Below are 54,178 nucleotides of genomic sequence, written 5' to 3' on the forward strand. Positions count from 1 at the left end.
CTTAAGAGTTACAGATATCATTTCTTTATATGACAATAAACAGTTGGACTTTATGATTAGTCTTTGTTTACCTTCTTATAGTTCTCCTGATTCTTTAATTTAAAGTCAAATTTTCTTTTCAGTTTTGGTCTTTTTTTTTTCAAGAATGTCTGAAAGTCTTTTAATTCATCAATTATCCTCCCCCCCCCCCCACAGGATTACTCTCAGCTTTGCTGGGTAGATTATTCTTGGTTGCAAACCCCTGTCCTTTGCTCTTTGGAATATCATATTCCACAGCATTTGATCTTTTTAATTTGAAAGCTACTAAAACTTGTGTTAAATGTATGTGTGACTGTAGTTCCACACTATTTGAATTGAAGTATTTTCTCTTTAAACTGATAGTTTTGAAACTTAGCTAAAATGTTCCTGTGCATTTTTATTGGGGGTCTCTTTCAGAAACTATTTGGTGATTTTTTTTTCGATTTCTGTTTTACTTTGTGGTTCTAAAGTGTCAGGGAAATTTTCCTTGAAGTATAGCATTTAGATTTTTTTTTTACTTATGACTCCAGATAGTCTAACAATTCTTATAGTTTCTCATTAATGTAATCACTAATTATCTCACTATATGTATGCTGTGACAGTTTTGAATCACTGTAGAAACAAACCTGTTATGCTAATTAGATTTGTAACACCTTTCTGCTTAAGATGTCTTTAAGTAAATATGAGCTTGAATCCCTTGAATCACTACAAACCCAAAAGGAGTTCATAAACCACAAAAGGAAAATGCTGCTAGGAGACTAATAATGAATCATACTATTCATTTATTGACACAATATTAATGAAATCAAGGAACAGTTTGAAGCATATATTTCTGGTCATGAGAAATGCATGAATTTGCATTTCTGTGTTTATTATAAAGATTAGATTTTTCTTTAGGACTGATCCAATCAAAGTAAAAAAAATGAATAGATAAAGGCATCCAGATTAAATGTTGGCCCAATATTGCTTTACACTGGAGGATTCATGTCACATTTACTTTTTTTGTTGGGTCAGTGTTCTTTCCATTTACATTGTTACATTTGCCATACTTTTTCTTGGTTTTGATTACTTCACTCTGCATCAGTTCATATAGATCATTCAGTGCTTTTCTGTATTCACTATACACATCGTTCTTCCAAATGATAGGCATCTACTTTGATTCCTTTCTTAGCTATCATAAAATGTGTTGTTACAAATACTTTGGAGTTTATGGAGTCTTTAAAAAATTTTTTGGACTTCCTTGAGGTGTAGTATTTGCTATTTCATCACATAGTGAATAGTATAATAAAGCCTAGTAATAGAGTCTTTGGTTCAAAAGGTGTGAACATTTGAATCACTTTATTTCCATAATTCTAAATTGCTTTAGAAAATAGTTGTACCATTTTTCAGCTTTACCAGCAATGTATTAGTGTGCCTATTTTCCTACAACCCCTACACATTGACCAATGAAGAAGAAATAAAAGCAATTATTTGGCCCAACTATATGCCAATAAAACTGACAGTCTTAATAAAATAGATGAATTTTACAAAATTATAAATCACCATAATGAACAAAACTTTGAATAGATTGTTTAAGCAAACCTATCTTTTAAAAAGAAAGTGGGGAAGCTAGGTGAGCAGTGGATAGAGCACCAGCTCTGTAGTCAGGAGTACCTGAGTTCAAATCTGGATTCAGACACTTAATAATTACCTAGCTGTGTGGCCTTGGGCAAGATACTTAACCCCATTGCCTTGAAAAAAAAAACCCAAAAAAGTAAAAAGAAATAAAAAAGAAAGGAAGGAAGGGGAAAAAAAGGAAAGAAATTGAACAAGTCATAAATTTCTAAGGAAAAATCCCCAGGATCAGATGAATTTATAAAAGTGAATTCTGCCAAACAGTTAAAAGATCAATTAATCCCAATGCTTCACAAACCATTTGAAAATTGCAAAAGAAACCTACCAAATTCATTCTGTGACACAAATATAGTCATTTCTGAAGCATACAGAGACAAAACAGAGAAAGAAAACTACAGAACCATTTTCTTAAAAGAAATGTTAACAAGGTGCTTACAGCAATATATAAAAATGATCATATATTATGTCCAGACTGGATTTATACAAGAAATGTAAAACTGGTTTTATGTTAGGAAAACTATAAGTATAAATGATCACATTAATTTAAAAAATAAAATTACATTATCTTAATAGATACAGGAAAAGCTTTTGGCAAAATACTATCCCCATTACCGTTTAGGGAGAAAAAATACCAGAAAGAATAGGAATAAATGGAGTTTTCCTTAAAATGATATCTATCTAAAACCAGCATCCAGCATAATATTTTATTCTTTGGAGGCAATTGGGGTTGAGTGACTTGACTAGGGTCACAAACTAGTAAATGTCTTTAGCTGGATTTGAAGTCAGGGCTTTCTCACTTTAGGGCCAACTCTATCCACTGTGCCACCTAGCTGCTTCTCTGGCATTATCTTTAATGGGTATAAGTTAGAAGCCATTCCAGTAAGATTAGGTATGAATGAAGGATGTTGCTTATCACTATTATTATTCAATATTTTACTAGAAATTTTAGCTATAGCATTAACAAGAAAAAGAATTTGAAAGAATAAACAGGCATTGAGGAAGCAAAACTAGCACTTTTTGAAGATGATATGATGAGCCCTGGGAGTCAACTAAAAACTAGTTCAGTTAATAAATTATTAAGACAACTTTCAGGGACCACTTCACACCTATCAGACTGGCTAAGGTGACAAAGGGAAAATACATCCGGAGGGGATGTGGGAAAATAGATACGTTAATGCACTGTTGGGGTTTAAACTAATCCAAGCATTCTGTTTTTGCCTTTTTTTTTTTTGGTAAGGCAATGGGGTTAAGTGACTTGCCCAAGGTGACATGGGTAATTATTAAATGTCTGAAGGCAGATTTGAACTCAGGTCCTCTTGACTCCAGGGTCATTGCTCTATCCATTGCGCCACCTACTGCCCCCTTATTCCTAAGCATTCTGGAAAGAAATTTGGAACTATATCCCAGATGTTAACAAACTTTTCCTTCCCTTTAATCTCACAAGCTTGTTTATATCCAAAGGATTTTTAGAAAAAGAAAAAAAGGAAAGGATACAAATATACAAAAAAAAAAAAGAACACTTTCTTTTTCTTTAGAACAGCTCTTTTCCTTTCAATTCAGAACGTGAGGGGATGTCCATTAATTAAGGATTGGCTGAACTTCTTGAAATATTGTTGTGCTGTAAGAAATTATTATGGAGATAGTTTTAAAAAATACCTTGAAAGCCCAATATGATGAAGGAAAGTAAATTTAGAACAATCAGGAGAACATTATCCACAGTAAAAACAATATTATAATCATAATCAATTTTTTAAAACTTAGGACTGATTTAGCAAAATTATTCTGCAATTCCAGAGCACTTGAGATGAAATTTGATATTCATCTCTATCATTGGTATATTTTTCCTTGTTATTTGCAGGGAGGGCCTAGAAGGAAAATGGCTAATGTAAAAATTTGATTTGCATGACTATACATAATTTATAATGGGTTTTGTTTTTCTTACCTTAATGAGGGAACTAAAATTCAGTACAAAAAAAATATTAGAAAGTATTTGAGCTTAAAAACAAAAAGAAACAAATATCCATCAATCCTACCTATTCGTGAAAGGAATCCCCACTATTATCTATATAAAAGACAAATGGCCATCCATCCAATTCTTAAAAATCTCCATCCAGGGTAAAGCAACTACCTCTGCAGAAAGCCCAATCTATTTTTGGACAACTCTAATAATTATTGCAAGATGGAGAGGAATGTGATGCTGGATACACCAAGCCCCCCAAGTTAGTTGATAGAGAACACCAAAGCCCTAGATTATAATCACAAGATTATGATAAAGAGTAAAACAATTCCTTAATTAAGTTTAGTGAATTACAGGACTTTGACCCCTGGGTGAGAAGAAATAATGGAAGAGGAGAGAGAAAAGTACAAATGGGAGGAAGATAGGATGGAAATACAGAGTTAGTAATCATAGCTACAAATAAAATTGGGATGAACTCTTCCATAAAATGGAAGTGGATAGCAGAGTGGATTAAAAACAGAATCCTACAATATGTTGTTTACAAGAAACACATTTGAAACAGAAAAATATACACAGTAAAGGTAAAAGACTGGAGGAGAATATATTATGCTTCAGCTGAAGTAAAAATAAAAACGGGTAGAAATCCTTCTCTCAGACAAAGCAAAAATAGATCAAATTAAAAGGCATGAGAAAGGAAACTACATCTTCCTAAAGTACCATGTATGATGAAATAGCATTATTAAATACATGCACCAAATGGTATGGCTTCTAGATTCTTAGAGAAGAAACTAAAGAAGTTACAGGAAGATACAGACCATAAAACTCTATTAGTGGGAGACCTCAATCTCCCTCTTTCAGAATTAGATAACTCTAATCATAAAATAAACAAGAAGGAAATTAAGGAGAATAGAATTTTAGAAAAGATAAATGTAATAGACCTCTGAAGAAAATTGAATGGAGGCAGGAAGGAATATATCTTCCTCTCTATGGTACATAGCATTTACACAAAAATTGAGCAAATAAAAACCTCACAATCAAACCCAGAATGGCAGAAATGCATCCTCCTCAGATCATGGTACAATAAAAATTACATGTAATAAAGGGCCATGGAAAAATAAACTAAAATTAATTGGAAACTAAATAACCTAATATGAAAGAATGATGGATCTATATATTTGAGAAATGAGGTCAATATCAGAAAACTTGCTTCAAAAAATGTTTCACAATTATGATTGCTGGCTGTTATCTCTCTGTCCTATCCCCCCCTACTATTTGTTCTATTCTGTCCTTTCACCCTGTGTCTTCTTAAGAGTGTTTTGCTTCTGAATACAGCTTCCCCAGATCTGCTCTCCCCTTTTATCAGCATCCCCCCCCCCATTTCTTATCCCCTTCCTCATCTACTTTCTTGTAGGATAAGATAGGTTTCCATACCCAATCAAATGTGTGTATAATTCTCCTTTGTGCCAGTTCTGATGAGAATAAGGTTCAAGCATTCCCTGCCAATTCCCCCATCTTCCTCTCCATTCTAAAAGCTTTCTTGCCTCTTTTATATGAGATAAGTTACCCCATTCTACCTTTCACTTTCCCTTTTTCGAAATGCATTCCTTGTTTTTTAGGTAATCATCTCATCATGTTCAATCCACACCTATGATCTGTCTATATATACTTTTCCTAACTGCTGTAATAATATAAAAGGTCTTAAGAGTTACAAATATCTTACCCTGCAGAAATGTAAACAGTTTGACTTTAAGTCCTTTACATTTTCTCTTTCCTCTTTACCTTTTTGTGCATTTCTTGAGTTTAGTATTTGAAAAGTCAAATTTTCCATTCAGCTCTGGTCTTTTCATCAGTAATGCTTGAAAGACTCATATTTTAATTAAATCTTTACTTTTTCCCTGAAGGGTTATACTCAGTTTTGCTAGATAGGTTGCGGGGGTCCAGCCTCCGTGGAACCTGACAGGAGGGATAGAGTCAGTGAAAGGAATAGAGTCAATGCAAGGGTTTGAAGGCAGAAGCAGGATGATTGACTGCTGCTCAGATTTATTCTTATAGTCTCAGAATCACATAAGCATCAAGCAAGCTAGCTAAGATCATTTCCTTGGTTACAAAAGTTTACAATTTTCATTATCAATTGTATATTTCATGTGGTTTGATTATCAGTCATGTAGTTAATTTTATCCCTGCTCAAACCATGATGACCTCAACCTATCTGCTACCTAGTTTGTTGCTTCGTTGTAAAATTATTAAGTCATTTAAAGTTATTAAGCAATTCATTTAATGGAATGTTTTTTATGTTTCTGTATATATAATGTTTTTCAATATGCTCCCTTGACAACCTGTAGTAAGGGTAGTTGTGTTTGTCCACCCATCCATTGACTCCTTCAATAACCAATTTCCTTTGAGCCCTTGTTGGTAGACACCACAGTTTCTGTGATTTTTTTTATTCTTTCCCAAAAAACTAAGGCTGTTAAAGTTCACGTATCGGTTACCTATACTAACGATTCTTACACCATCTTTACCCTATATTCCTGTGTATGATAAGGGGGCGGGGCAAAACTATTAATTTCCCTGGAATTCTATCTGACCCATCTTTTTTATCTGTTTTTCCCTGTATATATTCTGACATCTCCTTGGAATTCCCAGTGTTAGGTTTTCCAGAGATTTCTTAATGTTGTATGCCTTTTGTATGCCTCAGGGAGAGGCAGTCCTGTTAAATTTGGACAGAGTTTACAATCTGTTTTATTCAAGGAATTTCTCTGAAATCCTTCCTTTATAGTCATTAGAATGAGTAAGTATTGCAGTTGATAATAGACCTATAAATATTGATATGCATAGAATCCCTATATATCGAAGAAGGAAATGTTCCATGTCATCCTAATGCCTTTGTTCTATAGAATATCAGATTCCAAGCCCTTTGGTCCTTAAATGTGGAAGCTGCTAATCTTGTGTTATCCCGAGGTCTCCAAGATATATTTGAATTATTTCTTTTTGACTGCTTGCAATATTTTCTCCTTAACCTGGAAGCTCTGGAATTTGACTCTAAAATTCTTACTTTTTATTTTGGTATTTCAGATTATTAGTAGATTCTTTCCATTTCTATTTTACCCTCTGATTCCAAACTATGAGAGCAGTTTTTCCTTGTTAATTTTTCATTTGAAAGATATCTAAGGACTTTCAGATAATTCCATAATTTTTACATTCTCTCTTGTCAGTCTATTTTCTAGGTCAGTTGTTTTTTCAGTGTGATAGCTCATATTTTCTCTTATTTTTCATTCGTTTGGGTTTTTTTTTTATTTCTTTATGTCTCCTAAAGTCATTAGTTTTTACCAGCCCAATCCTAATTTTTAAGGAATTATTTTCTTCAATGAACTTCTGTATCTCCTTTTCCGTTTGGCCAATTCTAATTTTTAAGGAGTTACTTTTTTCAGTGAACTTTGGTATATGCTTTTCAAGAATTATTCTCATTAGATTTTTGTCCTTTTACCATTTTTCCTATTTTGTTATTAAGGTGTTATTTTCTTCAGTATTTTTTGTATGTGTGCTTCTTTTGCCAAGCTTTTTATTCTGTTTTCATAATTTTCCTGTATCTTTCATTTTTTCCCCATTTTTTCCTTCTACCAGTCTTACTTGATTTTAAAAGTCCTTTTTGAGTTCTTCCAGGGCCTAAGAACAAGTTATATTTTTCTTGAAGTCTCTGGATGTAAGGGTATTTTGTTGACTTCTACTGAGTTTGTATTTTGACCTTCCTTGTCACCATAGTAACTTTCTATGGTCTGAATTATTTCCTGTTGTTTGTCCATTTTTCCAGCCTATTTCTTGAAGTTTATTTCTATTCTAAAGTGGGTCTCTGCTTCCAGAATGGAAGATGATCTGTTTGCTATTCTCCTGGCCTGTGCTAGAGTGACTATAAAGCACTGTTTTTATTCTGGAACGTTTTTATACGTGCTCCTCTGCAGCCACAAGCTCTGGTGTGCGACTGCTCTTCACCCTGGGATTGCTGCCCAGGACTGCCACCCAAATCTAAATACAGGCAGAGCAGGAGTCCTGCCCCTGGTGCCAGAAAAGAGACTCCTGCTGACCCATTGACTTCCCTCTTATCATCTGTGGGCAGAGAGCTCTGGAAGCAGCTGTTGCCAGGGCTAATTCAGTAGCTTCCAAGGCCTGATCCTGTTTGCTGGGGCCAGGTCTTTGCTGGCACAGCCTTCGCTGGAGTTAGCTCCATTTTTACCATGGTGAGATAGGTCTTTCTTTCTTGCTGATCTAAGTTGCCTTGGGCTAGAAACAGTGATGGGAGTCAGTTGGTTCACACAGGTTCAACAGAACCAATATCTAATTTTATGCTGAGTTCAGCTGATGGATTGTTAAAAATAGCACTTATAATCAGGGTTCTCTCTAAGGTGGGTGCCTGGGCATCTGCCTAATGCAGAAATCTCAAATTTACATTCCTTACTTTTTTAACATTCATCTGCACAAGCACCCATAGTAATGTTCATCTTGTCCTTAGGCGAAAAAAAATTGATGGAAATATGCTTGTAATATTTAGTTATTCATTTCTTAAAACTCATTAACCTTTGATGAAATACATTTTAATTCCCTCATTTTTGATACTTCAGTAAATAAACATATGTGAAGTGAAAAGTGGCAAACAACCAGAAGGTGACAAGCTGTCATTTGTTTCTGCTTTGTGTTATACCACAGATTTCCCCAAGATATTATGAGTGTGCTGGTGTTCCCTTGAATGGCGAAGAGTTGGGACACAATGAACCAATAGAAATGTAGATTTCAAGTATTATCTTATTGCCCATTTTGGAAGCCATGTTAGTAGGGGGAAAAAAAGAATTAGAATGGGTAGAATGAGTTTTGGTTCTACATGCGTTCCAACATTGGCTGATGTGGTCCTGTGGCTGCTTTTGCTCCATAAGGATACATTTGCTTACTGTGAAAAATGTAATATAGTCTAGTTTTGTGTATCTCTTTTATTGTTCCTATTTGACTATTAAATGCATGAAATATAAAACTACCTTTTGCTATATCTTTTTGTATACTTAAAATGGTCATTAGAGCTGGGGACCAGTTTTTTTTTTGAATCTCATCACTGGCTGGAAAGTTGTGTGAGTTCTGCCCTTTCAGAGTTTATTTTGAGGAATTATTTAGTTATTCAGAGGAGCTTGGGAGGAAGTTCAGGCCAGTCCCTGCCTTTTCTCCACCACTGTGACTCTGCCTGGTGGGAAACATCCTGTGAATACTGATCCTTGTGTTTTTATTTTTTGCAAGGCAAATGGGGTTAAGTAGCTTGCCCAAGGCCACACAGCTAGGTAATTATTAAATGGGGTTAAGTGGCTTGCCCAAGGCCACACAGCTAGGTAATTATTAAGTGTCTGAGACCAGATTTGAACCCAGGTACTCCTGACTCCAGGGCAGGTGCTTTATCCACCTAGCTGCCCCAACCTATACAGTTTTAAAACAAGTCATCTTCCAGCTTATGGTTCTAGTAGTAGTAGTTTTGTAAACAATCTACAATGTGCCTAAGCCCCCCAGAAAAGCAATCTTCTCCTCTTTGTACCATTGGCCTTGAAAGCAAGTTACTGAACCAGCAAGGGACACAGCAATCACTGAGAGACAGAGGGACACCAGAGATGTCTCCAAAAGGAGGGAGCAGTCTCAAGAAGGAGATGCCTGAAATCCAGAATCAAGATGTGAAGGGAATAAATTCTGGGATCCCCAAATAATCACCTTTCTCTATGAAAAAGAATGGACCTCTATCTAGATCCACCAGTGCCAGAAGCTGTAAACTGACATCGTTATAAAGATGCATTTTGTCCACCAGGAACTGTTCACAGAGCTTGACAAACCTTGTCATTTGATCCTTACGACAACCTTGGCACATCGATGCTGTTGGTTGTTTGTTCTTTTGAAGAAGACCATGATGTCGGGGAGATGATGCCATGACAAGCATGGGGGAGTGCTGAAGTCCCCGGCCTCACTTTTCTACAGAGCCACCTGGGTCCAGTGGCCAGACATGGATCAGGATAACTGGAGATGACTCTGGATGCCAGGAGGTCGTGGTTAAGTGACTTGCCCAGGGTCCCCAGCTCCTGAGTGTCACTTAGGACAGCTTTCACCAGTTGAGGAGACTAAGGCATGGAGGTTGGTGCCTCAGACACTGGCAGCTGGTGACTGTGGGACCTCCAATCGGCCTGGGCACCCCGGTGGGTCAGGGGAGCCCTCCTGGGCACAGCTGCTAATGAACAGGCTGATCGCTATGGTCACTTGCCGGGCCTGGGGGTGTTTTGGCTGCTGTGTCATCCTGAGGTTACCTGTGCTATAAGTTCAAAAATCAAGCGCCCCCCCCCCGTTCCCCCCGACTCTGGGGTCTCGGGGCACTCGCTTGTCGGGAGGCCCTGGACACCGGCCCCCCAGCTTGTCCCTTGAGTCCAGAGACCCCCTCCCCACCCCGCAGCGCGGTGCGAGGGCAGGGGACCCCCCCACAAGGCCTGCGGCCACGGGGGGCGACGCCCCGGGATGCCAGTTTACAGGCTCGGCCGCCTCCGACCCCCAAGGGCTCCCCAAGTACCCAGCTTCTCTAGGAATAGAGGGGGGCCCGCCCTGGAGCCGCCAGATGCGGGGGACCTGCCCCGCCTCGAGGCCCCGGCGCTGTGTGGACGAGGAGCCCGGGGCCAGCCGGGCCCAGGGAGGCCGCTGCCGCGGAGGGAGCCTCGTCCGCCCCGCGGGCTCCTCCTGTGGGGCCAGTGCCCTCTGCGCAGCGGGGACACCCCAGGGCACGGCGGCCCCCACGCCGGGCCCGCGCGCCCCCGGGGCCGGACCCCGGGCCGGACCGCGACCAGCGCCTTCGCGCCCCACTTTCAGATGAGACCAAGGGCCGCGCGTGTTGCAGGAGGGGGGCCGGGAGGGGCCGGGGGGGGGCCGGGGGGGCGGGAGGGGCCGGGAGGGGGCCGGGGGGGCCGGGAGGGGCCCGGGAGGGGCCGGGAGGGGGCGGGGGGGGCCGGGAGGGGGCCGGAGGGCCAGGTCCCACGTGCGGCCCGCCAGAGAGTGGCGGGAAGGAGGGGAGGCCAAGGGGGGAGAGGGTTTGGATTGGTGCAGGAAAGGGCGCCCCCATTGGCGGGAGGAGCGCGTCCCCTGATTGGCCGCGCAGAGGCAGCTCAGCTCCCCCTCCCTCCCGGGCCCGGGCCTAGGAAGCGCCATTTAGTCTTTATTCAGAGCTGAGCGCCTGGCGGAACCAAGACAACCGAAGTCATTCCGCCGGGAAAGAGGTCTGCGATATGATTGGCTGGTGTTAGAGCCAGCTCCGCCAGTCAGGGAACACCGACGGGAGGAGCCCGCGATGGCGAGCCGCGAAGAAGGCCCGAGCGCTGACCAATCAGGAACTCGGAGGGGAGCACGGAGCGGGCCACGCTGGCCAATGGGGGCAGAAGGCGGGTGGAGGAGGCGCCCTGAGAATTCTGGGAAACGGGAGGCGGAGCGGGGAAGAAAGGAGCCGCCATGACCCGGGAGCGCGAGCGCGTAAGTGTCTGCGTGTTTCTGGGCGTGTGTGACCGGGCTGGGGCCTGTGGACGGCGGGGGCGGGCGGCCTCCTAGTTGCCTGGGCGGGGGGCGGGGCCGCTGCCTCCCGGGAAGGTTCCGCTGTGGGTTCCTCCCTTCATGGCACGGAGCTTTCAGTGGGCGCCGCCCTCGCTCCTGCCAGACCGGCGGCCGGGAGGCGATGCGGCCACCGGCATAAGAACGGGACGGCGGGGCGGAGTCACCAGCCTCACCTTCTCGTCATCGGGTTCGGTGACCCCGGATAGACTTGGGATGAGTGGAGACGCCCCGAATGCCAGGCAGTCGGTGAAGTGACTGGCCCGATGCCACGCAGCTAGAAGTGTCAGGTGTCTGAGGCTGGATTTGAATTCAGGACCTCCTGACTAAAGGGCTAGCGCTTGAACCACACCACCACCCAGCTGCCCTTTAATAGAATTCTATACCATCGATTTGAAAATGTATCAAAATGAATACTACCAAATTCCTTCTGTGACTCAAAAATGACTCTGATACCTAAACCAGAAAATGCAAAAGCTCCAGAAAAAGAAAGCTATAGGCTAATTTCTTTATTTAAGCTCAGTTAAGATTTTTTTTTATTATACTGCTAGCAAAGAGACTAAGTACCAGGAATACAAGACTGCTTCAGTATTAGGAAAGCTATAAGCATAATTGACCATGTCAGTAACAAAAATAACAAGACTCAAACGATTATGATGATAGAATAAGAGAAAACTGACAAATATAACATCTATTTCTAATTTTAAAAATTAGAATAAGAATAAATGGAGCTTTTCTTAAAATTATATGTATTGTCTGCCTAATGGGGCAGCTTGGTGCATAAAGCACTAGGCTTGGAATCAACAACATTCATCTTCCTGAATACAAATGCGACCTCATACTTACTGACCATGTGACCCTGGACAAGTTATCCTCCTTGCCTCAGTTTCTTGTAAAAGTGCACCAGAGAACGGAGGGACAGCACTATGATATCTTTGCTGAGGAAACCTCTGGTGGGGTCAAAAAAGAGTCAGGCAGTCAAAAAGACTGAAAGGATGCAACAAAAATCTACCTGGGGGCAGCTAGCTGAGGTTAGTGGATAGAGTACTGGTCTTGGAATCAGGAGGTTCTTTATCTATCATGTCTGAGTTCTCTTGACCCCATTTGGGGCATAGATCCTAGAGTGGTTTGCTATTTCCTTCTCCAGTAAATTTACAGATGAGGAAACTTAGGCAAACAAGGTAAAGTGATTGTCTAGAGTCACACAGCTAGTACATGTCAGAAAACAGAATTGAACTCAGGTCTCCCTGAATCCAACAACACTAGTCTACCCGTAGGGCAACTAAATGGCTCAATGGATAGAGCATTAGGCCAAGAATCAGGAAAACCTGAGTTCAAATCAGGATTCAGGCACTTACTAGCTGTGTGACCCTAGGCAAGTCATTTTCCCTTAATTCCTCATCTGTAAAATGGGGACACATTGTAGTAGGAAATGGCAAAACACTCCAGTATCTTTGCCAAAAAACCACAAAATTGCCTAGCTGTATGACCTTGGGCAAGTCACTTCACTCCATTGCCTTAAATAAATAAAATTTAAAAAAAATAAGTCCATAAGGTCACAGACTCAGACACAACTGAATGACAAATCTACCTAAACCAAAAGCAAATATTATCTGTAATAACAATCTAGAAGTTTTTTCCAATATGGTGAAAGATGTCCATCTTTAATCTTGTTTTCGTCATTAATATACTAGGAAAATTTAACTATATTAGTAAAAAATAAATTGATGAAATAACAATAGACAACAAGGGAACAAAGCTATCACTGTTTTAGTTGATATGATGACAACAAAATCCAGCTAAAACAACAGCTTCAGCAAAGTTGCAGTATATAAAATAAATCCAAACAAATTATTAGCATTTCTAAATTTTTATCAACAAAACATCATGAAGAGAGAGTGAAATTACATTTTAAAAATTTGCAGGCAGTTTAAAATATTTGAGAGTCTGCCAGCTAAGACACTCAGAGGGACTATCTGAATAGAATCACAAAATTTTTAAGACAAAGTTAGATCTAAATAATTGTAGAAATATTAATTGCTCATAGGTAGTCTGAGCTAATATATTTTTATTTTATTTATTAGATTTATTCAGTGCTGTGCCAATAAAGCTTATGAAGAATTATAGGAAATTTATAGGGAAAAAATAACAATTCATCTGGAGAACACAAGAATATCAAAGGAATCAATGAAAAAAAAATATGAAGGTAGTCTGCCAGTACCAGACCTCAAACTGTAGTAGACAGAAGTCATCATTTAAACACTCTAGAACCAGAGAAGAAAGAGTGTAATTGATTAGGTGCATACTCTGCAGAAGTAACCAATCACAATTGATGAATTCCAAGAACTCATTGTCTGACAAACGCAGCAGCATTAAACAGAAGCTTTCTGTTAGAAATTGGGCATAAACCAACATCTCACACAGTGTATACCAGGCAAAGCTCAAAATAGGTATATGATTAGACATAAGGATGATATAAGCAAATTAGAGAAACGCAGAAAAAAATTACCAATCATACATGTGGGTGATGGAAGAATTTCCAGTGAGACAAAAGATAGGATCACGGAGGTAAAACGAATAATTCTGATTTTATTAAAATGGTTCTGTGCAAACAGAACCAATGCAGCCAAACTTGGAAGAAAAATAGGAAATTGAGAAACAGGTTCCTCAGCAAGTTTATCTGTTAACTGAGCCAAATTTATAAAAATAAGAGCCATTGCCCAACTAATAAGGGGTCAAAGGATATGAACAGTTTTCAGAAGAAATTGAACTTGGCCATAGCCATTTGGAAAATACTCTAAATCACTAATGAAGACTCTGTCAGACTACCTAAAAAGTGCTGCCTAATGAACTCTTGAAGGAATTGTGAAGTGGTCCAGTCATTCTTAGATAACAATTTAGAACTATGCCTATAGGGCTATAAAACAGTCTATACCCTTTGATCCTACAATACTATTCCTATGTCAGTGACCCAGAAAGGTCCAAGGAGGGGGTGGAAAGGATTCACAAATATATTTTATAGCAACTTTTTTTTTGTAGTGGCAATGATTTGCTAATTGAGAAGATGTCCATCAGTATGAAAATGGCTGCATATGGTGTGTTATATGACTATGATGAAGGGCTTGGTTTCAAAAGAACCTAGAAAGACATGGAAATTGAAGTGAATAGAACTAGATAACCATTGTATACACTACAACAATGTAACAATAATCAACTAGGAAATAGTTAGCTTGTTCTACTCAATACATTGAATCCACTATAATTCCAAAGAGCTCATGATGACAAATTCTAGATACCTCCAGAGAGAACTGATGAACTCTTGTCAGCAATTCAATCAGCAGATTGAAGCATATTTTTTATTTTACTTTTCTTGTTTTTTTTAAACAGCATGACTTATTTGCATATATGTTTTGCCTGACTTCATAATGAGTGTGATATTTCTTTATCAATAGGTGAATGAGAGGTGAAGGGAGAGAATTTGGAACTGAAAATAAAAATAAAAAAAGTTTAAAAAATAAGAAAAGAACTCCCTCACAACTATTTATAGATAATTTTCCAATTTGCAAAGCCCTTTTCAAGTATCTCATTTCTCATTTGGTTATATATTATCTCATAAAGTCAGAGAGTCAGAGATAAGAATATAAAAGGAAAAGGGTTATTTCATTTCCATAGATTTTTTTTTTCCTTTAGGTTTTTGCAATGCAATGGGGTTAAGTGGCTTGCCCAAGTCAACATAGCTAAGTAAGTGTCTGAGGCCAGATTTGAACTCAGGTTCTCCCAACCCCAGGGTCAGTGCTCTATCCACTGCACCACCTAGCTGCCCCACCATTTCCATAGATTTTTAAGCTTTGTAAATGATTTCCTAAGAATAATCCTGTGAGGTAAGTAATTCAATTATTATTACCCCCATTTTACAGATGAGAAAGTTGCAGCTCAAAAAGGAAGGTGGATTGATTTACCCAAGTCCAAGAAGCTGCTGAATGTTAGCATCAAGATTCTAGCCCAGTGTTCTTCTGCTACCAGTCCAACACTACTTCTCCATTACAAAAGAGAAAATGAAGAGAGTAGGATGGAAGATTTTTTTCTTCTGTTTGTAAATTGCTTTGGAAGAGATGATTTGAGGTGACAGGGTTTGTTGGTGTTTGGCAAAGGTGACTGAGCCTTAACTGGTGTTTTTGCTTAGGTATCAAAGGATTCAGACATGAAGTTTGGGTCTTTTAAAAATACTTTAATACTTATGTCCCTCTCAATTGCTATCTCACCTACATGGCCTACAATGCACTGGGATACATACCATCTTTAATATGCAGAACAAATAGATATTTTGCCTATTTCACATGTGAAAACTTGACATTTCAGTTGGAAACCATAAATGACTGGAGTTTCTGTCAAGAGGAAAAAATTTTTCTAGAAATTAATTTTCTTGATTCTTTTTAATGCTGCTATTAGATACCATGTTAAATATAATGTATTTATTTATTGGAAGCTTTAAAAAACCCTTAGTTTATTATTCAATAAATTTATGTAGTGCATTTCAAGTCTTTGATTCAAGGCTGTTTCCCTTTCCCCAGCTTTTTGTGTGTATTTGTCGTCAGGCAGTTTTAGAGTCTTCCTGGTTTGTATGAAAAGTTGGGGACTAAATAACTACATATTTTTTCAGTGCCTGCATTGTTTGTGAATGTCTATATTGCTGTATGTATCTGAACCAAAAGCAAGAGATCTTTTTTACAGCTTGTTCAAGAAAAGATTGCCCTGTTGCTCAGTTTGTTGGCCATTTTTCTGTTCCTCTAAGGTCCAAGGTTTAAGCTATGTGATTGAGATTACTGGGTTCGTCTTCCTTATTTGATCATTCTTGGCCAGCAGTTCCTCTTGGTTGTGTATACAAGTGCCCATTTTGAGTCTGGAAAAGGTTAATTCTTTGGTGGAGTTAGGTTTTAATTTCTCAGTGAAGACCTTGCCTGGAGAAATGATGCCTCGAAAGAAAAAGATGGTTATATATCCAGATTCTCAAATTCCTACTGTTTATGATCAAGATAGAATCCTGGGAGTTAATGTCTCCTGGAATCAAGAAACCATACAAGGAGAACAGAAGTCTGACTTTGAAGCTTCTAGACAGCGCTTCAGATTTTTTCGATACCCAGAAGGAGTTAGTCCTTTTGAGGCCCTGAGCCAACTTCGGGCACTTTGTCTTCAATGGCTAAGACCAGAAATTCATACAAAGGAACAAATCCTGGAGTTGTTGGTTCTAGAACAATTTCTGACAATTCTGCCTGGGGAAGTCAGAGCTTGGGTGAAATCACAAAATCCAAAGAAGAATGAGGAGGTCGTGACCTTAGTAGAAGATCTGGCTCAAATTCTAGAGGAAGGAGGTGAGACAACCCAATGGGCTGAGTAGGGGGAAAAATAAACATCCTGTAATGGGTCGTTCAGGGAGAACGCGATACTGCTTAATGTGTGCAATGAATATCAGTGTTTAAAATTACATGGCAGCTAATATAAGATCTACAAGAGGGTGGAGCCTGATAATCATTGAAACCTTTTAGTAAGTGCCCCCATCCATGTTTTATGCCTTCCCATGCATACTCTGCTGACTTGGACATTGAAGCTGAAGCTTCCAAATTCGGCAGGAATATATTTATGCTGAATTTAATTTTCTTCTCCAGATCATTTTACAGATGAGGAACCTGAGGCAAACAAGGTTAAGGAACTTACCAGGATCACATAGCTAGGAGGTGTATGAGGCCAGATTTGAACTCAAGAATGAGAGTTTTCCTGACTCTAGGTGTAGTACTCTATTCATTGAACCACCTACCTGCCCAAATATGGTTATTACCATGAGGAATTGAGTAATTATGACCACAAAATAAGTACATTTTTTTCCTTATAAATCTGAAAAAGGAGAAGAGGTCCTCAAACTATTTTTTTGTTAAATTAGAATGTCATTGACAAAGGAGTTGATTTTACATATTTCAGATTATTTAGCGATTTTTACAGTTGAGCAATGTATCCAATTATGTCTCTTGATTTTTAAACATCAGTTTTTACATTGAGGAACAGGAGACAGAGAAGGGAGGGAGGGGATTCCAGACATGGAAACCAGTCTATGGAAGTATGCCAAAAGGAGATGAGGGTCTTGAGGAATATCAGGGAGGCCAATGTCACTAGATCATAGATTATAGGGTTGGGGTGGGGAGGAGAATAAAGTGTAAGAAAGCTGGAAAGGAAGGAGCAGAGACAGATTACAATGGGCTTTGAACATGATAAAGAGGATTTTATATTTGATCCTGGATGTGATGGGGAACTACAGCCTCTGGAATTTATTGAGTTTGGGAGTGGAGGAAAAGGATATGGTCAGATGCTTCAGAAATCTCCTTTTTTGTTGTCTCTTGCTTTTACAAGGCAGTGGGGTTAAGTAACTTGCCCAAAATCACACAACTAGATAATTATTAATTGTCTGAGGCTGGATTTGAACTCAGGTCCTCCCTGACTCTAGGGTTGGTGCTCTTATCCACTGCACCACCTAGCTGCCCTGAGAAATATCTCTTGATCACTGAGTGGAGCATGGACTTCAGTGGAGAGATGTACTGGTTCATTATTGCCATAGTCCGATTGTTAGGTGATGAGAGCCTAGACCAAGATGTTGGAAATTTCAGAAGAGAGAAGAGAAGTAGGCAAGAAACGTTATGAAGGTAAAATAGATCTTGGCAACAAATTGAATATGGGATATTACAGGTCTCTTCTTTGGTCCTCACATAACCCTGCAAGGTGGATGCTGTTATCTCCATTTTACAAGTGAGGAAATTGAGGTCAGCAGAGGGTAAATGAGGGTCACAGCTAGGATCTGAGGCTAGATTTGAACTCGGGCAATTCTCAGTCCAGGCCCATCCTTTTCTATCTACTGTGCCATCTAGTTTGAGAGATTGGAGGTCAAAGATTTGGATGAAGAACAAGGTTTAACATTGCAAGGAAGAGATAGAAAGAATAGCAATAGTCTGTGATCAAATATAGGAATTTTAGAATTAATGAACATGGACATTTGTGTGTGATGGTAAAGATCAAAGTCAGACCATCTGTGGCTTAAGTGGGATGAAATGAATACTGTGACATATGAGGAACTGGGAGTTGTGTTCTTGGAAGAGAGTACCAAAATGTATGTTGAAATCCTCCAGTATGAGTACAGGAATTATAAAGGAGAAGAAAGGCTACTAGCCAGGCAATGGAACTCTTTGAGAAAAGGAAATAGTTTAGTAGTTGGTAGACAACAGCTGCCAGAACGTTGATTCAGTGGTACTTTGTGCTTTAAGTAAACCTCAAAGGAGGAAAGATTATTGATTGATGGAAGTAGAAGTGGGGAGCAACGCCCTTACCTCAATCAGTGAGTTGGGGACAATGAGTGAAAGTACAGCTCCTGCTGGAGAGTCCAGGGAGACTGTGTAATTAGGAGGGAACCAGGTCTTAGTGTTAGCCAAAAGATGAAAGGAGTGGTTAGGGAAACAATTTAAGATCAAAAGCAAATCTGGAGCAGGCATTCCAGAGAGCCAGTTTAAAGTGGGACATAAATACATTTCAGTTAAGGGGAATGGGTCTAAGAGATTGGGACAGCTAGAGACAGGGAATGAAATCTAAATGATATTGGGATTGGAGAGGGGGGCAACTCAACACAGAGAAATGAGTTTAGGTAGGTTTATATTGTCCCTATTTGGTCTCAATAGAGTCTTCTCGGGACCTTCTTCAATTCAGAGGAATTGATAGGTGCTTGGAATTGAAAAAATAGTGTTGCTCCCCTTTAAGGAAGGAAACCTGTAAGGGGACAAAAGGGTAACTGTAATTGTAAGATAATACTGATCTACATTTTCCTTCCTAGCTCTATCTTCTGAGGATGCTGCATTTGTTCATGAAGGGAGCCCTGAGGAGGGACATGGCTCCATGTTCCTGACAACCAGGGCCCAGGTAGGTTGGAATTTCTGTATCCTTTAAACACTAAATCAGTCCCTTAGAGCTGATAACTTTTTGCCCCAGTGAAAACTTATTTAGAAACTTGAGCTCTGGTTGTCCACCACTCAAGTGATCCTTCTGAGGTGTATTCTTTGTGAAATGGTCTCCAATTGATTATCTCCCTCTACTTTACCCAACATTAACTCATTTATTCAGCAGCTCTTTTCAGCATAATCAGTGATCATATTCTGTAAGATATGTGAAATTTGTGAAAGTAGCACTGAGAGATAACCTTTGCATTCTTTGAACCTCACATCATTGGGAGAAGCATCTGAAGTGGAGACTGGGCCAATGCAGAATGAAACATTTTTTAACGGGGCCCAGGAAAATGCTTGAGTAAAAGCAAAACTGAGCTACAGGCAATAAATGTTCTATCTGTTTATTAGAGACAGATCAATTTAGGATTAAATGGGTAAACAAGGGTTCATGAAACATAAAAGATAATTAGTTGGAGAATATCAGTGGGTTGGGAGGAGATAGGAGGGAAGGCTCGGAGTTGAGAGGACATTGGCAAAAACCAGTACAAACTAGCCTGGATAAATCAGATGGTTTGTGATCAGAAGTGGTATTCACTTGATTGGAATAAAATTGTAAAAAATCTTTCAGTGCTGTCATAAGGATTTTGGATTGTTTGATTCCTGTCTTTATTTCCCCAGTAATGGGAGACATTGCTAAGACATTCCATATAAGACCCTCTTATATGGAAAAATTGCTAACAGATTATCTGAGAGTAGAGTAAGCTGCCTTGGGAAGTAATGGGTTTTTATTTTTGGAGATCTTCAATCAAAGGCTGGAGGACCACTTGTCAGGTATACTACAGTAGTTCTGCATTGAATGGATTTTTAGGTCTCTTCCAACTCTGGGATTCTGAGACCTGAAGTCTGATCTCTTTTTCATAAAATCTGCCTTTATTATTCTGCCTCAGGTTGATCTTGGCCTTCTTTGAATTCATACATTTGCAGAATTTGATGGATCTTATAGATCTATTTTATTGATCTCATTGATATGAGTGTTTCTTCCAGCGTTACAGATCACATCCCAACTGTAACCTCTCATTCTGCACAGCTCTTATCCAGGTCCTTATAGAAATCTTCTATTCAATGTGCAGAAAGGCTTCCTCTAGATCTCTTGACATTTGGTGGATGCCAATGGGCTGCCCATTGGTTAGCCCTTGCTCTTGATGTGTAAAAGACCCACCTTCTTTTCCATTCATAGATCTCTTGTATCATCCTTTGCATTCAGTAATACATTCCTGTCCAACTAGTATCTCTCATTGCTTTGTAAGTGACACAGAACTAACTCTTTGGAGGCTGTAATTTTCTCTGACTCTCAGCCATAGAGTATCACCTGAAGAATAATGATATTAAAATATCATAAATATTTGAGGGACAACATTGGTTCATGAAAATCTCTACAAAATTTTCTCACACAAGCCATCTTATCTCTTCCTCGTGCTATTTTATTATCCAATTGCAGAATCTATCCAAGATAAAAATGCTGGAACGATTTTATAAACTATTCTTAAAATTGTATATCATAATCCTGACATTAGGTGATCTTCTGCTTAGATTTTCCTGTATAGATAACTAAGCTTAACTTTTGTGGGATTGTGGATCTGGAGATTGGGAGGTTCTATAGTGTTCAGGGACTTAATGCAAACAATAAACATTATCCACAAAAAAAATCATCTAAAGAACCTCAACATCTTTCAGGAAGTATTTTTTACATTTAAAGTCTTCACTGGACATCATCTGTGTCAGTGGCACACATCTTTGGCAAATGAATGTTTTCTTATTAATTGGGTGATGTTAATCAGAGTGCAAAAGAATAAAGCTATTTCTTTTCATCTTTCACAGTATTTCATATGGTTCTGATGTAGTCATTTTTGATGTTCATTAGAAGAGAGTGACATTTTGTTCTACTGAATAAAATGCATTATTGTAGTCAACCAAAAAAAGCAAAATGGGATCTTATATTTTTTGCACTTTCAAACCCTTGCACAACTATAAAGATGTGGACTGTCATTGAGTCTACAGTTTATAATTTATGGAAGTCTACCTACCTATTCTGTCTCATACCTTTAGCAATGGTCTTGATACATCTTGTGATTATTATAAATATTTATTTTGCAGATGGTCCATTAAGATCAGTAGTTAATTCGTAAATACAATTTTATTGACAATTTTTGATTTTTTTATCACCTCCAATTACCACCATTTCATGACCCCAATTTCTGACTGTCCCTTATAATCCTTGCTTTTAAAAATTAAGAGAAAAACAAATTTTCCATAAGGAACCAATAAAGAGTCTTGATTATTTTTTGTTCATTGTCTGACACTTATGGTCCCTCCCTCTATCATGAAGATGGGAAGATTTTTTTTTCTGACTCATTTAAAAATAGTTATTAAGTGTTTATTATGTTTCCTGTTTCTAAGTTTCAGGGATACAAAAGAGGCAAAAAAAACTTCCCTATCCTTAAAGAGTTCACATTCTAACAAGTGAGACAAGCCACTCTGAACCTACAAGGTAAAGACAGTATAAAGCATTGAAGGAGCAAATGAGACCTTTGTGATGGTGTGGTGGTTCATTCTTATAAAACTAGAATTCTGAGATATTCCAAGGGCTTATGAAATGACATGTTTTTTTTACCTTTGGATATGTGAATTGATTAATCAATTTCAGAAGCTCTTTTATCTTAAAGGAGATTCCATGAGTTAACCTTCCATTTAGTTACATTTTTGTCTTTTGGTTCCATGTATATTAAGAATTTCAAAATGACATTCATTTTCTTCAGTAGAATGTTTTATCATCAGTCACAAGACAAACACCTCACATTTGGAGTGCCAGTAGTTGGGTTAATCTTTGATATACTCTTTACAACTGTAATTCTTAATATGGTTTACCCTCATTTCTGCTATAGAAGCTGTAGGTAGCCACACTGAGGATCATTTGTAGTTTGCCTTGGGTCATGACTATCCTTGACCAAACAATTCATCACAAAGTTCCTGGATATTGTGAGAAGCCTTCTCTGTAAAAATAACCAAAGTTTCTTTTTTTCTAGTATTATCTGATCCTAGAATTGTGGCAAATTGCTTCAGTTTATTTGCCAAGAAATCTCCATAAAAATGGAATCACAAAGAGTCAGATACTTATCAACAAGGATTATACTACACACACACACACACACACACACACACACACACACACACACACACACACAGTAGGACTTTGGGATTTAGAAGGGACTAGACCTAGCCCCTAAGGAAGAAAAAATGGATGAGATAAAGCTCTAGAGTGAATGGATGAGAAGATCTATTTAGAAACACTACGATTATGTCTGCCCTATAGTTGAGTTTGGTTGGAAGCTGTAACTGTACAATGAGTGCAAAAATATAAATAAAATTAATAAACAAACATTTGTTAAGTGCATTTTGTTTGACACTGGAAATATAAGAAAAATGAAACGTCCTACTTTCAAGAAGTTGGCATTCTTTCATGGAAGACATGATATACAAGATAAAATACAAGGTACTTTTCAGACTGAGGCTTTAACATCTGATAGAATCAAGGTGGTCTTCAAGGAGGTAGCATTGAACTGAATTTTGAAGGAAAGTAGGACTTCTAAAAGAAGAAAATGAGGGAGAGCATTCCAGACTTTCAAGACAGCCATTGCAAAGGCTTGGAGTATATAGGCATGGAGTGTCATCTGTGAAGAAAAGCCAGCAGAGTAATTTGTTTGCACGCCAGATTATTTAAAAGTGCTTAGCTAAAATGTGAGGTGTTACCACTTTCAGGGTAGTAAACACTCTACAGGGATTTTATTTTTTTTTTTATTCTTAGCAAGACTACATGGATCAAAAATGAATTATTGGGACTTCCAGGTAATATGAGCAACAAGATGGTAGACATGACATTTTTTTCCAATCTCTGTGGCCTTCCTGAACTTTCCAAAATAGTTATTTACACCAAAAATGAAATAACTTTAGTTGTTTCCATGGTCTAAAACACCTAGAGTCCAAAAGAAGATGAAACACCCCTCCCCCGAAATTGGTGTTTACTTACATTGAGTTCATTAGCAAGCACCCTTCCCACCTCCTACACTATAGGAAATGAGTATGCAAACCAGGTTTATATCAAAACTCACCTCTGTACCCAATTTTCTCTCTCCTTCTCATTGCTGTAGAGACTTTTACTACTGTGGAAGTTTGCTTAGACCTTGGCAGCCAGGTTGACCACAGACCTTCAGGAGCAAAAGATTACCAAGGTCTATAAACAAGAAGAACAGGTGCTTGGGAAAGCAGATGTGAGCATACCAGTGCTAGGCTAGAGAATTTAGGAACAGAGGGAATGAAACAGGTTACCACGATGAGACATCACATTTGGGGACCTGTGAAACACTCCACCAATCTTGTGAGAAAGCACAGCATTTATCTGGGACTAATTCTGACTACACACGAGTCATTTGGGAAAGAGACCCAGACAGTGATCCATAAAATGTCCATTTAGGTGACCATTGAAACTCAAATCCAGCCCTTGAAGAAATAACAATCAGAAGGGAGGGATTCAGAAAGCAACTAATAAGGAAGATAGTGGATTGGGGAGTAGGGATATATTCATTATAAACAACTCAACAAAATAATAAAGAAATGACTTCCAGATCTGGGCAACAAGAAAATAAAATGATGATCCAACACTTGATGAAACAGGAATTTGAGTAGAACGTGCTGCTCCCAAGTGGTTTAAAAGAGATGAGAATTCTGAGTGCAAAATTCATGTCCTGCAAGTAAAAATAACAGGATACTGGAAAATTTTGAATCTGCAATCACAAGTCTCACCAAAGAAACAGAAAAATAGGTAGGGAATATAAATACACAAAACCAAAGAAAACCCTAGACAGAGAGAAACGAACATTGAAAGAAAATATGGTATATAAGCAAAACATACTGAAGTTGAAGTAAGTTCAGAGGCATCCTAAGGATGATCATAGGTCTAGAAAATGACAGGACAAAAAAATGATTATGAAGGAAGTAATAAGAGAGAACTGTCTAGAACTTCTGAACATTAAAAATGAATTCTAATTCAAGGAGTTAACAGATTGCCTTCAGGGGAAAAAAGGCCAAGGCTGCAAACTTCAAGACAGTGGTTAAATTTAACAATTCATTTCTGAAACAAGTTCTGTAAGCCATCAGGAAAAGATACTTAAATACAAGGGGAAATCTATTCAAATAACTCAAGACTACTCCACAACCATTAGAAAAACTAAGAAGAAATGGAAGAATAAATTCTGAAGAGCTTTGGAGCTCAGGATGCAGCCCAAGTTGACCTGAAAATATGAAACTACCCATACAGGATATAACATGAATATAATAAAGAAGATTGAAACTTGATAGAAAAAAAAAAAAAACAAGAGTAAACAGATTAATTTGCTTCTTGAACATGCCCAAAAAACAAATGCAGCAGAAGTGAATAAATGTAGCAGACAAGGACAGTAACAGCAATGGAGAGACCAGTAGGGGAATTTTAAGTGTATAAGGAGACAGGAGTAAAGGTAGGAATCTGGTACAGGTAATCATGAAGAGGTGGGTGACAATATTATGGATTGAACCTAGCAATTCCCAGCCTGCAGGAAATTCTTGCTTTTGTACTACTATGTTAAACATATATAAAAAGGGAAGTAGAGAGGAGTATGTGATATCCCAGGCTTAGATTAGATTGAAGACAAGCATTGAGAGCAGAATATGATCCTTTTGATCTCAGAAAAAGATCCCACATTGTAGTGAATGAGAAGAGAGAAGGAAAGAGTTCCACTGATGAATGTTTCTATGAGTGAAGAGAAATGGGTGGTCAAGGGAGATAAGGACTTTACACTGAGTAAAATCTAGTGTATCTGGTGCTCGAAAAGTTGGCATGTGCTAGGGTAAATCAAAGGGTGGGAAGAATTGAAGAATTGAAATCTTTTCTGGGGACATCTGAAACCTGAAGGAATGAGAGCATGTTCACAGGGAGATTTCTAATCAGGTGGAGGAAGGAAGCCAACTAGAGAGGGGATAGATCATTGTTGAATGGCATAATCAAGAAATGGAGGGGAAGATGCCTTTCCATGAGACAGAGTGAATGAAGCAGCACTGAACCTGGAGTCAGGAAGACTTAAGTTCAAATTTGACCTCAGATTATTAACTATGGAAAAGTCACTTAATCTCTGGCTCAATTTCCTCATCTGTAAAATGGGGATAATAATAGCATCTACCTCTCAGGGTGTTGTGAGAATCAGATGCTAATTATAAAGTGCTATGTTACATGCTATAATTATCATTGTTATTGTTATAATTGGCCTCAGAATGCAGTGACAGACATCACTAAAAGACCCTAGAATGGATATCTTGGAATCTTTGATAACATGAAGAATACAAGGGAAAAAGAAACCAGACAAATAAGAATCATGAATCTGGGAATAAAGGTTTAAAGAGAGAAAGTGAAGAATGAAGAATATGAGAGAAATTCTTTTTGGAAATGGCAGAGAAAGGAAGCAGGGTATATCAGACAAGAAGAGGGACTCAAGAGTGAGGGAAAGGGTCACTTTATGTAATCTCCTTAACAAAATAGAGGAGGGCAGCTACGTGGCACCGTGGATAGAGCACTGGTCTTGGAATCACGGAGGACAGGAGTTTGAATCTAGCTTCTATCACCTTACTAGCTGTGTGTGACCTTGGACAATTTACTTAACCTAGCTGCCCCACATCCAGGGCCATCTCCAGTCATCCTGATTTATATCTGGCTACTAGACCCAGATGACTGGAGGGAAAAGTGAGGCTGCTCAGCACTCCTTCACTCAAGTTCAGTTCACATGCTTGTCATGGCACCACCTCCCTAATATTGTAGTCTTTGAAAATGAAGCACAAACACAAATCATCAAAGGATATGAACAATTTTTTTTCAAAGAATGCAGAGTATTCACATGAGAAAAGTTCCAAATCATTAATAATAGACATACAAATTGGAATCACCATGAAGCTTCATTTCCAATTCTCTACATTGACAAAATGACAGAATATGATAACATTCAATGCTGGGGGGATTTGTGGAAAGATAGGCACATCATTGGTATAGCTACAAAATGACCAAACATACTTGCCCAAAAGACTATTTTATGGATAACTCACAGAGGGCAAATCTTCTTGGGAAGAAAAGAAAAATGATACTGGGTAGTTCTGAAGGGCTCTCTTAAGAACTTTGGAATTGATTGTGCAGCATAGGATACACTGACACAGGACTGCCTTCATCAGAAAGGGTGCTATGCTCTATGAACAAGACGAAACTCAAAGGAAACATGAACTGCATAAGTTTAGAGTAACCAATGTAGGGCTGATCTGTGATTGAGCATTTTGAGCTTGTATTGATCTGATCAGCCACAGTCAGACATACTGTAACTTTTCTCTAATATAGTGATGTCATTTTGATCTTCGATAACAAAGGACAAGAATCAATCATCTGACAAAATGATACATTTTGGAAAGTAATTTGAAATTATGCAAATAAAATTATTCAAATGTTCATTCCCTTTGAATTAGAAACTCAGTTACAGGCTTAGGTGCAAATAAAATCAATGATAAATGATAGTTAAGAATTGGAAACTAAACAGAACTCCATCAATTGGAGATGGCTAAACAAATTGTATAGAAATGTAATATAATCTTAATGTGCTATGAAAAATGAAGTGTGTGATGAATACAGAGAAGTGTGGAAAGATCTGCATGAACTGATGCAGACTGAAGTCAGCAAAATAAAAAACCATATGTAATAACAAAAATTAAACTGACAGAAGAATGATACATTCCCCCCTGCACCACCACTCAGATCCAATTCAGATGCGTGTCATGGCATCATCTTCCTGCTGTCATGGTCTTCTTTGAGAAGGAAGGACAAATATCATCATCCTTTCTTGGAGATTGGAGTTTCATATGTATTAGATTATACCCTTTGATTTTTGTTTTCTATTGTTAGTCTGTAAAAAATACTGTTTGTCACATGGGTTAACTCTCTAGGAGGAAAAGGAGGGATACATGGGAAATAAAGGAAACAAAAATTAAAACTTTTTTTTAGAGTTTTTTGGCAAGGCATTGGGGTTAAATGACTTGCCCAAGGCCACACAGCTAGGTAATTAAGTGTCTGAGGGCAGTTTTGAACTCAGGTCCCCCTGACTCCAGGGCCAGTGCTCTAGCCACTGTACCACCTAACCGCCCCAAAACTTATTTTTTAAAAAATGAATTATTTTTGTAAACAGGGAGATATTGAAAACCTAAATCTTTCATACAGTGTTAAATTTGGGTTAGGATTGCCTAATTTCAAATCTGGTCACTGATAATAAGAAAGTCATATGTAGTTCTTTGCCTCCGTTTCCTGAACTTGTACCTTATAATGTTATTATGAGATCAGATAATCTGTATAAAGTTGTTTACAACTGATACATAAAATAGTAAATTTCCATTAGTACTAATAAAGTACTACATTTTCAAATATCATGGCTTAGTGGAGAATAAGTCAATCTCAAACCATATACACCCAAATTCAAGTTCTACCTCTAGCCCATATTGACTGAATAACCTTATACAAATCTCAGTGCTCTAGGCAGCTCTATTAAATATTCTTTTTAAGTTTCAGAGATGATGCTGACCAACATTCAAAGAGGTTATTATCAATACTAATTCAATCACAAGTCCATTCACTATACCCGAAATAAATGTTAGCTATTTTTATGAAAAGATTCTGGACAATAGTATCTTGTATTCATTAGCAAGAATATTTTAATAGTAATAGATACTAATTACTCTGTTGTGTGCTCCTATAAAGGTCTTATGATGTTGTGGAAAGAGCACTGAACATTTGTCTGGCTGAGTGACTGGATGAGTTCCTAGACCTCTTAGTGTTCTAGCATTAGAAATTGCAGAACAGTAGCAGATCACCCTGGTTGAGGTAGTTTCCTACCCTCATGAATTCAGAGGTCTGGAACAACAACAGCAACAGTAACAATAATAGCTCCCTCACTGAGTTTCCATGAGGAAAACAGTTTGCTACCCTCAAAGCATTGTTCTTAAAGCTATTTGGAAATTAATATTTGAGTAGATTTCTGATCCTAAGATTGTATAAACAAGTATTTCTATTCTGTGGTTTGGAAATCTAATTTTCACTCAGGTAAGACAATGTTTAAAGGGAAGTTTTATTAATAAATCAGAACTATGTATATCTCCTAAAATCTAATACAAAGTGAAGCAGAGTCTGTCATGTGTTACCCATGTGACAGAATCCTTTGAAAGAACCCTCAAAACAGAGTACTACTTTGTGTATAGGCTGTAATCCTCTCCTTTGCAATGACCAAGGAAGGTACCTGTTGGGTGTTTCAGGAAGCAATAACATTCCCAGATGTGGCTGTGGACTTTACCTGGGAAGAATGGGAACAACTGGACCCTTCTCAGCAGAATCTGTACAGAGAAGTAATACTGAACAACTATCAGAATCTGATCTCTCTGGGTAAGGAGAACTTCCCCCATAGTTCAAAATCTGTTCTTTGTATTTTTTGAACCTTCATATGCCAGAGATCGTAAAGTATCCAAAGTGTTCAACTGAATTTTTAAATTTCCATACTTCAGAGTGGCCTTCCTAGATACTTTATATCAATCTTTTGGCCAGGAGCTTTGACAATTTTTTTTATTTTAGAGGACCCAATTTGACAATTTGGTGAAACCTATGAATGCTTTCCCAGAATAATGTTTTTAAAATGCAGAAAACATTATTTCCCCTCAAGTGAATAATTCCTGTTTTAGATCTTCATAGTTCATGTTTTTTGTCTGCAATGGAATGGACTGAGATGGTCTGTATTTCTCTCCCATCACATTTGCTTTTTTTTTCTGAATGATTAGGGCTTCCAGTTTCCAAACCAGACATGATCTTCCAACTGGAGCAAGGAGAAGCACCATGGGCTTTGAAGAAAGAAGTTACCCAAGGCTCTTGTCTAGGTGAGGGAGAGAGAACCGGGCAGGTGGAAGTTGTTATAAGCAACAGCTCAGCAGATCAGTTACAATTGAAGCCTCTTTGAAATGGTGAAGGAAGACCCTTCCTCACAGCAGCTAAGAATTTAGCTAGAGCCCAGGAGAGCTGTCTCTTTTACCCTTCTTAGGGATTATCTTGTTCCTAGAAGATGTTTCCTTGTCTCACTCCTCAGAGCATACAGTGAGTACATAAAGATTGGCAAATTCATGTGTAGTCACTGCTTCAGCTCAGAGGAGAACTGTTTCAAAGCATGAAATTGGTTTACTGGCCTTGGACATGTGTGAAAGTTAAATAGCTTTAAATAGCAAAACACTGTAAGGAGGAAGAGAAAGAAGGCAGGTAGGGGAAGGGCAGAATGAAGAAGCATGGCCTGACTTCATTGGAGGATGCTTGCTTCTAAATGTGAGATCTGAAGTTGACTAAGTAGGATTCAATCATATTTCAAGGACTTTTAAATGTCTGACTGAAGAATTCTTCCTTTTCCTATAAAGTGTAATGGACAGGGGAGATTAGAGTATTAATTTCAACAGTTGAATTCAACAGACATGAAGAACTTCTGATATGTAAGGCACTGTATTAAGAGCTGGGTACATAGAGACAGAAATTAAACAATCCCTGTCTTCCAAATAAAATATGGGATCATAATACTTGAAATTTAGAATTTTCCCCCTACAGACTTGCACAGTATTTACCAGTAAAGAGTTCATGATTTCAAGTTCCACTGTCTATTCTGATTTTCTGAAATTGCAAATATATCATTTCCCCTAGGGATTAGATTTGTACTTCAGAATTCCCAGGAACTAGTTTGAATGCATCTCATTAAAGCGATCATTAGCCACCATGGAAATATTATGTATCTTGGGTTTTTGTTTGTTTTTTTTTTTTTTAGTTTTTAATAAGGCAATGGGATTAAGTGATTTGCCAAAGGTCACACAGCTAGGTAATTTTTTTTTTTACAAGGCAATGGGGTTAAGTGGCTTGCCCAAGGCCACACAGCTAGGTAATTATTAAGTGTCTGAGGTCGGATTTGAGCCCAGGTACTCCTGACTCCAAGGCTGATGCTCTATTCACTGTGCCACCTAGCTGGCCCCATTACGTACATTAACAATGCAAATATTACAACACATGTATATATAATAAGACACTCTGAGGAAGGAGAAAATAGTGACCTCTGAAAGAATCAGAAAAAAAGACTTCCTACCAGTGAGAACATTTGAACTGAGCCTTAAGGGGGGGGGGGGGGGATTTTTGCAAGTGAGTTGACAAAAACAGGAGGTGCATTTGAAGCACAGCATGGGGACAGATGAAATGCTATGGTCAAAAAATTGCTTGTGGCACTGCACAGGGACAGATGAAATGTTAAGGTAAAAAAATTGCAGCTGAACCAAAGAATAAATGAAATTTAGAATTAGAAAGGATCTCAGCAAAGGCAATGTGATATTCCAAAAGGGAATCTCTGATCTTGATGAAGCAAGTTCTGCTGGCTCTTGGCCATCTCTTTCCTTTTCTAGATTTTCACTAGCCATTTTGATGATTTCTAGTTTTCCTTATTAATCTCAGCTCATTATGAGTATTAGCATACCTGATAATATTTTTATAGGACAGTGTAGCCCAGGATTGAGATTTAATGGGAAATAATGACAAGCTAAGAAGAAAAAAGATTCTACAGCAGGGATATTATGTCATTGGAATTGTTATTTATAGAATTAAATCTGTGAAAGAGAAAAAGATCAGAGCAGGGCTGATTGAGAGAACAAGGAGAAGAAAATGGTAATTGCACTAAATGGATAACAGGTTTAGGAAAAGCGAGGCAGAATGAGAGATGGAAAAAGATTATCAGAGGGGGAAAATGTAGGATATGTCTTTCTGTTTGAGAGAGTATGAAAGATTAGATCATGATAGTTGAGAAGCCCAGTGAGTTTGAGGCATCTTAACATGGATATTGAAACTTATAAAGATAAAGAAGTAGATAAGATGGGAAGAACTCTTTGAAAAAAAGAGTTTAAATGACATAGAGGCTAATAGAAAACTAGCAAGAATTTCAATTGATTAATGTAGAGGGTTCAGGTGAACCTCGAAGGAAAGATTGCCAAGTGATAGTAGCAGAGGCTTTAGAAGCAGTAATGAGGCATGATATTATAATGCTTACTCCTTCTGGCTCAGTGTGTTGATCAGTCCATCATTACACATTTACAAGGTGCCTAATGTGTCCTAGACACTGTGCTAAGCATGAGATGCAAAGAAAGAAAAAAAGCATTCCCTAGTCTCAAGGAGCTCAAAGTTCAAATGAAGACCAACATGCTAACAACCTAAACAAGTTATTAGATAAATTAGTGACAGTCAGCAGATGGAAGGTACTAGTATTTAGAGGGAATGTGGAGAGGCTTCTTGTAAAAGGTGAGATTTTAGCAGGTGTTTAAAGGGAGTACAATTGATGTAGATGAGGAAGAATGTTTGAGACATGGAGAATAGCCAAGGAAAATATCCAGATAGAGGATGTTGTGTAAGAAACAGTAAGGAGACAAACTCAGATTTAATTACTAAATGGAGGATGGACTGGAGTATGGGAAGAGACCTGATGCAGGGAGTCAAACCAGCAGGCTAGTAAAATAGTCCAGGCATAAGGAAATGAGGGCCTGCACTAGGGGTGGTGATAACATCAGAGATAAGAAGTTGGAGATGTTAGACTACAGGTCAGAAGAGGGCGCAACTGGAAAAAATAAATTTTAGAAGTATCAGCATAAAAGTGATAATTGAACAGCAAACAAAATAACAAAAAATACCAATTGAATCCATGAATGCTGATGAGATTACCAAATGAACTGGGATGGGAGAAGAGTTGGAGGGTATGAGGGAGTGGAGAAATATGAGGGAGGAGAGAGGGCTACACAGGGTTAGCAAGGAGATTAAGTAGTAACCATACAGTCAGGAGGAGGCATAGAAGAATGGTACAGCACTGAAGATGAAGGCCAGAGAAGTAACATCTTGTGATGGGAGTGCACCAAGCTTTTAAATACTTAAGAGGAAAAACTCTTGAAGGGAAATTATTGGTTCAAATTTACAGAAGGCACAATAAAAGGAGAGGACAAAGGAGGAGGGGAACTTGGTAGGGTTAGGGTTTTGATGAATGAAATCAGGAAGTGGTGGCAGCAGAATGGACTTTTCGTTTTATTAGATATCATTTTGAATGTCAAGAATGCAGGTGAGGAGGGGCAGCTAGGTGGTGCAATGGATAGAGCACTGACCCTGGACTCAAGAGTACCTGAGTTCAAATACAGCCTCAGACACTTAATAATTACCTAGCTGTGTGGCCTTGGGCAAGCCACTTAACCCCATGGCCTTGCAAAAACTTAAAAAAAAATGCAGGTGAGGTATCTGGAGCCTCAGAGGATAAGAGAAGTGCCAGCTGCTTGAGTCTCCTACTCTCCAGAGTTCTGTGATAATAGCATCAATCTGTTCTCTCTCAAACACTCTAGAAGGAGAAATTAAGGGTTGGTTTAATCTCAATAAGATCTGGGCAGAGGTCTTAACCTTCTATTCAAATCTGGTTCCTTTGCTTTTCCCAGTCTAGTTGTGAAATGATATACTAAACGTGAAGCTCTTCTCTTATGTACATGATAAATTGGCAAGGGTAGAGAATGGAGGTAGATACTTTGTTTTTATAATCTAGATGTGAAGTGATGAAGGCCTATATTCTGTACCAGTATTGACTCCAGCAATCTGCTTATTTACCTATTTATCTGTTAGTCCTCAACTCTTCTTTTCATTCTGTTTTCCTAGTGATTCCTTTCCATATTCCCTCTTTACTAGATGAGGCTTGTACCTGTCTATCCTCTTCTCAGATCACAAAGCTTTATCATATATTCATTTGTTAAAGCCATGATAGCTTCAGAACCTTTTTCTTGTGTCATCTTATTCATCATTCAGCATAATATAATTTAGCAAACGTATATTAAGTACTTATTATGTGCAGAGATCTTCATTCAGTTTATACCCTCTGTCTATAGGGGTCTCCCAGGATTCTGTCTTAGATCCTCTTCTCATCACTCTCTACTCTATTTCACAAGATTAATCTTGAGCCCCTGGATTTAATTATTATGGTGCTGATTTTCAGATATATTTATTTTGTCTAATCTCTCTGCTAACCTCCAGTGTCACATCTCCAACTGCCTCTCATACATTTCAAATTGGATGTTCATCTTAAACTCAAATTGTCTAAAACTAAATTTTTAGTTTTTTCTTTCCCCAGTAAGCCCTGCCTCACTTCTCTTGTATGTAAATGTCAAGGGCAACTCCATCTTCCCAGGCATAGGTACTCAACCTAGGGGTCATCTCACGATCCACTTCCTTGCCTACCCTGCCCCTCCTGCCCTGACACCCTCCCCAAATCCAGTTATTGCCAAGATCTGACTATTTCACCATTGAAAATCTCTTTAATATACTCCTTTCTCTAATACTTCCACCAACGTAGTGTGGGACCTAGACCACTATAAGAACCAGCTGGAGCATCTGTCTGCCCAGGTCTCTCCTCATTCTAAACAGTAAAGGGATTTTTCTAAATTAGAGAACCAATCATAAAATCCCTTTACTCAATAAACTCCTGGGCCTTCTGTTACCTCCAGAATCAAATACAAAATTCTCTGTTTGGGATTCAGGGCCTTCCATATCCTAGCTGCCTCCTACTTTCCCAGGAGTATAACTTACTCCTAGATCAGGGATAATGGTGCCACACTAAATGGCTTGGTTTTGAGCATTTTCTCTGGATGTCCCTTTTGCCTGGAAGGCTATCCTGCATCTCCTTCAAATCCCCACTAAATCCCCACCTTCTAATCTTCCTCAGACCCTCTTCATTCCAGTTCTCTGTTAATGATTTCTATTTTATTTTGAATAAAGCAATTTTGTACATAGCTTCCTTAGATTGAGAGTTCCTTGAGTGCAGTGAGTGTTTTTCTTTTTTCTTTTTTGTATACCTAGCCTGTAGCAGACTTTTTGGCACCTAGTAAGTGCTTAATGAACTCCTACTGACTGACTGACAATGAAGCCATGAAAATAAAGGAGACACAATAACTGTTCTCAAAGAGTGAATGATCTAGTAACAGAAGATTCAAAATATACAGAAATCATATTACAAAATAAACCATGAACATAATAGAGGTACAGATAATGTACTATCTGAGGACTGAGCACTATTCCTCTTGTGGTCATTTAATTATTTCATTATTTAGATAAAAATAAAACTTTAGTTTGCATCTGTTTGTCTTTTCAACATGAGCCAGTTGTCTGCAGTTGTGTTTTTATATATAATATGTTAGGATACCTAAAACAGGAAGACTCTCAAGCTTGGGACTCTTCCACAGGAAAAGTCCTGTGGACATTACCTCACTTAGGTTCTCACTACAGTGATAAAATAACTGCTATTTTTGGTGGTGCCCATAGAATCCTCTTTTTTTCTTTCAGATTGGGGAACTAGACATGAGAACAAGGATTCAAATTCAAAACAAAATAAATCTGCTGAAAAATTATCCCAGGAAAGACTAACAAAGGATGAACCTGGGCAGTTGGTCAAGGATTTGGAGTATGGTGGCAGGTTTGAGAGAAACCAGAAGGGGAACTTAGAGAGAAAATCAAGGAAAGTACTAATCATCCACAAGAAGACAGTGAAAGAGTATGATACACTGCAGAAAAATTACAGTCCAGGGTCAGTTCTTATGAGACAACAAACTATGCCTACAGGAAAAAATTTCCATCAACATGACACACGTGAAAAGACCCTCAAAAAGTTATCTGATCTAATTAAACGTAATAGAATTACTTCGGGGAAGGAATCTTATAAATATAACAAATGCACTAAAGCCTTTAGTTACCAGTCAGATGTTATTCAGCAGCCTAAAATACCCACTGAAGAGAAATCCTACACATGTAATGAATATGAGGAAGCCTTAAGTCAGAGGGAATACCTGAATCAACAACAGAAAAGTCATATTGGAGAAAAGACTTATAATGAATGTAGAAACATCTTCAGCCAAATGAAATATCTTGCTAACCAGAACACAAGTAATACTGGAGACAAACTTGATAATTACAATGAATATGGGAAAACCTTATCTGATGACTCATCTCTTACTAAACCTCTGAGGCTTCATTCAAGAGAAAAATCTTATAAATGTGATGAGTGCATGAAAGCATTTAGTAAAAAGTCATCTCTTACTCAACATCAGAGAATTCATACAAGAAAAAAAACCCAAACACATAATTCAAGTGTGAAAACCTTCCATCAGAACACAAATTGTATTCAACATCAGAGAATTCACACAAGAAAAAAACCCCATATGCATGAAGAGAGTGGGCAGGCCAAAGATCAAAATTTGTCCTTCTCTGAACATGAAAGAATTCATACAGGAAGGACAGCTCATAATTATAATGAATGTAGGGAAACTTTCAGTCAGAGAGGACGTGGTAGGAAACGGAGAATTAATACTAGAAAAAGTACTGGATAATCTGTGTGCATAAATATGAGATCATGAACCTGATGTGAGAATACTAATGAGTCTTGGGAGTAGCGATCTTGTCTTGAAGTATCTTTGTCCATCATGCCTAAAGGAAGGACCCACAGAAGAATGCCTGAGATTAAGAAAGAGGAGGATAAGGGTTTGGACAGATTGGAAAGGGAGTAGTTAAGTAATGTTAAGTGGTAGGTTTGGTAATTTAGGTGCAACTGCAAACCAGGCAGTTGGTAGACAGATAGCCTTACCCTACACCCTATAGGTGATGAGAGCCCTCAGACACTTTTGGTCCAGTTCTACCATTCTAGTCTTGTGATTATAGAAGTGCTGAAACTCCATATTCAGTTTAATGGTAGTAGATTATTTGATTAGTGCTCTTCATTGCTACTTTCTCTGTCTCATCTTATACCTAGAACGTATTTACTTTCAACACATTATTGGAGCATTCTGAACACTCCTGCAACACAGTTACCAGAATTCTCAGCCATTGTAGACTGAGCAAGATCAAATATTATTCAGTAGTTTGCAGATTTCATGCTCATTTTGATACTTCAATGAACCTGATGAATCTCATACAAATTCATCCTGATGTCACTCAATCCATTATCTTACTCCCCAAGAATATCCAATTAATCATGTTGTGCTATTGAGAAAAGAGCCCTGGAGCACTCACAGTCTTTCTTATTCAGGAAACATAGCTCTCGGGCAATTAGACAACTTTAGCTATAAATCACAGACTTGCCCTATCTTTATCCATCCCATCAAGCTTTGGGGTCAGAGAGTAGAAATATGGAGAGTACCCCAAGGAAAAGATGAAGGGTGGGACAAGACTTTCAGTTCCAAAGATGCTGAAGAATATAGTAGAAGTGAGACTCAGGGAGTTATGCTATGAACAGGTTCTTTTATTTGGCCTCATAGCTTGGGTTGGAGCAAAGACCAAGGTCCAAACATTTGCAGACTGTTGTTATCCAGGAAGCAAGTGTTATCATGAGCTTTATTACTATGTGGCACATCCATGAGGCAAAACCAGAAGCACTAATATATGATATAGCCACATAGTAGAAGTCCCTGCTTAAAGTAGGGGCTGAGAAGCAAGATTTCATACCTTGAAGATGAATGTGATTGAGAAGCGGTAATTGGTGGCATTCCAAATCAAATTTATATGTGGTAGGGGAATTGCCTTGGTTACTAATTGAAGTGGTGAAGGAGTTTTCTAATTGGAATAAAAATAAGTTGAGGGTCTGAATTTATAATTAGATATTCCAAGAATGAGTATTACTGTACATCTGCTGCAATTGGCCATGACCCTCATCTAGTTAGGAGACATGATCTTTTACATGTTTGACATAGGGTCAGAATGAATCAATGAGTAAAAAAATTCAAGCTGTCCATCATTGCTTATAAGTTTTATTGTCATTATAACTACATAACTCCATTTCACATTGGAGTCCTATCATTTCTATTTAAAAATCAAATAATTTATTTCAGAGGCCCTACTTTCATAGCAAGAGTACTGAGGACACCCTGAGTGTGAAGTGGCCTCTTAGTTTCCTTCTCTTGTGAGTAAAAAGGAGAAGTGGATCAGGTAACAATGGGAACAACTATTCCTAGGTCCTTATCTAATTGTGCTAATTTTGATCTAAAAATTAACACCAAGAAAACCCAGGTGCTCCATCAGCCAGCACCATACTATCCAGATGTGAAACCATCAATTACAGCAAATGGAGAAGTTTTGAGTACTATAGACAAGTTCACTTACCTTGGCAGTGTCCTTTCCAAGGAGGTACACATTGACAAAGAGATTGACACTTGCATTGCCAGAGCTAGCTCAGTATTTGGGAAACTCCAAAAGAAAGTGTGGGAGAGAAGTATTAAATTACAAAACTGAAGGTCTACAGAGTTGTGCCGACCTCATTGCTATATATATATATATGAAACCTGGACAGTCTACCAGTGCCTTTTCAGGAAACTGAATCACTTCCATTAAAATTGTCTTAGGAAGATTCTGAAGATCACCTGGCAGGAGAAGATACTGAATACTGAAGTTCTTTCTTGAACTAAATTGCCTAGCATTCCAACATTACTATAGAGTGTGCAACTATGATTGGCTGGACATATTGTTAGAATGCCAGATGTATGCTTGCCAAAAACTTATTTTATGGAGAACTCATATAGGGCAAGCACTCATAAGGGGGTCAGAAGAAGAGATTCCAAGACACCCTGAAGTTCTCATTGAAGAACTTTAGACTTGAGTGTACAGCTTGGGAAACACTAGCTCAGGACTGCATAGCATGGCATGCTCTCATAAGTGAGCCTGCTAAACTCTATGAGGAAGGCAGAATTGAAGCTCAAAGGAAATGTGACATGTGTTAAGGTTACAATACTCACCCAAGATGTTCACATGGATTGTTTATGCCCAACCTGTTGTAGAGCATTCTGAGCTTGTATTGGTCTGATAGTCACAGTCAGACATATTGTAATTTGTCTCAAACATAGTGATGTTGTTTTGGTCTTTGATAACAAAGGACAAGAACCAACCACCCAGATTCCAAATAGGTTAACCACAACCAAATACTTGAGGAGAGAATCTAGCTCCACAGAAAATGTATTGTCTCATCCCATCTTTCTAATAGACTTTTCCCCTCCAGTACTGTATTTTTATTTTCCAAATCTGCTTTTATTTCACCTCAGTAAGGAAAAGTTCCATTCCTTTTTTTTATTTCTACAAATTGCTTTTTTTTTGGCAAGGCAATGAGGTTAAGTGACTTAACCAAGGTCACATAGCTAGGTAATTATTAAGTGTTTGAGGTGTATTTGAACTCAGGTCCTCCTGACTCCAGGGTCAGTTCTCTATCCACTGCGCCACCTAGCTGCCCCATGAATAACATTTTGAAGAGATAGGCGTGCCACTGAGATGAGTTTGGGCTTGATGCCCAGCCTTGATAAAAACCAAAGATAAAGCCTAGTCACTATCATAAGAACCCATTATTTGACTAAAATGGAAAATAATTTGGCAGAAACTAGATATAGAACAGTTCCATAAGTCAGAGTTAACTTCAAAAGTTATTATGATTTTAAAATTAAAGATGACAATGTAAACAAATTAGATGGCATACTGAAGCTAAGTTCCTGACTTGATGTACTGACTCCCTACCAGGATCTCCTTTTGCTGCATGGCTGAACACAGTGCTTAGGCACTTCAGATGTGGTGTTGAAATCCTTTGTTTATTTAATGTATCTTCTGTGATTCCTGTGTAACTCATCAGGGGAAGCACTTTTTGGGCTAAGGATACAAATACAGGAGGTTTGACAGACATGGCCCAACTGGAAAGCCAACTTCATTTATGTGATATCTAATTCAACTTCCTTGAAATCTAATTCTAATTGGAACCTAAATCTAATTGAAACCTTGAAAATATGATCAGAGGGGTGGCTAGGTGGCGTAGTGGATAAAGCACCGGCCCTGAAGTCAGGAGTACCTGAGTTCAAATCCGGTCTCAGACAATAATTACCTAGCTGTGTGGCCTTGGGCAAGCCACTTAACCCCATTTGCCTTGCAAAAACCTAAAAAAAAATATGCTCAGGGCTACTGTGGGAAGTAGACATGGCTGGAAGCTACACAGATAATGTTCACAAGGATAGATTTGAAGGCTTCATTTCACAAAAGGTTTCTGCAGGAAAAACTGGATTGTCTAGGTGTGTGTGTATATATATATCTCTATATATCTATATCTATACACACACATACACACACTTAGTCTCTAACTGCTCAATTCTGGTTTATCACATGTGAGGACATGCATGGATATGAATGAGATTTACCTCCTGGTCATAAAATGTGGTGACTTTTCGTGTCTTAGGGCCCAGACCTCAGAAGTTTCAGGGGAACATATATTTCTACTCTGTACTTCAGAGAGTATACTTTAGTTCCATCTAGTTCTTCTGGTGATTACAGAAGCAGTACTGAAACTTCATATCTAGTTTGACAGTCAAAGGCTATTTGAGCAGACCCTTGGTGCAGTAGATATAGCACTAGGCCTGGAGTCAAGAAATCCCAGATTCAACCAGCCCCAGACATTGACTAGCTATGTGGTACTGGGAAACCTACTTAAAACTATCTGCCTTAGTTTTCTCATATATTAAATGAACTGGAGAGGAGATGGCAAGCCACTTCAATATCTTTGCCAAGAAAACCTCAAATAAGGTCAAGAAAGAGTTGGACATGACTGGACCAAATAAACAACTTTCACTGACACTTTCTTCAGGTCATCTTGTCCTGCAAACATACTTGCCTTCAACACACTGGATCATGCTGACCACATCTACAACACAGAAGGGTTCCTCTCAACATTGTAGACTGAACAAGGCTGAGTGTTGTCTGCTAATTTCACTGTGGGTAGAATCCTTTTTGACTTGTTTACTTATTCCCATGGGCCCTTGTGGAACATAATACAAATTCATTGAAGAATAACTCAGGTGACTCCCTTGCTTCCCAGGAATATCCCAGGAATCCTGTTGACTGATCAACAAAGTTAAGCCTTGGAGGATTCAGTATCTTTCCAGTTTAAGCATCCATGCTGTCTAAGATTAGTCTCAAATTGTCTTTTCTTGCCCAAACTCTTAACCCATACATGTTCCCTTCTCCCATGGTTGTACAACCATGTACAAGCCATCTTTGTTTTTTTCTAACTTTTCCTGAATGATCTCTCACTTGAGGCTGCTTTGTGGGACATATTTGGACAGTTGGAAGGGATCTCAGTGGTACTTAATCCTATCCAGTTTTAGTTCTGAGCATCAGTATTTGCCATAGAGATACTGGCCTAAAACAAGATGAGGAGTGAGACAATATTGGCAATTCCACTAAGGGTGAAGAATATTTATTGGAGAGTTGAGGCCCAAGGTGAGAAGTCAGTAGTTAGAGATCTTTTCTTTGTCTTCGGAGGGGTTATGAGGTGGAAATGTAACTAGTAAGACACCTGGTCCTATACCCTTACCTATTTGCATTTTACACACAGCAGAATTTATCTAGGGGTAGAATCTATCTACTTTGACAAGATCTTGTCTAAATTCATGCTCAGAAGAGCTTCTTCCTTTCAGTAATTTTTCTTTTTGAAATTAGTTGTTCCCTATTTAATAATTATAAAAAGAATGTCAAATTGCTTTTTCCCCCCAATACTGCAAATTATGTTTAAATTTTGGGGTCAAAAACTAGTTTATAACGCATCATATATTAATCATTTATATATTGCCTAAAACTTGAAACATTCCAGAGTTACTTGTTTCATGTCATCTTTGGGATTCTGAAATTTTTATATTTCATTAAATGTTAATGAACTTTCCTTTGTCGTCATTAATTAATCAAGCTTCATATTTTCTTTGAGGTATTCATGCTTCCTTATTTTATTGTTGGAGTTCCTTATGGTATGGGCTTTTACTGAATTTTTCCTCCTGATATCTTTTGTGTTTTATGCATTTTACAATTTTTATGACATCGTTCCATCTTAGGATCCCCCTAATTGCTGGTGTGAGCTCCTTGAAGTAAGGGACTGTCTTTTACCTTTATTTGTATCCCCTAGGGCTTAACAACAATGTCTGGCACTTATTAAGAGCTTAATAAATTTTTATTGACAAACTAAACTGACTACAGTTTGGCCTTAAGATTGGTTTGCATGGATGCAACATCCTCTCTCTTGAAACTCATCCTACCCTGAGTACACCCTAAGAAAATGACTAGAACCTTCTAGGTTTCATTTCCATTACATTCGGGCCTGACATAGTCAATGGAGTTGTCCTTCCTTCCCCCTCCCCCACATCTCCATTTCTTCTCATTTCTGGGAAAAATCAGAGACAACTCCATTTTTAAAAAGGTGCACATCATGAAGGAACTTCTGCAACCTTGAAACTTATAGACATTCCATATTCAGAGAGCAGCCTATTTACAATGATTTATCCAATAAATCTTTCAATTTGATCATGTTAGATTTATTTCAGGAATGTAAGGATGGATGGCAATATCTCCACAGTCTTGAATAATATCCACAAATATGGTCATTTCTATAGAGAATTGTCTATGAAGCTGCCAATCTTTTGTATTAAAATAAATAACAAATTAAATTTAATACAGTACTAATACTCTACTCTTTGTTTTAAACTATTTCCTTAGCTCTTCTTATCTCTAGCAATAACATCCCACCTACCCCCCAAATTTGCTACCCTTAATTTTTCAAGTTTCCCTTAATTACAACTGACTGATAAGAATTGTTTCACTCAATTTGAATTTTTCATAAGTCATTTCTTTGCTCAATTTTGCATGATAACACACACACACAAACACACACACTCACACACACACACACACTTTCCCTTTATTTTCAAAGTTCTCCCCTTATAGCAACCAAAGGTCAAGGAAAATATCTCACACTTGATTCTTGCCTGGATAATTCTTGAGCAGAACCCTCACATATTCCTCAGATTTTGTCCTTTATAATGTCAGGAGAAATTGCTCTTGTTTTCATTTTGCCTTGCTATATTTCACACAAGTCCTCTGAGGTCTCTCTGAATCTTTGCATTTGCGCAGTCACTACTCTGGGCCAAACATGCCAACTTGCTGGGTATACAAAGGAAATTTAAAACAGTCGACATATTTGAACATATTTGGACATATTTGAACTCAAATCTTTTCCTCCAGCACTGAGATTCTATCCACTGAGTCACCACCTTTCTCTAATTAGGGATATCTTTTCCCAAACTCTTTACCCCACACTTACCTGCAAAAAAAGAGCCACTGAAATATTTTTTTCAAATAATGTTTGTCCTTTGTTTTTGAAGAAGACCACAACATCAGGGAGGTGATGCCATGATAAGCACATGAATTGAATTTGAGGGAGGGGATGCTGTGCTAAGTCTCACTTGGCCAGATAGGAATTAGGACCACTGGAGATGGCCTTGGATGTGAGGCAATCAAGGTTAAGTAACTTGCCCAAGGGTTACACATCGAGTAAGTGGCAAGTGTCTGAGGTTGGATTTGAACTCCCATTCCTCTGACTCCAAGACCAGTCTTCTAGCCACTGTGCCACCTAGCTGCCCTGAGCAGTGCTCTGACCACTATTGACAATGGGAAGACCAAACTGGAGGATACCATGGGACTTTGTAGGCCACCTGGAGACCCCTGACATCACTGGCACTGGCAGGTATCTTTCCCTCTCTGATCCTGGTATTTTTTCATATACCCAGAAAGGAACAAAAGGACTTTCAGAAAGATAGGTAGATAAGCTGAACAATTTTGATAATATTTTGAAATTATCATATGCTTTTATCTAACAAGTCACCTGGATGAAACAGCAACCAATAGTTTACCTGTGATCAGTCCTGTTTCCCCTTCTACTTTGTTTATGGAAAGATTTTCTCTTTTGGGGACCTTCATTAAATTCAGCATAAATTAAAGATAGAGAGCCCTTCAAAACAGCTCAATTAAACCTTTTCCTTTAAGTTTTTTGATCCCCTGGCAGCTAGTGCCTTCCCCTCTCAGATTACCTTCTGTCTACTCTTATGGTCAAATTTGAACTCATGAAGATGAGTCTTTCTGACCCAGGCATTGCATTCACTGTACCACCTAGTTGGCCAGGATGCAAGTAATAGCTTTGGCAACATGTAAACAAATATATATGAAATAAGGTATATACAGGATAAATAGGAAATAATTAACAGAGAAAAGGTACTAGAATTAAGGGTAGTAGAAGGCTTTGGATAGAAGAAGGAATTGTAGTTGGAACTTAAAGGAAATCATGGAGGTCTGAAGTCTGAGATGAGACAGCTTTCCAGACATGGGGGACAGAGGAAATACCCAAAGTTGAGATTCTTACAACATCCAGGAAGTCAGGGTCACTGGATAAAAAAAAGTATATCTCAAGGAGTAAAGTGCTTTAGGATTTCTGACACTCAGTTTTTCATTCTCAGTTTCATACTTTGTTTCAATATCTGATTCTTCCAACTTCTATACATGTCCCATATTGGTGCATTTGATCTTGGAAACAGTAGAAGTGACCAAAGTCTACTAAATAAACCAGTGACATGATTAGATTTTTTGCTTTAGGAAGATCACTTTAGTGGTTGAGTGAAAGATGGATCAGAATGGGGAGATTTTTGAGACCCCGCAGCATACACTTGTAACAATCTGGGTGTAAGGTGATGAGGGTCCACACCAGAGGGATAGCTATATCATTTTTCATAGTGCTTTACAAACCTTATAAGGGCTGTTGAAATGCTAGTTATTATTCCTTATCTGTCATCCCACTTTTGCCTTTGAATCCTGAACCAAACAACCCATTGTTAAGTGTTCAATGCTTAAAGTAAATCAATTCTTGGTTGGAGCCATCTTTGTTTTTTTCTAACTTTTCCTGAATGATCTCTCACTTGAGGCTGCTTTGTGGGACATATTTGGACAGTTGGAAGGGATCTCAGTGGTACTTAATCCTATCCAGACCCAAATAAATCCCTAATGAGACCAAATGGTCATTCTGCTTCTACTTGGAGACTGCCAAGGGTGAAAAAACACAAACATCCCACGTCTTTGCAGCTCATTTCATCTTGATACAGCTCTCATTTTTAAGTGACATTTGGTTTCAGTATAATTATTTTTCTTAATTAAGCTTAATTAGCATCTCTTTAACTTCCACACATGATTCCTAGGTTTGCCCTCTGGTAGATGCCAACCAAACAAGTACAGGTATAAGCCTTCTTCCATATGATTGCCATTTCAAAGACTTGAGCATAGGTAGCTATCATGTATTATATTCTCCCAATATTGTTTATTTTAAGTAGCTCCTTTGTGGTTGTTGTCCTCAGGTTCTTCTCACGATCTTCAAATCATTGGGAGCCCTAACTTTTCTGACATGAAAGGGAAGGCACTGAGATTAAGAAGGACTGGAAAGTTTATTATACAATCTAAGGTTTTAGCTGGGACTTCAGGGAAGTTAGAGTGAGATTTTGTTGGATCAAATCCAAATATCAGTTGGAGTGAAATTAGAACAGCTTTATTATGAGATTCAGCAAATAGTAATTTCTCAGAGTATCCATAGGCAATCCACATGGGACTACAATTCCCAAGTTGGAGAAATGGGCTTTTATACACAGGATAAAGAAATGAAGGATTTTCTATATGGCTGTACACTTTCTCATATGTCTCAGAAAGGCATACAATTAAAACATTCCACATTTGTTAGTGAGTTTTGGCTGCTGTAATATTCATAGAGGCATAACAAGAAGCAGAACCCTGAGATAAAGACCAGGAAGAAGATGGAGGAACTTTACAAAATGGAGTTACTTTAAGAGTCTACAGATATGAGGGACAGCCAGGGAAAAACAGGTGTAAATGGGAGATAGAGCAGCTTGTTTAAGGAACAGAAAGAAGGCCTGTACTTTGGCATCCGAAAGGCAATGGAAAGATAGGCAAAGGGCAGGTAAGCAAGGGCTTAACAGTTGAGGATTTTATATTTGATCCTAGTGTAAGGGAGACACTGGAGTTTATGAAGTTGGTCATGACTTGTTAGAAATGTGTTTTTGGAAGGTGAATTGGACAGCTTGGTGGAGGATTAACTATACTGGTGAAGAACTTTAAGTACTGAGACCAATTAGAAAGCTACTGCAATCTCTCAGGTATGATTTGCCTGGGGCCTGAACCAAGAAAATTGCAGTGTTAGGAGTAAAGGGTGTGTGCAAGAGATATTACAAAGGTAGAATCAACAAAACTTTCCCTAAGATTGGAAATGGGGGGGGGTTATATATATATATATATATATATATATATATATATATATATATACACACATATATGTGTGTGTGTGTGTATGTGTGTGTGTGTGTGTGTGTGTGTGTGTGTGTGTGTATGATAAGGAGTAGTTGACAGGTTATAAGCCTAGATTCAAAGGGGGATGCTCTGGGAAGTGGCAAATGCCCTTTTTCTTTGCCACTCTCTTGGTTTTGATGACACTTCTCTCTCTTGGTTTTCTTCCTATCATGTCCAAAACTAAATTTATTTTATCTTTCCCCCAACCTTCCTATTTTCCTACTTTCTTATCACTTGAAGTTCAAATACATATATTCTGTATTTCCCACCTTTGCAAGAAAAATTCAGACACAGCTTTCTTTTTTCTACCACTGACAACCAGCCAAATTCTCACAGAAATTCTGCCAATATATACAAATCATCAATACCAAAAGACACAGAATTCCCATACAATCCATTAAGGTGATTCCTAACTTTTTCCATTCCCATTGAGTATCATTATACAATACAGGTGTTACACAAAAGTGAGAAAATCTATAATCACATTGCAATTGTAATCTCATCTCTTGCATCCACATGATCCCTGTATTCATTACAGAGGTTCCTAATGCATTAATCAAATGATAAGATCTTCATTAACTCTCTCCTGAACCTTTAATGCTCTAGTAACATTTTTCTGACAATTATTGAATAAATTTTGCTTCTATCTTTTCCTTATTCATCACTTGTATGAACATAGCTGTGGATGTAACAGCTGTACTAGCTGCTATAACAATATTTCAAATACAATGCAGCTCATAAATCTCTTTAGCCTAATTCTTATTAATATCTTTTCTAAAAACTCATCAGCAGGAGACATATACCAGTCTTCTACCTTAGTGGGTCTTATAGCAAATTTTGGTTGTCTTATAGTAAAAACAACATCATCATTCATCACTACATTAACTACTCATGCTCAAATAATGTAATTATAACACTTCATCTTTTCCACATTTGTAATGACTTGCTGTCCTAGTACAAGTCAATTTTTATAAAGTTATATACAGGAGAAAAAGGTTTATTGTTTAATATTTAGATATCTTTTCTATCTAAATTTTCTTAAATTCTTTTCATGTTCTTAATTTCTTTATTATTTTTGTTAGCTTTGTATCTCTGAAAAAAAAGGTAAATTGTCACCACCCACCATCATAATTTTACTATCTATTTCTCTAAGTCATTTCATTTTTCTTTCAAGTATTTGGATGCCAAGTCATTTCAACACATTTATATTAATCACTGAAATTTATTTTATTATCAACATTTAGTTTACTGTATTGATTCAAGTCTCTTTTTCTTTTTCCATATTTGAGACTATGATTGCTACTTCTGCTTGTTTTTTTTACTTCATTTGAAACATAATTGATCTTCTCTATTCCCAGATTTTAACTCTGTATGCTTATATTTCAAATGCCTTTATTATATATATATATATATATATATATATATATATATATATATATATATATATAGTTGAAATCCTTTGAACACCATTCTGATATCCTCTTACATTTTATGGGTGAGTTCATCCCATTCACATTTACAGTTGTGATTTTTTTTAATTGAGTATTTCCCATTATCCCATTTTTTATGTATGATTTTCTTTTTGCTCCCTGATCTTTTATTAAAAGAATCTAGTAAAATAGGAGTTTTCTTAGCACCAGCACTCTATGCTTAAGAATGGCACTCAGGAAATTCACTTCATTTTCATCCAGTTGACTTTCTGAATTTCATGATCTTCAGAAATTCATCATCCTGCAAGATGAAATCAATTTAGAGATTCTCACTTATTCAGAAGAAAAAGATAATAAAACGATACAAGTAGGGACTACAACTTTCTCCTCTTAGATGGATATAAATCTAACCATAAGATAACTAAAGAATCTAAATAAGAAAAGATCAAGGAGATGAATAGGATCTTAGAAAAGTTAGGGATGATAGACATCTGAAGAAAACTGAATGGAAATTTAAAAAATCTTTCTTAGCTATAAATGATATCCTCACAAAAATGGAAAATGTTTTAAGGTCTAGAAACTATACCAAAAAAAAGGAGAAATAAAAACATTTCCTTTTTAGACCATAATGCAATAAAATTACATTAATTTAAGGGTCATGGAATCATGATTTAAAAGTTTATGGTAAACTAAATAACCTAACCCTAAAGAATAGAAGGGCAAAGAATAAATCACAGAAGCAATCCATAATTTGAGTAAAGAGATTAATAACAATGAAAGAGTATTTCAAAACTTATAGGATGTAGTCAAAGCAATACTTAGGAGAAATTTTATATCCTAAATGTGTACATAAATAAAAGAATGAGAAGATTCAAAGAAGTGGGCATGCAACTAAAAAACCAAGAAAAAGAACAAATGAAACTCTCCAATTAAATACCAAAATGGAAATCCTGAAAATCAAAAAAGAGATCACTAAAATTGAAATAAAAAAACCCAAAAACTCATTGAATTAGTAAAATCATGAAAAACCAGTAAAACAGATGGTTAAGTTGATATGAAAAAAAGAAGAAAATTCTGGTTCTCAGGGGAAAATATACAGCAATAGATTAATAATATGGGTAGCTGGGAAACAGAAAAACTTGTCTAGTTCCTTTGGTGTCTCAATAATTTCCAAATCATGAAAACAAAATTATTAGTTTACTTCAAGTAATTCACAAGACTATTAGCAGGTGAATCATCTGCAATGAGTCTTGGATCAATTGTTGCACTTCATCCATTCTATAATGAGCAAGCTCCTGAATATAAAGTGTTTCCTTTCTAAAACCTTCTTGCATAAGAACCTTTCACTATACAAATAAAGGTTTTAGGTTGATAGGTTGATAGATTGATTTGAGTTGTTACCTAAACCAGGGAGAGCAAAAATGGAGAAAGAAAGAAAACTATAGACTAATTTCCTTAATGAATATCAATGAAAAAAAAATTTTTAGGTTTTTGCAAGGCAAATGGGGTTAAGTGGCTTGCCCAAGGCCACACAGCTAGGTAATTATTAAATGTCTGAGACCGGATTTGAACCCAGGTACTCCTGACTCCAAGGCCAGTGCTTTATCCACTGCACCACCGAGCTGCCCCTCAATGAAAAAATTTTAAGTAAAATATTAGAAAGGAGATTATAGCAATATGTCACAAAAATAATATACTACTTAACACAGGAGATAATATTACTTAATATCCATCTGTGTATTCATCCATTTCCTCAGATCTCACTTCTGAAGGTCAGGAAGTTCTCTGAAGACATAACTGAGTAAGGTAATTACTGGATGGGCAGGGATTCTTGCATCTGTTAACCCCCATAAACAGAAGCCAACCTGAGCTAAGCCCTCTCCAGAGGGTCCCTCCTATTCTTGCTTCCTAACCAACGTTTAGGGTGACCTGGTCTCTGTCCAAATGACAGTCTATCAAGACAATCAGAAGATCCATAAATTAAAAAAATATGGTGTATTTTCCCTCCTTGTCTTTGGCACAAATGGAGTTTAGCAATAAGACCCTTTTGTTATCTAGCTGCATTCCCCTGTTAATAAACGATATCTTGCTCAGAGAATTGCCCCACTCTGCCCTTCAATATTAGGAAAACTATTAGTATAACTGACCACATCAATAACACAAATCATAACATCATATTAATAGATACAAAAAAGCCATTGATAATATACACCACCTATTCTTTTTTTAGGTTTTTTTTTTTTTTGCAAGGCAAATGGGGTTAAGTGGCTTGCCCAAGGCCACACAGCTAGGTAATTATTAAGTGTCTGAGGTTGGATTTGAACTCAGGCACTCCTGACTCCAGGGTCGGTGCTCTATCCACTGCGCCACCTAGCCACCCCTACCTATTCTTTTTAAAAAACACTAGAAAGCATAGGAATCAATGGAACCTTGCTTAAAATCATAAGTAGTATCTATCAAAAACAGAATAAGCATTATCTGCAATAGGAACAAATTTGGAGCCTTCCCAGTAAGATTAGGAGTGAAGCAAAGATGTCTCTTAACACCAGTATTATTCATTGTTGTATTAGAAATGATACCATAGCAATGAGAAATTGAAGAAACAAAAATAGGCAATGAGGTAACAAGAGTATCATTTTGAGCAGATGATATGATGGTATACATAGAGAATCAATTAAAAAAGACATTTGAAATAAATAACTTCAGCAAAGATGCAGGCTATAAAATAAACCTGTATAAATTATTAATATTTCTATACTACCAATATACCAACAAAAGATTGAAAGAGAAATTCCACTTAAAATAACTGTAGACAATATAGAATACTTGGGAGACATCTACTAAGATAAATTGAAGGATCATATGAACACAATTACCAAACACTTTTCACATGAATAAAGAGATATCTAAACAACTGGAGCAATATTAATTGCGCTGGGTAGGCCAGGATAATATGACAATGACATTTCCACCTCAGTTAATTTGGTTATTTAGTGCCATACCCATCAAACTGTCAAAAAATTAAAGAGAAAAACAATTAACAAAATTCATCTAGAAGTACAAGAGATCAAGAATATCATGAGAATAAGGGAAAAAAATGGGAAGGATGGCAGCCTAGGATTTCCAGATTTCAAACTATATTATAAATCAGTAATCATCAATCAGCTACTGGCTAAGAAATAAAGTGGAATAGATTAGGTAAAAAGTACAAAGTAGTAAATAACCCTAGTCAGTATTTGATAAGTCCAAAGACCTAAGCTTTTGAGAGTAAGAACTCAATATCTGACAAAAATTGCTGGGAAAACTGTTAAGGTAGTTTGGACAAAAGTGGGCACGGATTAACATCTCACACTGTATACCAAAATTCAATCAAAATAGATAAATGATGTACATAAAGGGTGGCATCATAAGTAAATTGGGAGAGTGTGGAAAAATGTACAGATCCATTGGTGAGGAAAATGTGGGTGTTTGGTTTCCACAGGAACGGAGGAGTATAAATTTACATTACAAAGATTGGGGTCTGTTGTTGCTTTATGGGCAGGTGACCTCAAATCTGATAAAAAAAACTAATGAGATTGCTCCACCTGCTATTAACTTAACCAAGAATCTTGACCTTCTCCCTTGTGCATGTTCATGGCTCGGGGAGATGTAGCTGTTCTTGTTCATTAGGATAATGAGTAGGGTGGGGAAATGTATAGGAATCAATGCATCAATTAGATTTGTGACACCAGCAGGTTGTATGAGGGGGCAGGAACAGTCTTTTAAAGTACATAAAAGAGCTTTTATGTTGGGATTTCCCTGCCCCTCTCTCCCACCATTAGAGATGTGTGCCATTTTGTTAAGATGTCTTAATAAAAAACATTTTAATCACTCTGGACTAAGTATTCTCCAGCCATTTATAACATATGGTTGAGGAAAAAACTGACCAAACTAAAGATAGAGAGGATCACAATATGGAAAATGGATTTTGAATACCATGAAATCATAAAGCTTTTACACAAAGAAAACAATGTGGATAAAAAAAAATAGGAAAGGGGAGGGGGGGGGCTTCATTAAATTTCTTTGATAAAAGCTGTTTTTCATATATATATATATATATGTATATATATATACATATATATATATATACCAACCAATCCAAATTTATAAAAATAGTGGCCATTACCCAGCTGATAAATGGACAAAGGATATGAACAGGAAGTTAAAAAAAATCAGGGGCAGGGCAGCTAGGTGGCAGTGGATAAAGCACCGGCCCTGGAGTCAGGAGTACCTGGGTTCAAATCCAGTCTCAGACATTTAATAATGACCTAGCTGTGTGGCCTTGGGCAAGCCACTTAACCCCATTTACCTTGCAAAAAAAAATCAAATCTATCAATAGTTACATGAAAAACTGTCCTAAATCACTACTGATTAGAGAAATGAAATTAAAATAACTGAGAAAGCTTTTGATAACTACCATATTGGCTAACATAAAAGAAAAATAAAATGACAAATGCTGGAGGGAATGTGGAAATATTGAGACACTAATGCATTGCTGTGAACTAATACAACTATCCTAGAGAATCCTTTGAAACATTGCCTAAAAGTTTATAAAACTATGTACATTCTTTGTCCATGCAATACCAGTACTAGATCTATTACCCAAAGAAGGGGGACTAGGGAGAGCTAACTGTACCAAAGTATTTTTAGCATCTCTTTTTGTGGTGGCAATGAATTGGAAAATGAAGGGATGATTATCAATTGGGGAATGACTGAACAAGTTATGGCAGGTGATTGTGATTAAATACTCTTGTGCTATAAGATAGGACAGCAGGATGGTTTCAGAAAAATTTGGAAAAGCTTTACATAAAGTGATACAAAGTGAAGAGAGCAGAACCAGAAGGACAATTGTAAGGGTGATCGATTTTGAAAGACTTAAGTGCTCTGATCAAAGCAATGATCCAAGACAATTCTAAAAGACCCAAGATGAAAAATGCCATTGTCCTCCAGAGTGAACTTAGGAACTCTGACTGCAGTTTGAAAGATTCTTGGGGAAAAAAAATACAGGGGCAACTAGGTGGCACAGTGGATAGAGCACTGGCCTGGAGTCAGGAGAACCCGGGTTCAAATCCCTCCTCAGCTACTAATTGCCTAGTTGTGTGACCTTGGGCAAGTCATTTAACCCCATTTGCCTGGGAAAAAACACAAGTCTTTGTTCCTATTTTTATTTTATTTGTGTTTCTTTTGCAATACAGCTAAGGTGGAGATTCAGTTTGCACATCACCTACATAACCCACATCAAGTTGCCTGCTTCCTCAAGGAGGGGAATGGGGAAGGGAGAAGGGAAAGAATTTGGAACTCAAAATGTTTTAAAGGATCCCTACATTGTTTTTCACTTGTAATTGGGAATCCTTGAACAAGTAAAAATACTTTTATGAAAAAGCCTCCTGCCGCCTCGCCGTGGTCACGCCCTTCCTCTAGGGGCCAAAGGACCTGCCCTTCCCCCTCGGCCCCTCCCATCTGTCACGCCTGTCAAGGCCCCGCACGCCCCGCCCCGCCCCGCCCCCTCCCATCTCTCGTCCTATCGTAGCAGGGGCTGCTTCCACGGCCCTATCCCAACCTCCGGCCTCCGGATGTGGGCGGCACCGCAGGACCGGCCGGAAGTCAAAGGATCCGGGATCTTGGCGAGCTCTGCGGCCCCGCCCCTCTAGCACAGAAAGTACGCATGCGCCCACACTTAAGGTTTCCCAGAATCCTCACACAGATTTTTTCAACACGCACGCGCGCTTCACCTTATGCCCCATTTATCACAGGTCATGGTGCATGCGGGCGACCCCGAAGTTCCTGCTTAGACCCAAGATTATTGCACGCAGGGGTAAAGGCTGTCTACACTGGGAACGTCGCTTAGGTTTGAACTCTCTTCTAGCACTTGGCGAGGAGAAGCTACATGGAAGTGCTTTGGAGATCCTGGAACTGCCAATCAGAGGTCACGATGTATTCCAACCAATCAGGAGACGGGTTACCGTCCCACCTATCAGAGGACGTCTACCTCCACCAATCAGAAAACAAACTTTCCTGCCAATCAGAGGGCTCATTTCCCCAAGCTCTGGGGGGGGTCCGCAGCCAGATGGGGCGGAGTTTGGTTCCTGGGCGGAGGCCGCAGGTGGAGGGCGGGGCTCTTGGCCGCGGAGAGGCGGGATCTCGGGTGGCCCCGGGGGCCATTGGAGCTTGGCCAGCGCCGGACTTCCGGGGCGGGGCTGTAGGACCGGGAGGAGCCGCGCCGCCCCGCCCCGCGCCTGAGCTCCCGCCTGGGCTTTGAGGGGTCCGGCCCCGCGGCGGCTCCCGCTGCTCCCGGCCGCGGCCGCTGGGGGGCGTCCCGGAGCACCAGGAGCGCGCTTCCCCGCGCCCCCGGGCCCTCGTCCCGGCCCCCATCGCCGCCCCGAGCCCCCGGAAGCTCTTCCGCTCCCCCGGAAGCTCTTCCGCTCCCCCGGAAGCTCTTCCGCTCCCCCGCCCCCGGGCAGGGCGGGGCCTCCTTCCTGCCCTGCTCAGCCTGAAGAGCCCCCCCCCCCCCAGCCCCCCAGGCAGGTGAGCTGTGCCGGTCCTCTCACCTGTCATTCCTTTTCTATTTTTTAAAATTTATTTAAGGCACTGGGGTTAAGTGACTCGGCCAAGGTCACACATCCGGGCAATTAGCAAGTATCTGAGGCCGAATTTGAACTCAGGGCCCCGCGCTCCATCCGCTGTGGAAGCCAGGAGGTAAAGGTGAGGAGGGAGAACATTCCAAGCTTGAGAGACAGTCAGCAGAAAGGCCAGACAAGGGATGTGGAATATGAGCCAGGAGGCCAGTGTCACGACGTCAGAGTAGTAGGTGGAAGGAGAAGTAAAGTATAAGCAGGATGTAAATGTAGATGGACCTGGTTATATGGCATCTTCTGTATTACAAGGGCATTATAAATAATACTGTGTTTGATCCTGTTAAAATGGCCAGGCTGCTTGCTAGCCACGCTTACATAAGGCAGCATGGGATATAGCCAGATAGGTACACTTCAGTTTATTGAGTAGGGAAATGACGTGGTTGGACCTTTGATAAAGGAAAATCACTTTTTTGGCCAAATGAGATTGCATGGGGGGGGGGGGGGGGTCTTGACATAAGGCAATCCATCAACAAGCTCTTGCTAATAGTTCCAGCATGAGGAGA

The 54,178-nt window shown here is 38.4% G+C and overlaps 1 protein-coding gene across 2 annotated transcripts; it reads left to right on the top strand.

The window, feature by feature from the left end:
* Positions 1–10,697: 10,697 nt before the first annotated feature.
* LOC141509781 (uncharacterized) lies at positions 10,698–41,820 on the top strand. 2 transcript variants are annotated; one of them, XM_074219573.1, is made up of 6 exons: positions 10,698–11,110; positions 15,103–16,554; positions 19,050–19,135; positions 28,579–28,705; positions 29,095–29,190; positions 34,682–41,820. In XM_074219573.1, exons 2-6 carry the CDS (start codon positions 16,152–16,154, stop codon positions 35,719–35,721), a joined length of 1,752 nt encoding a protein of 583 aa, XP_074075674.1. In that variant the 5' UTR covers positions 10,698–11,110; positions 15,103–16,151; the 3' UTR covers positions 35,722–41,820. The 2 variants fall into 2 exon arrangements, with proteins under 2 accessions (XP_074075674.1, XP_074075675.1); XM_074219574.1 differs by lacking the exon at positions 10,698–11,110 and having other exon boundaries at positions 11,267–16,554.
* The last annotated feature ends 12,358 nt before the right edge of the window (positions 41,821–54,178 follow it).

Source organism: Macrotis lagotis, chromosome 1, assembly GCF_037893015.1.
Source record: "Macrotis lagotis isolate mMagLag1 chromosome 1, bilby.v1.9.chrom.fasta, whole genome shotgun sequence".
Lineage (NCBI taxonomy): Eukaryota > Metazoa > Chordata > Mammalia > Peramelemorphia > Peramelidae > Macrotis > Macrotis lagotis.

Coding starts and splice junctions, on each gene's coding strand:
- LOC141509781 (XM_074219573.1), top strand. CDS start 16,152: ATGATGCCTCGAAAGAAAAAGATGGTTATATATCCAGATTCTCAAATT. Junction 16,555..19,049: donor TCAAATTCTAGAGGAAGGAG/GTGAGACAACCC, acceptor TTTCCTTCCTAG/CTCTATCTTCTGAGGATGCT. Junction 19,136..28,578: donor TCCTGACAACCAGGGCCCAG/GTAGGTTGGAAT, acceptor TGGGTGTTTCAG/GAAGCAATAACATTCCCAGA.